Consider the following 72,089-nt stretch of genomic DNA (forward strand, 5'->3'; position numbering starts at 1 on the left):
TAAAGAGCTAGATGTGATACAGAGGCCACATAGAATTAAAACATAAAAACATTAACTTCATGCTAGGTCACTTTTTGTGTTGTCTATTCAAACAGGCTGTCTATATCAATAATTTGTCTTTTAATTGTTAATTTGGTGGATTTCTCAACAAATACTGACTTTTAATATTTCCGACTAATTAGATTAATTAATGAGCAAAGCATGCAAATATTTAGATACAAAATATTAATTGACAGTCCAAACTGGTACTAGATATATCAGTATAATACCACTGGATCCTCTCCATAACAAGAGCATAACTGCACGTGATTTACAAAAAAAAAAAAAGTTTTGTTTTTTTTTTGAGATTTGTTATATTTCATTTTAATAAGCAATCATTCCCACCACAACTAAATGATCAAATCTGAGGAAACTGGGTATACTGGCTGAATGCAATTAAAATCAATGATGATCATTTAAATATGGCAAACTTTTGAAGCCTGATGAAAGTTGAAACTGAAGCTGAAATGTGTGTGATTGATGCATGAAGACAAACCTCACTGGTTCTCACACATCAAAAGCACTTCTGTTTCTCATGTTAAATGTTCATATGATAAAATTAAAATGCAACAATATAATGAGTACTTTTCAAGTTGTTTAAATAAAATTGTAAGAACTCAAAAGTTCTTTTCAGAAATGTAATCAAGTAAAAGAACAATGAATTAAGTACATATAGCCTACCCCAAAATAATACTTAAGTACAGTAATCAAGTGTTTTACACCCCTGGTTTTAATATGCATGTCTTCCACTGTTTTCTATGGTATATTTTTTAATAGGATCAAAGAAAAGAAGATTGAAATGACTTCTCTCACTTTTGCACATGCAGAAATAAAAATTCAGCCTCTATGCCGCTGATACAAAGATAAAAAAAAGACCTAAATAATTGCTAGTGAAAACGGTTTAATTGTATTAAACACACAGTATGGAATTTTTGGCCACCAGGGGTCACTCAATCAAAACAATAACATGAGACGTACTTTGATGACGTCGGGAAAGAGCGTAGGCTCATGGGAGTTGTTGTTCATTGGAACACGCGCTCTGTCGCTCCCCACATTCCTCACTCATTTTAACTGAGGCCGGCGACACACTGGATGCGTGGCGTGTCAGTTTTTAATTCGGCTCCCATGTTAATAGGTTAGAGCTTGCAGACTGCCTGTGTGAGACGCGTGTCTCAGGCGCGGCTCGAGCCGCGCGGAAAACGTGTGCATGCTAGAAATAGAACCGACGCCTATTTTTCACGCGACACGCAAGCGTGTTGGAAGGGTTTCCAGGCAAAATATAATAGGAAAATATGTTTATATGTAATTTTGTACACAAATACATATTAATTCATGACATTTTGTTGTTTGAAGTCTATAGGTTGACATAAATTCAGATATAAATGTAATTTAAAAAATAAATAAATAATTATCGATTTTCAAATATTGCACCTGTCAAACATAAGTCTATTTTGCCGTCAATACTGTTGACGGTGTCCTTTATCAGTAGGCTTTATATTTATGTTCAACATGAAGTATAGATATTGTTGTCATGAAGACAAGAGCCTGGTCTGTCAGCGGTCTCCCTTCACCTACAGCAGCAGCAGCAGTATTTTGACAATCACGTCTTTTCGAACGGAGAGATATATGAATTATCAGAACCCTATCAAATCAATATTCCATCTAGCTAGTAGTAATATATGTATAAAACACAATATATGTTAAAAAAGCTATTTATCCAGCTAGATATAGAACACATGTAGATTTACATTATACTCTACATGAGAGCTAGTCCGTCTGCGTTTTACACAAGACATCATCGTTTCACAAAATATACGGATAGATACAGTTAGCTGAATGGATGCATACCTGTTTATTAGAATGCAAGCATCTCTCTGTAGTTTCAGCTTGTCACGAAGCTCTCTCTATCTTGGAAATGCAACTCCAATATTTATCCGTGTCTCGTTTCTTCTTCATCCCAAAACCTTCTCAGGTCATTTATTTCACCCGTACGTTTGCGCTTCACAGAACGTGCAGGCAAAGCATAATCATGATCCATAACCAAGTTATTGATTGAGGTATAAATACGAATATAAACAATATAAATATAAAATATAATAGTCTCGATCAAGGCTAGCTACTACTTTTTCTTCTTCGTCTCGTCTTTGCTTCTGTTCACCTTTGTATTTGGCGGTTCCGCAGGAAGTTAGATAAACTAGAGGGGTCAAAGTTTATATGACGCCATAGACGGGCGACAAAACGGAAATAAAGAAACGTGCCGTGTCTTCTAATTAAACTATAATTTTCTCTGGATTTGAAAGTTCGTGGAAACTGTCGCGATAATGTACGTACACAACTAAAAAATATATATAACATAGATATAGTGATATCTGCTATTTTTAAAGCAGAAAAATTACATATTGCACCTTTAACTAAATATACACAAATATTCATTAAAACTATTGAAGTTACTTAGTTAAGAGCAGCGAGTGATTCTCTATTTTTTCTTTTGTTGTTTGATTAACATTATTAACATAAGAAATGCCTGGGTCCATTATATTAATGCACATCTGATATTTTGATAACTGTTTTTTACGTTCACTTAAGACGTAACCGACTGTTTTATGTCAATGCTCATAGATTTAGGAGGCTGAGACGACAGATAGGGGACTGAAGTCCACCTAAAAAAAGAGTCTAGAACCGCTCCTGCCTCAACATAATCATTCACATCTTCATTAGATCAGTGACACAGCACTACATCTGACTGCAACCTTTTCAAGGCCCTCAAATCTTTTCTGGTCACCACTGCAGCTCTAATTAATATTGACTGTTTTTTATACTGTTATGAGTTGTGTTTTCTTACTAGTGAACAGCCTCCTGTATCAGGACTGTCTGTCTGCAGCATGGTGAAACCAAGAAACACGTTTCCCAGAAGGCCTTCGGATGCTCTGAAACCAGTGTATCCATTCATTTATATGTGCATTAATGCTGGGCCAGAAACGCAGGACATTGTGACCTGCACAGACCATCCAGAGATGCTCTCAAAGGCTACAAATGCATCTTTTATTCTCTTTATTTGGCCAGTAATAAATCTACATCAGTCAACTTCAGTAACACAGGTGGTCTGGGTGATCTGCTACTGAAAGCTTCTCATTTCAGCTCTCTGTCTCAGCTCTGTTGTGCCTGCTTCCACAGACATTACATCACACTTTGTTTCCACAGAATAAAGTCAGTCATGCTTGATGTCAGGAACAACACTGTTGAGAGTAAACGATGACAGAAGTTTTTATTTTTGAGTCATTTGCACATGTTCACCACTAGATGAACTAGACTCTGTATTTATACCCTTCACTGTGTGTTTTAATTCAGTGCATTGGAACACTATATTCAAGATTTTAGGAAAGAGTGTAATGAATGAAAATGTGTTAAACATAAAAGAAACACATGATTTTTCACTTTTTTTTCCTTTTAGGTTTTTATTTATTTTCAAGGCTTCTTCAGGCCTGGATTTCACAATATAAAGATGGCTTGATATTTGCAGGTTCTCCATGACTGTAGCAACGCTGAAAACATCTGGGCATATCGTGTATGAAGTTAAGTGACTTGATATTAAGCGCAGCTACTGACTATAATGGTAAGATCCTCAGAAGGGAAAGCATATATCACCAGAAGAAAGGAAAGAGTGTGTGAGTGAAGGAGGTTGGTTTGCTCCGTCTCTCTCAGTGTGTTCCTGAGTCAAACCCTCTCTGGATTATCAGGAAGTGTCTGTTTCTGCTCAGTGTTTGGATCTAGGATCACAGGAGCTGATGAGACACAGGCAACAGCTGCTTTCATGACATTTGTCCTGTTGAGCAAACACACACATCTGTAAATCTGTCAGTCTTCCCTCATCTGTCATTTCTTTGAATGATTTTGACATTTGTATTGAAAAGCACTGTTCACCTGCTAGTGTTCATGTATAAAGAACAAGCTTGTGAAAGAGCAAAGAAAAACAAAAGCAGAATTTAGTTACGATTTGGAAATACTGATGACACTATATGTATATTTATATATATATTTTTTTTTAATGTATGAAATAAGCTAACATGAAGTCAAAATCTGTTCAGTGTTGTGTTGTGTATTGAGGTTTTTAATGTCTCACAGGTAGATGTTGTGAAGCAGTAGTCTTCAATTACCTTTGCTTTGTTTTTCTGTTTTTTTTGTTTTTTGTGCTGCACAGACCAAGCTTGGAAAAAAGTCTATTCCTGTTCCAGAAGAAAGTCAACAGTCATGTTGTTTCTGCAACATTTGAGATGATCACATTCTGAGCAAATGAAGACCAACTGTAGAAGAAAGGATGTGGGACACTCAGAAGCATCCCAGACTTCATTAACATACAGACCATAGCGGTATGACAGGGGCACTTCACTTATAGTAAGGGTCGTAAACTGGAAGTGATTAAAATGGTTCAGTTCAGGATGCTCTGGGTTCATTCCAGCTCTGCTGAGCCCAAGGTACAACATGTAGACTTTGTCCATTTGTCCATTAGAACTAATACAATTCCCACTATAACCAGTCAAACAATTACAAATTCTGTGATGGCTTCAATTATTTTATTTTTTTCCCAGCAGGGTATGAAGAGTTAGTAACTAGCAAAGTAGCAAATGCTGAGTAGGCTACATGCTCAGTGCTTTACCTTCTCGGTGAGTGTCTTGTTTCTCTGGCTGAATTTGTTTTGTGGATCTTCACTGTTTAGAGTTGCTGTGAATAAGAAACGCGTTTTCTCGGGAGGACGTTCATCTTTTTGGATTAGTCGATATATTTGACGAAACTCGCTAATGTTGAGATGATTAGAGCTACCGCGTGTGCACGAAGCAGTTCATTAAATCCAGAAAGATCTGATGAATCTCTGCTGTTGGTCAGTCTCACAGCAGTTAATCTATTGATTCATGTTCATGGACACGAATCTCCTCTGTTTTCCTTTCACTCAGCTCGACTTCTGATGCATTTCAATAGGAAGCATCTCTCGTGCCTGCAGCACGCTTTTCTTTCTGCCATCGGGAGCACACAGCACAGCTGTATTATTTTATTTATTTTTAATTTGTTAATAGTATTTATTTATTATTTTCACTGTTATTTAATTGCAGCACTACATTACTCAACATGTTATCAGGACATTTTGTCTTTTTTATTTTTATTTTTTCATTATGTTCTGTAGGCTACTCACTATTGTAAACCATCGTTAGTGGTTCCTCGCAGTCAAAATATAGTACATATATAATTAACGAGTTCGCTTCTAAATGTTGACGTTTTTTCAGAGAAATACCGTTTTTCCATCGGTTTTGTGGATCACTACAATATCCATGAGCCTTATCGATCGTTACCATGGTGAAGACGCAGATAAGAGTCGCGACATGCTTTGATCTCGCCGCCGTTTCACTAAACTTGAAAGTGGTCTGTGGACGACGGTGTGTGCGGAGATTCGGACAAACGCGGGAGAAGCGCGAAAACACAAACGCTGTGGATTCATTGCAGACTCTTCGCGCCGGAGCAGGAGGAAACGTCAGGACAAATTAATAGATTCTAAAAGGACAAAACAGGAACGGTTCTCGAGTTAAAGTAGGTGGACATATCGCAAGCCGATTTAGCATTTAAAACCTTTTTTTGACTATCCATAAATATAATTTCGGATAGTCACAATTGTAACTCGGATAGTCATAATTATAATTCTACTAGTCACAATGATAATTAGAGATATCTGCAATTATAATTACACTAGTAAGAAATCGGATTAGAGATATCTCTAAATACTTTATGACTAGTCAAAACTCCATTTAAGATATCTTTAATTACTTTATAGATATCTTCAATAGATGCGTCATACATCCACATGGTAATTAGAGATATCTCTAATTAAATTTCGACTAGTAACAATTATAGTTTGAGATATCTGAATTGCAATTCCTCCTAGTCGAATTGCTGTTGTGTATGTAAGTTAGTAGGATAAACAAAAAAATAAAAAACGTCTGTGTTGGCCCGGGTTTCGAACACGCGCTAAAAGACGGTATGCCATTAGAGATGACAGTCAGAACACTGACTACATTTTATGGTTCATGATGTTAAAGAACATTTCATAACGTCTCAGACAACTGTACATTTGTGGCTACTGTGGCTTAATTATAAACACTATCGTTAACTTATATTTACCCTAGTAAAAACATGGTACATTTTAGTACGATCTTCACTTCCCAATGCAAACACGCCCAATAAAACGGCCCCACCCCTGTCACTTGATTGACAGGTTTCCGTGTAGACGTTGGAAATTCAAATGCAAAAGGAATTGCGATTCCATTTGAGTTTTGGCAGTTTACATGCACAGTGCAGAGAGAGTGAAAAGGCAAATGTGGTAATTAATATTGCTATTTAAATATGACAGGCTCATAGCTCGTAAGATATGGGAAACACAATTGCAAATGGACTTTGCATTTCCATTTTAAATTTGGCAGACACTGTGCGTTCGCTTAAACGAAAATGAAAACGGTAATGCGCGATTTGCATTTGCGTTTGGATTATGTCACATTTTATGCGTCCACAAATTGAAAAGGCAATTGCAAATACAATTTGCAATGCCTTTTGAATAATGTCCGCAATATCATTCCATAGTTGTGTGACATCAGAATAAATGTACTCAGCTCCTCCCATACTCTACTAACTGCTAACAACATAATAAAAGTCTGCTTTTGTTGTCATGGAGAGAAAAGCTACTGGATGAAGAGCTTCATGGATTATTGAATATATCTGGATGCAGCCTTGTGTGGTAAAAGGTCTCCAGCGTTTTAATTGAATCATGTTGAAAAATAGACCAAATGCAGTGTAATGTTCAATAAAGGCAGAAAATCACAAACTGCTCGTCTGAATTTATCTATTATATATTTAGACAATGAAAAACAATGGTTTTTATTTTTTTTTTTTAAAGAAAGGTAGGCCTAATTTGCAGATTTTCTTACCATTCATTCTGACTTTTTTTTTTTATCAGGATTGTGATATATAGACGATAAGAGATATAAATTGTATAACTGTGAGATAAAAAAGTTGCTTTTTTCTTTATTTCTTTATTAATTAATTAATTAATTAATTAATTTCTGTATTTAGTGGTGGAAACGAGCTTCCATAAATAGCCCACAAGGTGGGAGTATTGTATTTTATTATAGCAAGAGATCCATGATGACGATATTCTGCTGTCTTCAGTGATGAGCGCCAATGTATTCTTGCTGTTGGGGGGTGTTTTGGTACCATTCTTTATTCATGGCTGTGTTTTTGGGCAGAATTGTGAGTGAGCCCACTCCCTTGGATGAGAAGCAACCCCACACATGAATGGTGTCAGGATGCTTTACTGTTGGCATGACACAGGACTGATGGTAGCGCTCACCTTTTCTTCTCCGGACAAGCCTTTTTCCAGATGCCCCAAACAATCGGAAAGGGGCTTCATCGGAGAATATGACTTTGCCCCAGTCCTCAGCAGTCCATTCACTATACTTTCTGCAGAAGATCAATCTGTCCCTGGTGTTTTTTTTGGAGAGAAGTGGCTTCTTTGCTGCCCTTCTTGACACCAGGCCATCTTCCAGAAGTCTTGTCCTCACTGTGCGTACAGATGCGCTCACACCTGCCTGCTGCCATTCCTGAGCAAGCTCTGCACTGGTGGCACTCCGATCCCGCAGCTCAATCCTCTTTAGGAGACCATCCTGGTGCTTGCTGGACTTTCTTGGACGCCCTGAAGCCTTCTTTACAAGAATTGAACCTCTTTCCTTGAAGTTCTTGATGATCCTATAAATTGTTGATTTAGGTGCAATCTTAGTAGCCACAATATCCTTGCCTGTGAAGCCATTTTTATGCAACGCAATGATGGCTGCACGCGTTTCTTTGCAGGTCACCATGGTTAACAATGGAAGAACAATGATTTCAAGCATCACCCTCCTTTTAACATGTCAAGTCTGCCATTCTAACCCAATCAGCCTGACATAATGATCTCCAGCCTTGTGCTCGTCAACATTCTCACCTGAGTTAACAAGACGATTACTGAAATGATCTCAGCAGCTCCTTTAATGACAGCAATCAAATGCAGTGGAAAGGTTTTTTTGGGATTAAGTTAATTTTCATGGCAAAGAAGGACTATGCAATTCATCTGATCACTCTTCATAACATTCTGGAGTATATGCAAAATGCTATTATAAAAACTTAAGCAGCAACTTTTCCAATTTCCAATATTTATGTAATTCTCAAAACTTTCGGCCACGACTGTACACAATAATAGCGTAGTGAGTGTAAATTATCATTTTAATTAAATTTTTTTAATGGATGCCACCTTACTGGGACAAAAAAAGCCCTCCCTACACCTACCCTAACCAATATTTATTTTCAACTTTTTTATTATTTCCTTAATTTTTATTGAAAATAAATGCCTTTCCAATACGATATGAGATTTTGAAAAAGGAGAAAAATGTTTGGCAAAAAACGGACGCGAACACGGGTCGAATGTACCAAAGAGCATCACTCACAGAAATATTTCACCCAAAATTTAAGATTTATGTAATTTTATTACATGACAAATTCCCATTTATATTTTTTTCATAATTTTAACACAAATCTACCAAATAAACTTTATACGATTTATTTTCATTAGGATAATAAAACCTATTTATTTTAAATGCATAATCCTCAGGTTTCTGTAATTAGTTTATGTAAAGTTTAATTATTCTAAATTAATAATAAAAAGTTTATTTATTTAAAATACATAAAGTTTATTGTATAAATTGCATAATAATTAAGAGAACTAAATCAGGATAATTAAAAAAGTTAAATAACGTTTATTTGAATCATGTTTAATGTATGCTTATATACTTAACCAAATTAAACAATGCATCACATTTATGCAATTGTTTCCCCATCTTATATAAAAAAATAGAATTAGACCAACTTGAAAATTCCAGATTTATTTATATTTTTCTTTGATACAAAATTGAGCCAAGTTAACATCAGCCAACATTTAGGAAACCATCCATGAACCCACTTACACAGCCGCACTCGAACATCACATGACTGCTTGGACACTCAAAAATAAATAAATAAATAAAAATAAAACTTTACAGATATCCATTTTCAGTTGCTATTGCTAATTAATGTATCATTAAAGAACTAGGAAATAATTTTAACATATCTCTGGGTTGGAACACGGTGAGAAGAAAATGGGTAGGGGCTGTATAAGTTCATTATATCCAGCCAAATCACTGGAGCAATTTCAGTTTCAGTGTCTGTACTTTCGGGGAAAGCTTGGTTGAGTCCAGGTCAGGATTTTCTGGTACACTTCAGGCTTTTAGGGTAGCTCAAATTGAGCGCGTAGATCAGGCCATATAACATAACAAATGCATGAGTGACACTCTGCAGGTTGTGGAGAACCTCCACACCTTCCAGCACAACACAGACATCAGTGAAGCGTCCATCACCTTGACCATGATCCTCTGATTGTACTTTGTAGATGCCCATAGTCTTTCCTGCCATTTCTTCCTCTGCCTCTCTGGATTCAATGTCCTGGAATTTATAAACACACACTTAAAATATAATATTACACACACACACACACAACTTTTCATTAAAGCACACAGCATATATGCATTCATGAGAATGGAATGGATGCAAGTTAAGGATAATGACCTTAAGACCTGATCACCCCCTAAAAGCCTGGAAAAAAGTCACAAGGCTGTGGATAATGTTAACAACACAATGCATTTTTATCTCCAGTTGTGCAATTTCCTATTAATGTAACAACAACAATATAATATCTGAAAATTATCCAAGTATTCTTGTTCTCACTTGATTATGGGTCAACCCTTCACTTGGGGTAAGGTTTTGTGCTTTAGAACGGAGGGATTTCCGGGGAGACTGCAGAGATTTTTCTTCCAATGAAGCCGTTGACCTGCCACAAAAAAATGCAGTTAAAAAAAGTAACTATAAATGGAGACGCTTCTCATGAATGCTGTGACAATCAAGTCAGGATGAGTGTAGTATGTCAGTCGTGGTCTGGTGGTTAGAGTGTTGGACTTGTAAGCAGAAGGTTGTGGGTTCGAATCGCAGTGCCAGCAGACAATGACTGAAGTGTCCTTGAGCAAGGCACCTTACCCCCATTTGCTCTACAGTGATAATTGGCCACTGGATAATACTTGTCTTTGGATAAAAGCGTCTGCCAAATGAATAATTGTAAATGTCCATCAAGCCTGAAACTTAAAGGGATAGTTCACCCAAAAATAAAATTTTTACTCACCCTCGTGTTGTTCCAAATCCATATCACCTGGATCTGATCCTCCCATAGACACCACTGAAAGTGCATATTCAAATTACACAAACTTACTAAAAACATAGTTAATGTAGTCCATGTGACATGGGTCACTTCTTAATTTGTGTTCCGAAGATGAATGGAGGGGATACGGGTTTGGAACAACACGAAGGTGAGTAATTGATGACAAACTTTTCAATTTTGGGTGAACTATCCCTACGCTGCCTTTTGAGAGCGAGAGAGAGCGAGAGGAGAGAGAAAATTTTCTCCTTGTTTTTCTGTATAGACAGCAACCATAATTATACTAAAAGGTGTGCTAATGGATGAAGACAGAAATTACAATATCTTTGTAAACTACATTGTTAAAAAGATACGAGAACCCACCAAAATCAAACTTTACATATTTTTCAAATCTATATGTGAAGTTACACCTGTAAGATAACAAGTGAATACAAGAGAAAGAAATGAGAAGGAGAGAACGACAGTACAGTGGGGGACAACAGTGAAAGAGCAGGAAGGAGAGAAAAAGAGACTAAGAGGAGAGTAGGGTGGAGACTAAGGTAGGGAGAGGGCAAGTGAAATGGAAAACAGCTGATTTGTCCTTTACTAAAATGTCCACATACTTGCCATATCTTCAGAGACGACAAGAAGGCTTCCTTCTGTGCGATGTTCTCAAGGCGCTTGTTCTCAAAGTTCGTAAGCAGACCGTCCAGAACATGCATCAAGGCATTTCTTACTAAACATTTCCAAAATCATATCAATGCAGTAAAAATCGCTGGTTCATGAGCACTAGGAAATGCCTTGTTTAGGCGAGGATTGTTGTTTCTGGCGGAGAAGGGGCATGTGGGTGCCAGAACCCGGACAATTTCATCTTCAGGTTCCTCTGGACCAAGCGGATTTAATTCCCTCAGAGTGACAGCTCTACCACCATTTACCTTGCATGATTTTTTAATTCAAAACAACCCAATGGACTCAATGTTGAAATACTGGTGGTCAATGTGTCCTCATGTCCATTCCATTCTCATGAACACCCAATATTATCTAGATGGAAATAATTACCGGCACACTATTCCGATACATACCACATATTCTTTAACAAGTGTGTCCAGGTCTTCATTGAGGTAGATGCTCAGACAGCTCATCACACAATCTCGCCTCACACTGATATCTTCATTCTGGGGGGAAAAAACAATCTTTTAAAGCCAACAGATTCAAAGACATTTCTCTTCTTGACCACATCAATCACCTTGTTTTACACTGCAAGAACTAACAATCTTATGAAGTTTATTTGTTATTGAAACTCATTTTCAGACTCCTTAAAATAAGATGATTGTTACATCTTTCTATCAAACAACTAAACTCCCGTTGATTTCTGTTTTAATTGTTGTTTAATTTTATTATTCTATATACAAGGCTTTAAAGTATAAAAGGCTAAAAACAAGTTTCAATAACACTGATATTGTTTTATATCAGTTTTTATGGAAGAGTAATAAGATATTTTATACTAATAATTAGGTAAAAAATCTTGGTAAAATTAAGTTTTTGCTAGGTACCTCAGTAAGGCTCACAAACGTCAGAGGTCTGAGAAAAAAACTGACATATGAGCTTCCCAAGCTTCACAGATGAGGTTGTGAATCTGCAAGGGCAGTCTACTTATACACATGGATATCGGAAAGTCCGGCTATGATGTGAATGTCTCAGCCTTAGATGTTTTAATAATTCATACCTGGAAGATAACGAACTTTCACACAATTTGCAACGCCACATTCACACAGCACCTGTGAATGAAGACAAACACAAAAACAACTCTATTAAGTTATTTGTGAACTTACACTGTTAAAATAGCAAGATTTTCTGCTATTTATACTACTTATTTCAAATAGTGGCAATTATCTGCATCTCAGTATTGTAGTACATTATAAAACAGTACAGTACACAATAATAGCGTAGTGAGTGTAAATTATCATTTTAATTAAAATTTTTTAATGGATGCCACCTTACCGGGACAAAAAAAAGCCCTCCCTACACCTACCCTAACCAATATTTATTTTCAACTTTTTAATTATTTCCTTAATTTTTATTGAAAATAAATGCCTTTCCAATACGATATGAGATTTTGAAAAAGGAGAAAAATGTTTGGCAAAAAATGGACGCGAACACGGGTCGAATGTACCAACGAGCACAGCTTTTAACCACTACACCACTACAGTTGACGTTAATCCAACATTGTTTATCAGTCTTAACTGATATCATATGTTGGTGGACGACAGTGTAGTCTTTGACAACAAGTCAGGCTTGCACTTCTTTTAACATTATATCAAATGTTGCAATGGCTGACATGAGGCTTATGCATGTGTTCATTTGTAAATAAAGGCTAACAAAATGTAATCCACAGCACACACGTCTCAACATTACGATATAAAACAGGACAAAAGCCTATTTAAGTCCTCTCTCTATAGCCTACCACTTTTACACATGCTCCAGCTACATTTTTATTTCCATACTTTTGAATTACTTCTGTATAAAACAGTTTAAAATCACCCAAAGACGCAGGACTTTTATTATACAACTCTTTGACAAAATTGCAGATGACAACAGTTTCCAAGCTAGGATTGGTTAAATAAAATGTTTAAGGTTGGGCTCAGCAAAGGTGTATTTGCATGCACATTGTAGATATCTATAAACGTATTTTGACTAGTCAAATTGTTAATTCCGGATATCTACATTGCAATTACGCCTAGTAACAAAGCTAAATGCAGATGTCTCTAAATCTAGTTCTTCCTAGTCACAAATCTGATTGGGATATCCATAATTAAATTGCAGACATCTTTAAATGAGTTTTGACTAGTCAAAATTCCAATTAAAGATATCTGCAACTGTAATTTGACTAGTCATAAATTAATTGCAGATATCTACAAATGTACTGTAGATTGGATATCTTTAAAAATTTGGAATTAAAGATATCTTAAATTGTATTTTGACTAGGCAAATCATATTTAAAAATATCTTGAATTGGAATTACGACTAGTCAAAACTCAATTGAAGATATCTGAAAATATTTTTCAATGGAAGGTTATGACTAGTCATAATCACATTGTAAATATCTTAAATCCAATTACGACGAGTCATAATTGCAATATAGATATCTGGAATTACAATTGTGACTATCCGAAATTATATTTATGGATAGTCAAAAAAAGGTTTTAAATGTTAAAACGGCTTGCCATAGTCAGAGATGTATAAAGTACTAGAGACCCAGACTTGAGTAAAAGTACAAGTGCTCTATCAAAAAAATGACTTGAGTAGAAGTTGAAGTGCTCTTTAAGCACCACACTTAAGTAGAAATACTAAAGTATTCAACATTTTTTGTACTTAAGTATTGCAAGTAGCGTTAGTCTATTTGAAAATTTACTACTCAAGTACTGAAAGTAAAAGTACAAGTATTGTTTTATTTAGTTATTAAAGAAACTAGTCAAACGTTTGAACATTGTTTTTACTATTTCAAATGATTAACCTAAAGGACAATCACAATTCCTTTGACTGTAACTTTTTGTAAACAAAAAACAGATTAAGGGTTAGTTCGCCCAATTTGCAACATTATGTCATTAATAACTTACCCTCATGTTGTTTCAAACCCGAATTTGGAAGCATCGAAAATACATTTTGGTCCAAAAAATAGCAAAAACTACGACTTTATTCAGCATTGTCTTCTCTTCCGTGTCTGTTGTATGAGAGAGTTCAAAACAAAGCAGTTTGTGATATCCGGTTCGCGAACGAATCACTCGATGTAACCGGATCTTTTTGAACCAGTTCACCAAATCGAACTGAATCGTTTTAAACGGTTTGCATCTCTAATACGCATTAATCCACAAATGACTTAAGCTGTTAGACGTGGATCTGGTGGACGAGGATCTGATGAGCGCGGGTAAACCGAAGGCTTGCAGTCAACGCCAATGACGCAATTACGTCAAGCGCAAAAGAACCGGTGAACTGGTGATTCGAAAACCGATGCAACCGAGTCATTATCTGGCTCGGCTCGGTGTTCATCTCTCTCTTCACAGCAGTTCAGTCAGCACGCGCAGTCTTCTTAATCGCTTGATTTGCTCAATGATGTGCCAGCTTCATCAAACCTGCCATCTACAGTTCTGTTTGTAATGGAATGATTCGTAACATTTTTATAATTGTAACGAGTAACGATGCAGCACATAAAAAAAAATATCGGAGTAAAAGTATTAAACTCATCGAAAATATGTACTGAAGTAAAGTGGAAGTAGGAAAAAAAATAATACTCTAGTAAAGTACAGATACCGCCTTTTAGTACAGTAGTGAAGTAGTTCTACTTCGTTACTATTCATCTCTGGCCATAGTTAAGACGAAGTAGTATGTCCCAAAGCTTGCCTACCATTATGCTACACTCAAGTACCTTTTCTTTACAAAAGTATACACACTTTTAGGGCATAGTATAAGTAGGCGAACTGTGTAACCGAACAGTGTTTGGTGACTTCCATAGAATTTTTTTTCCCCATCGTGGGTGAACTAGCCCTTTAATCCCAGTGGTTGGGAGGGTGTTTAAAAGGATTGGGGAAATCCTCCGCCGGGTGCGTCACAGTGACGTAAGTGCTGGCGTCTTCAGCTCGCGCGGACACAGACGGCCATATTTGAGCGGAGCGGCCAGTCGCGCGGTCACCTGACGTTCACGCGCATTCAACGGTCACACAGACGCAGAGATGCCCCGCGGAATAAGCCTCTAGTTTAACCACATGATGTCCTTTGGCCCCGCGCAGGAGCCCTTGCGCAAAATGGAGGTGCAGAGCGTCAGCAGTGAGGTATGTAGCGTTCACCGGCCGCTATTGATTATCGGTGACGTTAACGACAACTCTGCGTGTTTTCGGTGACGGCAGCGTTAGCTCGAGCTGTTAGCATGTGCTGATCTTGAATCCTTCACAACATTACAGTGAACGACGCTCGCGTCAGTGACGGGCATGAGCGGTGATGTATGGGGTGTGATTACTGCAGTTTGGTCGGATTCACCTCATGAGTCACGCACACAGCGGACCTTAGTGAAAACTCTCTAAAGCCGCTGATTAATATCTGCTGACACTAACTGAGCTGTCAACACCGACCTGTACTAGCAATCAGACTAAAGATATTACCGTTTCATCTGTCTGTCATCTTTTTTTGTTTTCATGGATGGTCAGTGTTTCTGTAACGCACTGTAAATAGTGCAGCAGGGTATAGAGATCGCTAATGTGTCGTCATCATGACGTATTCCCAGTGGTGAACGCAAAGCATGTCGGGAATCCTCGGCACAAACATTAGGCGCCAGACTTCTTTGCATGGAGGGAAGAGCGCAGTGTTCAAGAAGCCGTCTACCTGCTGTGTTATAAACTGCAATAGTCAGTTCTCACAATAGAAGTGGCATAAAGCTTAGGAACGAAATATCCTTTTATCGTTTTCCAGCGCGGAAAAATAATAGTACAAGCCATGTTTCAGAGGTGACAAAAAGGCGATGAATTACCTTCGATAACACTGCACCACACATGATGCTGTGTTCAAAGCATTTTCACAAAGGTAAGTTACAATTACTCTCTGTAAATGTTAACTGTTAACTAGCATGAAATGGCTAGAAAATGAGCTTAAGTTACCAATGAATTAAAGCGTATCGTTAATCAGTTTTAAATGTTGTACATCTAGGCTACATTGCAATTTATTTGGCGACTGTGTTTGCAGGCAAACCTGCCTATGAAATGTTGGAGTGTGATCCTGCTTTGATTACAGGAATAAATTAGTTTAAAATATATTAAAATAGAAAAGTCATTTTAAATTGTCATAATATTTCACAATATTACTGTTTTTATTATTATTATTATTATTATTATTATTTTATCAAATAAATGCAGCCTTGGTGAGCAGAAGATGCTTCTTTTAAAAACATTTAATAATCTTACTGACCCCAAACTTTTGAAGGGTAGTGTATGTTGCCCCCTGTGTATAGCTAATCTGGATTCTTTAGGACTAGAGGTTGTGATATGACACAATTTCTTTATATTGTTACTGTCAGACACTACACCTGCACCTGAGATGGAAGATCCTGTGAATCGGGCACGGTCCACACCACTCATGAGACTGAGCTGAAGACTTTGCTGGATAAAATTGTGGTTGTGTGCTGTTTTGACCAATATGTGTCAAGTATTGTTGTGAAGGCGTCATGTTAGAATTATAAACCATGCTCACATCTAATATGTAAATGTTTTTTTGTTTTCCAAAAGATTTTGTAATGTCTCTTCTCACATGAAATGTTTTTTTAGCCATGTCTGTAAATAAAATACACAAAGATTGAATGAAATTCTGCCTCCTTTATCTGTATTAAGGATGAATTGTGCAAAATCAGTGTTCTTTGGTTGTAAACTCAATTGCATAACTTAAATAGTAGTAACAACCAACTTAATTTCAGTTTCTTTACATATTTAACATGTTAATACAGTTAGATGAATACATTTACATTTATAAAGAGTCCATAGAAATGATGAGAAACTGAAAATGTATGAGGTAGATTGTGAGTGATAAGTCACAGACACATGGCTCTTCTCTGGTTGGTGCGCTGCTGAGTCACACGCAGTCTAAATGAAATCACTGTATAGGACAGTTCTGATTATCGCAAGCAAGCAAACATGTCATCAAGCTTCTCAGGCTGTCTGCAAAAGCACCACAACACAGCCTTTTCACATGCACTTCTTTGGGCTGGAGGGTGTTACCTTGACCAGTCGCTCTGCTCGTAAGGATCGAGTCCTTTGATTCTCTTTATTTTCTCGTCATATCTCATCTTTGCATTAGGATTTAGTTTTAGGCAGTATGGTCCGACAATGTTTTCTTTAGCCCGCTGCATTTTGTAGTATTATATTCTGTTTTTCACGCAAATTTTTCATTATTTTCATGCCAGAACACTAGCCTGCTATGCCAGACCATGTTAACTGGCCAAACATACCCATAATTCTTTGCGTTCTGATGACGTTGCCGCCCAGTTGGTCACATGTGTTAGCGATCTCTATAGGTTCTAGCTTAATGACTAGTTAAAGTAGATGTGTTTTGATTGAGCAGTGTTGTGTTCAGAACGGTAGGTTGCAGAAATCTGGTGTATAAGTGCAGGTTTTTGTGTTGTTCATAGTTATGTGACACTGGCAATTTCATTGGCTGGCGCTCATCTATTACCATCCCTGTTTTGATTTCAGCAAATATGTTTGACCGAACGCTGACATCTCATGCACAGAACGATGAGCTTGAAACAACACTGACCCACAGTGTGCATGCGGTGCAGTCCTCCGAGTCCACATAGAGAAGTTAGTACAACACCATTCTGTGATCGTCTCCAAGCACGATGAGACAAAAACAATAAAACCCATTACAAAGAGCCATTTGTTGCATCCAGTGGGGACAGTGGTTAACCAGAAAAATTTAAAAATGGCACATCATGCCGAAAAGGTTGCAGACTCCATTCTGAAAAGTTTAGATGGCATTTTCGTTTTATCTAAGCGGAGCTGCTTTGATTACAGCTGTTACTGGAAAAGCTGCTGGTTCTGCTGCTCTTACAGCGCCTCCTGCTGGCAGAGAGTCTGTTTGTGTTTTCAATAATAAGATCATCTCCAGCCACATATTTCTGTTGTTGCTTTTATCAATAGCACTTCTTATACTCTTTATAGTGGCTAAGGCACATTTGTTTCAATTTATAAGAATAATCAGCATACACCAGGGTTCCTCAAATCTTGTCCTTGAGGTCCAATGTACTGCAGAGTTCAGCTCCAACCCTGATCAAACTCACCTACCTGTGATTTTCTAATGATCCCGAAGACACTGATTAGCTTGCTCAGGTGTGTTTGATTAGGTTTAGAGCTAAACTCTGCAGGAGAGTGCATCTCGAGGTCCAGATTTGAGGATCCCTGCCCTACACAGTCAAAAGTATTTTTTATTTTAGTTTTTTTTAATTCGCTTCTGCTCACCAAGCATGTTTTTATTATATCTAAAGTTCAGCAAAAATAGTAACATTTTGAGATATTTTTACTATTCAAAATAACTGTTTTCTGTGTGAATCTGTGTTAAAGTGTAATTTATTTCTCTGATGCTCCGCTGTATTTTCAGCATCATTTCTCCAGTCTTCAGTGTCACATGATCTTCAGAAATCATTCTAATATGATGATTTGCTGATTATCAATATTTTAAACAGTTGAGTACATTTTCTATTAGGATTCTTTGATGAATAGAAAGATCCACAGATCAGCATTTATCTGAAATAAAAAGCTTTTGTAACATCATACACTATTCAAAAGCATGGAGTCAGTATGATTTCTTTCTTTAGTCTTCACCATAGAACCAAATTAATACTTAATATATTAATAACTATTTTCACACTTTTTTTCTTTTAATCGAACCTAAAACATGGCCTATCTTGTGTATGCTACTTTCTGTATTCTGATAAATTAAATTATCATGCTTGTATATATCTTGCTCTTTATATCCCCTTATTAAGTTAAAAACACAATTAAAATTGCGTTGTGCCCCTAAATTTTTTAATGCACTCCTAAATTGAACATGTGCTCCTTGGGAAAAAGGTACAATAAGCGTCAAGCCCCGATGATATCACACTCGTAGACGTGAGACATGGCTGTTTATCAGCACAGCTGTGATCAGGTAATCACAGCATTCTGTCCTGATATACACAGAACTACAGCATTTCAAAATATATGTCTTGGTGAGAATTGACACAAACATAATCTGTTATGTGTTAAGTGAACGTTTTGGGAACTGTTGGGGAAAAACATCTAATCATTAAAAAAAAGAGGGAATCACTTGCTGTTCTTGATTAAACTGCTTTTGTAGTTTTAAAAATAAATGTATTTAATAAAAAATCTAAAGGAATTTTTATATTTGATTATTTATTTTTCTTCAATAAGCCCTTTCACACATACAGACTTTTCCGGAAAATTACCGGTAAATTGCCGTAAAGAGATCATGTGTGAACAGGATCTTTTCAAAAATACCGGTAAATTCGTTCAGGCAATTTACCGGTATGAGAAGTTGTAACATTACCAGTAAGTTGCCGGAATTCTGCTCTGTGTGAACACAGAAGGAAAATTACCGGTATACGAGTACGTATGAGTTCAGAACGCGGTGACGTAAGACGTCTACTCCGGCCAATCATAACAATGTGACGCATTCACGAATTATCTAAAATAAAATCTAAAGATATAAAACAGTTCATGCATGTAACGATGTTTTAAAGTTAAACCCATATAAATGTACACTATATCGAATATTTTGTGCGGAGAGTGCAAGATAAAGCACGCTTTTTTGGGACATATAGGTGCCAGTGAGATAATAATATAAAATAAAGAAAATAAACATGCTTTCTGCCATCTTGTCTTGAACAGGAGCGCTTACAAAAATAAACCGAAACTCAGCGAATACATGCCTCACAGACATGATACATATATCAGTAGAAAGCTTTACATTACTACTTAACGAAATAATAAAAACAAACAAACAAACAAAAAAACTATTTTATTACAATCATAATCCATATAGAAGGCGCGTCTAATAAGGAGATGACAAGTCAGGCAACTTCATCCTTGGGACACACTCAGAAAACACTAGTTTATTAGTAAATAATTAGTAAATAATTCAAATATATATATATATATATATTTTTTCTATTTCCCTCTGTCACATTCATGGTAATTACTTTTTTCTGGTACTTTGCAACATATTTTTAACTCAATTTGAACGCAGAACTGTATATCTGCGCTGATAGACTATTTGATATTAATTTGGATCAGCATATAGTTTACATTTGTGAACGCACCTTTTCTGCCATGTCGCGCGTCTTACAGACTGCAATTTACAATCGCAACTTCATTGGGCTATTAATCCTTTCAAGACAAATTTCACTAAATTGGTCTGGTCCCTACAGCATCAGGTGTTTTATTAATGGTGAGTATAATTATTCAAACCAGTCGTCTATTACGATTAGAGCCCGACCGATATGGATTTTTGGGGGCCGATGCCGATATTAACTCGAAAAGAGCCGATTTATAAGCCGATATTTTGATTTTAAAAATAATCTGGATATTAGACCCATTTCCTATAAACTGCACTTACACAACATTCAATAGCAAAATATCTGCCTGTTCTATGTATGTGGGCTGTATAAACCATTTTCCAGAAGGGATTATGTTAAAAAAAAAGCCTTAGATTACAGTCTCAATGACTAAACAATTGCACATCAAAAGTATATATTTTTTAATGATCAAAAAACAGTCTGGTTTTAAACATTTAACACTTTTACTTTCTTCCAGTTGAAGCTGGTTTTAACAGTCTGTGTGTGTACTGTAAATAAATTATAATACTAAAGTTAAAGTATTTGCAGAAGTAGTCCCACACTTTGCTGCTACAGCATTCACCTTTTTCAGCCATCTGTAGGCAGAAAGAGAGACAGAGAAAGAATAAGCATGTGTATTAATAATATCACCATGTATTATTACTCATGTCATCATTAGAATTATAATAATAATAAACTGGGATCTCCTACATAGGCAAAAATGAGAAATATATATATTTTTTTATTTGTCAAGCAATAGGTATTACCTACTTATATTTAACAATATTATTTCAACATTTTCCTGTTATGTCTGTAAAGCTGCTTTGAAACAATATGTAAAAAAAAAATGCGCTTGTTCAGCTCACATTTATTTACATGTCCCCTCTGGTTTAATCATTTCTGACGCATCTACTGTAGTTACTGTAACTACACTATATTTGCTCTCACAGAACATCGTCTTGCCTACTATTACTGGAAGATTACGGAATCAATTCGAAGTTGAATGGTTAACGTTGGTGTCATGAACACACCGCTGTCCATTTTGAGAAGAACCACCTTCAAACAAGTTAATAGCAAGCATTTAAGGGGCCTTCTTACAACGGGACAGATGCATGTTTGCTGCTGACCGAAAGGAGGAGGAACAGACTATGAAAGAGCTCCCGCTAAACGTTTTTAATACTCCACCTAAGCCATAGCGCAGCGCAAATCGCGTTGTATCTGAAGGGCAACGCTGAGCCCAGCGGCAAGCGCCGTGCATTCTGCGTCCTGTGTGAAAGGCCCAATTACGCGGTCATTATGTGGGAAACACACCGCAATAGAATAAGAATAAGTTAAACGCTAACGTTATAGTTTGACCTCCTATTAACGTTCGCGCTCTTCCACTGATAAACATGGTATTAGCTTTGTGGCTAATCTAATATAGCAATGCATTAGCGGCTGTAAGTGATGTTACAGAATATTTAGAAGTGATAATGATAGGACCGTTAGCTAGAACTACCACACAGTTTTTATATACAGGGTATGAACTAAATCTACAATCATTTCACATGACGAACGACAGACTCACCGTCAAAACAGTAAGTTACATCTCCTTCATCTCCTTGGCTGATCGCTTTCTTTTGGCGCTGTTGTTAACTCTGGAGCTGCAGAGCTCCCTCTGGTGGGCACACTATGCAACACTCATAACATGAGTGAAGCATGAGACTCTGTTTCTCATGTTTCATCGGCCGTTATAAATGGCGATGCCGATTTAAATGCAATTAGCTTATATCGGCCGATAATATCGGCCGGCCGATACATCGGTCGGGCTCTAATTACGATGTCTCTGTAACAAAAGCAGTTGCATGAATACTAAAGTTTGAAACAAAAAATGAAACCATCAATAGAAATACTGACCATGTATTACCCTCCATGTTTAAAAATACGAGCTCAGCTGTTTAGAGGTTAATGACGTCACAGAATTTACCGGTATTTTGGAATGGATGTGTGAATGGTGCTTTTCCGGAAAAAAGACGGAATGTTGTTGACTGTGTGAACAGCGCATTTTTGAATTTACTGGTAAAGTCGTTCCGGTAATTTTACGGCAATTTACTGGTATTACTGTGTGAAAGAGGCTAATGTTTCTGTTTAGATTGTAGATGAAAAAAGTAATGCACTATTTAAATTGTTTATTTTCTATATTATATTTGATTTTTGTATTATTTTGCTTTGGAACTCAGAAAACTAACTAGATTTTTCTCAAAATTGACTTTTTTTGGAAATACCATAATTCCTCAAATAAAACCGGTAGTCAAGTAAAAGGCGGGCCTCTTATAGTGGCCGGGGGCGTGGTTAACTCGGACAAATAAAGGCCGGGGGAAAATTTGTGCAGCAGAGCCAGATAACGAACGTACACGCACACTGCCGGACTGGTTGCATCGGTTTTCGGATCACCAGTTCACTGAACCGAGAAGCGTTTCTGTCGGACGCGTCCGATTCGAGAATCGAGGAGCTGATGATACTGCGCATGCGAGATTCAGCGTGAAGCAGACTGAGGCCAGTGACACACTGGATGCGTAACCATTGATCTCTAAGTACAGCATCTCTGGGAAGGCCAAACAAAGCTGATTGGACTCCGAGATGAAAATAACAGCGTTTCGACGACATGGCGACAAACACAACTCTTCTCCGTCGGAGCGCAACAAGACCACGCCCCTTTTTTGTGTATTCCTGTGGGCGGAGGTTAGTCAAAAAACTGTTTTAGTGACGTCATTACTGCAGGAAGTAGAGGGATGTAGTCCAAACTGGTCGTTCGATGTAGGTGAATTCTGTTAAATAAAATAAATAAAATATCTCGCTTGGCATTGAACTTTGAGCTTTAGAATTTTACAGATATTATTTATACTTTAACAACAACATTACACACTTACTAAAGTTTAAAACATGGGATCTTGAAGAACGGGACCTTTAAAGCTACAAAAGTGATTTTTCTCTCTGTTATGTTGTTTAACATTTGTGATACAAAAAGCAACAGGAACATTAAACTGCTGTGAACCAATATACTGTTACACATCCGTTTACCTTCTTCTGTAAGTCTGAGTCAATCTTACACTTCTTCCAAAATAAAATAAATTGAATATATAATCTCTTTCTAACTAGGGCTGTGCAAAAAATCGAAGGCGATTGTCAGTAAAGGCACTCCTGTGATTAGTAGTACATCTCCAGCACGTGCAGATCAGTTCAGGATTGCCAGGTTTTCAAAACAAAATCTGCCCAATTACTTCTCAAAACTAGCCCAATCGCATTTCGTTACGGACGATAAAATACAATTTTTTTGGCATGGTTCCCTTGGTAAAGTTTCCCTTGGTTGTTTGTCATGTCCGCGGTTTGAATTGACGCCAATACCAATAACGTTATGTTTAGCCCATGAAATGCGAATTTTACCAAGGCAACCCTGCCAAAAAAACTTATATTTTAACCCCAGGACGCAATTTTTATCAGGGAACCTCCTGGAAACGCGATTGGGCTAGTTTTGAGAAGCAACTGGGCAGGATTTGTTGTGAAAACCTGGCAACCCTGACCTGAACGCACGTGCTGGAGATTTACTTCTAATCACAGGAGTGCCTTTACTGATGAGATGCACATGAAAATTGCATTCAATTTTTTGCACAGCCCTAATTCTAACAATGTACTCCCCTATCCACTCACATGACTTAACCTCTGATTTTGCACCTGGTACTCTTATTGACTTTGATCTTCCAACTCCTGCCTATATCTCAGAGCTACTACAGCACTGGTGCTGTTCCTCTTCAATTAAAACTGCAGCTGTCACACCAGTCTTAAAGAAATCTGGACTTGACCCTTCTGGTATGGCCAATTACAGACCAATTTAAAATCTTCCGCTTCTTTCAAACCTACTTGAAAAAGCTGGTGCTGCTCCACTTCAGTCACATTTGTCATAACCTCTATGAATGTTTCCAGTCTGGTTGTTGCACACTTCATAGCACTGAGACAGCACTTCTTAAGCTTGTCAGTGACATCCTTATGGCCACTGACTCAGGCTTCATTAGCATTTTAATTCCGTTAGATCTTTCCACTGCTTTTGACACCATCACTCACAGTATTCTCATCTCACGACTCTGTTCTTGGTATTTCTGGAACTGCCCTATCTTGGTTCACTTCTTACCTGTCTTACTGTCAGCATTACATTGGTTTGTGCCAGGCTAACTCCTCTACTGCTCCTGCCTCTCACGGTGTTCCTCAGGGTTCAGTTTTTGGGCCTTTACCTCTTCATCATCTTTATGCCCCCTTTAGGTAACATTATTCATCATCAGGGCTTCAACTTCCACTGCTATGAAGATGACACCCAGCTCTAAATCAGTTCTCAACACTACTCCCCCTTTCCCACTAACTCCTATATTATCTTGTGTAATGATATAAATGCTTGGATGAACAGTAACTTTCTCAAACTCGACACTGATAAAAAAAGATCTACTACTTGTCGATTCACCAAAAAATCTTGCTCCTTTCTGTGCTGACAATGTTAACATTGCTGGGATCTTGGTTCGACCTTCCACCACTGCTAAAAACCTGGGAATAATCTAGGGATGCAGGAAATTATCGGACTGATATTAGAATCTTCCAATAATGGCTTTAAATGTAAATATCGGCCCGATTATGCCAATATGTCTTGGCTATAAGAGAAATGAGTTAACTTGCATGTGCTCAGGATGTGCTACTGATTAGATCCCATCAGCCATGTGGCTCATTCTTGAAGCGAAGTATTGTTTTAATGATGAGTAGGTTCACCCTTTTAGATTGCTGCATTTAATCTCTGAAAGCTCATACAGAATGACTCGTTCTGTGTGTGATCGAGTAAACAGTACTGGAACAGTTGCAGCCTCCCCCAGTCGTTTATACTTCATTCAGGGGCAAAAGAAGTTCGAAAAGGCTGAGTGTCGGTATACTGTTCTCGAATATTCCGACAGTCCTGTGCTGCTGGAGGCCGATGTAGATTAATGTAAACGTGTCACGATGCTCTCGCGCATCCCTTAAACACAACAACTATGAAATGATTAAGTTTACGCAATCTAGGTGTGAGACGGGCACCAATGGTCAGATTATTATAGACAAAAGTATAATGATTAGCAGCAGTTCAGTCGATTATCATGTTTGCAATACAAAAGAACCATAATCAGTCCTTTATGGGGAAGTGTGAATGTCTCATAGTCTGAAAACTTTAGCATGATGTGGAAAAAAATATATATTGGCGTCAGTTTGCTACTTAACTTATTTTATGTGTTGTCATGGTTTACTTTTGATAAAAACAAAGGTTTATTATTGTTTGTTCGTTTGGGATTTAATTTATTGTAGAGGTCAGCCGATATATCTGGCCGATATTTGTCATTTTTTATATATATCGTCATCGGCCGGTATCCGTGTTTAGTAGCACCGATTTAAAGTCAGGCACGTCGGCGGGCAGCCCCGTGTTATTGGTGCGGTGGAAAGTGCTGCTGCTGCATGTGAAGGACCCCAAGCCAAAACTTTTGTAAGATTCAACAACAGTCCTGGGAGATAAAGGTAGTCAGAGAATTTGACTCTGTAAATGGGGTGGAGAAGTTGTCAGCTCTCACAAACACTGGAGCGTGATTGAGTGCTCCGTTACTCCGCCGCTCACAGACAGCACTGTGCCCAGAGAGACAGCTGTCCTGGAGCTGCCCAGAACCGTGAATCACATTTGTTCGAAAGCATGGTTTGATGCAGACAATAACCTGGTTTCCATCCAACTCATTTGCATTTAGGCATGTCAATATTCGATAATTTCCATGATCGATCGTCGTTTAAATTAACGATCAATTAATAACCTTAATGCTGCAAAATGCGTCTGCAGCAGTATTATTATTATTATTATGTGCAAAAGCCACTTGGAAATACAGCATCTCACCTGAATTAAAGGGGTTTTAGTCTGAATAAAAAGCTAGTAGCAGGACTGTAAAATGAATAGATGTGATTATGATCATTTGATAAAATGAAGAGAGCGCGCCATACGTTTGAGATCATTTTACTTTGTTGACTGTTTCCCGTCAAGGAGACCGCTGAACGCGCCTCTTTAAATGGTTTCGTGGTGCTCGTTGTTGTATTTTAAAACATAATTGCAATGTCACATGCCAAAGAAGGTGGAGCTTCAGAACACGCCCACTGATTGTGTAACCGTCACGGACCAATAGAAGCTCAAAGGTGTTTAGGAGCCAAAACAAACTCCCCCAGAAAGTTTGCTTTGGTCCGCTGTTTCGAACTGCCGAAATGAACTTAAATGTTTTAGCCTAATTTTGTTCAAAATGACACATCAGTTTGTTTTTGGACTTCATTTGAAGTATATTGGGGTCTTTAGTATTAGTAGTCCAAATTTTTTATTTAATTTTTATTTAATTGTTGGCATCGTCCAACGACTGATAAGTGAGACTTTTTTTTAGAAGTAGTTGGGACTTTATTTTGATAGCATCAAGAACAGCTAATCTTTCTATTCCTTGTTGTTATGCGCCTTCCAGCTTACTGTCTTCATTTACAGCTGTGTCTTTTAAATTACTGTGGTGTCTAATAAATTATTAGACAGAAATGTTAAAGATAAAAAACTTTTTTATTTTTGCTCTTTTTTTTTCATAAGAAAAATTGATTGCATTTCTGATTATAATTAGCATTTGCCGTTAGGCTGAATTTATTTGTCTTTTTTTCTGTGTGTGGGGATTTTTTATTTATTTTTATGTAAATCAAGTATTTTTCAAAAATATTTGTATAAAAATGTGAAAATGTAATGGCAGAAGTTACAGTTATCTTTTATTGGTAAGTTAACAAGTGAATTAATCAACTAATCATAAAGTTATTGATAGATTTATTGGGAAAAATGTATTGACTAATCAATAAAAAATAATTGTAAACGGGAGCTAAGGATGTCTGATGCTGCTGTACTGTGAAAAGCCTGATGTGGTTTGTGTTTCAGGTGAATGGGCATCAGATGATGGATGAGCCGATGGAGGAGGAGTCCTACACTCTCTGTGTGAGTATCTGTCAGTCTCTCAGAACAGATCCATGATTCCTGACTCAACATGACTGGTTCAGCATCTGGGGGTTTTTAATGCCCATCATCGTCATAATTTGTAGGTGTCCGTATAAATCATTATAATTTGCAGGTGTCTGTATAAACACTCCAGTGATTTGAACCCATTTAAGTGCAAGAGGATGCAAAGAGAACTCCGTACTCTTGTACTGTTAAAATCTCCTCTCAGACAGTGACATATTCTTGAGAAAATACACACAGAATTATGTGAAAATGCCCGTCTTTGTGAGTATTCATGAGAACCGTGACAGTTATATAACTGAGCATTACCGGTTGAGAAGGAAATCAGATGTGTATCGTATTGTATTTGAGAATTCGGTCTTAAAATGATAGCAGCTTAAAGGGTTAGTTCACCCAAACATGAAAATTAGGCTGTTTTACTCACCCCTGAGGCATCCTAGGTGTATGTGATTTTCTTTTTTCAGACGAATCTAGAAGGAGATCTTTCAAGCTCTATCATTGCAGTCAGCGGGTGTTGCATTCCTTCAGTCCAAAAGAAGTGAAATAAAAAGTGCCCTTCAATAAAAAAAAAAAAAAGTGTCTCACACGGCTCCGGAGGAATCAATGTGTTTTTATGGGAAGCCAAATAACCCAAAAGTGGGACAAAACAGCACAGTATTAAAGTGTTCTCTTCGTGCTCAATGGACCGAACTGTGAGACAGACTTCTTTTCCTGTACATAACATAATGAAGATCAGTATTTTTATTATTTTTATTTTGTACTCATTTATTACAGTTGTCATCAGGTTCTACATTCAGCACAATATTGCCCATTTTAAATTGGAACTATTGTTAAATAGTGTGTATATACAGTATATGTGAATTTTGTTGTCACTAGTAAAGACAACGTTGTTATTTAACTTTTAAAATTGCAATTTTATATAGGCTAATGGATATAGGTTTATTGGAAAACATGAAAATTAACCATGATTCCATTACACTAACCTTTTAATCATATATTTGTAGTTAAACTGTGGGTTTAAAAAATGACAATCAATCCATGGTTACTGTACTTTTACTATAGTAAAACCATTGTTAATATAAGGGGAAATTAATGACCAAGTATAAGTAAATTTTTTTTTTCCTCCAAGTATAATCTCATGCTACAGTTACACAAATATCCTTAAATGTAAAATTTACTTAAAATATGCCTTGTTGAATGAAATCATAAAATATTTAAATTCTAAAGCCACTGTACCTGACAGTGATGCGTGGGTTGATCCAAAATGAGCGGTCACCCACGGTTACGAGTCATCCATAAATATTTTTAATAATACTCGCGGTCGGTCGGGTCGTTTATATGAAGATGCCAATTAAACCGTTGTAATTTATATAGTACTAGACACAATTTTGAAATGCATTGGCCTACACTTCATTAGCTGAATAACTAGCATGATTATAGAGTGACCACCTGTCCCGCTTTACGTTTACTGTACAGCAATTTTACCCTTAGTCCGGCCTCACACAAATTGAGCATCTGTCCCACATTATCATTCGACCCTGCCTAATAAATACACGGATACGTCCATAGGCGTACTGTTAACTTATGTCCAATAGTTCAGAGGAGAGAAATAAAAGCGTTAGTTGATAGGCTGAGTCGTACGTCCATCAAACTGTTGACTGGTGCACGAACGCCTCCTCAACATTCAACAATCTCAAATTGGAGAGCGCGCACGCTGTTCGGTCAGGTTAAGCAGTCATGGCCACAAAAAAAGAGAAGATGGAGGACAGGAGGACTTTGTTCACCCTCCAGAGCCGTGTGAGACACACTTTTTTTATTTTTATGGAAGGGCGAGCTTTATTTCACTTCTTGTGGACTGAAGCACTGCTACACTCGCTGACTGCAATGATAGAGCTTGAAAGATCAAAGTCAGTTTTTAATAACTCCGACTGGATTCGTCTGAAAGAAGAAACTCATGTACACCTCGGATGCCTTGGGAGTGAGGAAAACACAGCCTGATTTCTATTTTTGGGTGAACTATACCTTTAATACTCCTGCTGTCTGTGTCAGTGAGGTAACTCCAGCAACAAGAGACCTTAACCAAACCAAACAACTCCTGAGGTTTTAACAATCATTAAACTATATTTAAATCATACAGTGAAAACTATGCAGTGTTTTATTTGTATACTTGATTACTTTTGATCAGTTTTTCTGATCTTAATACTTCTGTAACTGGTTGTAATTTATGTGTTAATATTTAATTATAGCGTACTTCTCTTTAAAGATGTTTAAATGTTGTTATCTAAGTTAGGCTAGAAGTTTTTGCTAAGAAAATTGAGAATTGTGAAATTTCGCTAGTTTCTAAAATGTTAGTGTTGTAACAACCTTATATAGAAAAGTGCTATACAAATAAACTTGAATTGAATATAAGGTTACATAAGTTAAAACCGTTAAAATATAACAATAGCTCTGTATGTGGGTCAGTAAAAAGCGTCTGACGTTTGACAATTACAGTCACTCAAATATTTCTCATTGAGCTCTGCAAGCCCTACACTGCAGTGAGATGGATTTTTATATTTAGAGCTGGGATGATTTGTTTATTGAAATATGAAATAATCTTCACAATTTGATATAACCACACCCAACACAGTATGACAGAATTTCTTTTTTTTTTTTTAAGAAAGTGTCTCTGATAATTGCAAAGAAGAGTTTCTCAGCAGAATGGATTTCTCTAACTAACACACAGTATAAATCCCCGTTAATCTCTAGGTGACTTCTTTACTATCTTTAAGTTGAATTGTGATGTATCATATACCCCAAATGTATATGGAAATGTAATCTACAGTTAAAAATGTATTGGCATTATTTAACAAAATATTACGATTAAGTCTGTATGTCTGTCTCTGCTCTCGAAGATATCTGCATCAGCCATTACAAACACATTTCCACTTACCACAGGCTTTGATGAAATTATTTGTGTTTATGTGTTTTATTAGGGTTATGTGTTTTTGAATGATATACTGAATAAAGTATATAGATAAGAGTCATGCAGTATCACACACTTGAAATGAAGTGGATGTTGGGAGTGATATAGGTTAAGAGAGTAACACAATTTCAATTCTCTGTGAGTATGTGCTGTACATGTGGCAGAACTGATGAAGCAGACTTTGACTTTGATGTGTGTGTGTGTGTGTGTGTGCGCAGGACGAGGGCACTTATCAGGAGATCCCCATCACTCATCATGTGAAGGAGGGCTGTGAGAAGGCCGAGCCCAGCCAGTTTGAGCTGCTCAAGGTTTTGGGACAAGGCTCCTTTGGCAAGGTCTCTGAATCGTTCATTTCATGTGTGTTAACAGTAGAGCTGCGGCGCTGCACACAATTCATGTTTTTGTAAAACGGGGAGAACAAAGCATCAGTCTTAGGATGATTTCTTTTTCATATGCAAATGCAGTGGCGCTCATTGCACATGACTTCAAAAACGATTTAATATACCTGAATAATAACTGTAGTAAACCTTCAGCACTATCAGTGTAGATTTCTGTGTCTTTATGGCTCCTGTATTACTGAGAATACTCTCATATCTGAACAAACCATTCTGAACTTGGAAAAACACTGTTCCTCTGAAAGGATTCGGATTAATTTGTATTTTTTGTACAAAGACATGTATGTCCCGAAAGATGCAAATACAGCCTCAAACATACAATAGGGATTACAAAATAATAATAATAAAGATAATTGTACTCCGTAGAATAGGGAATCATCTTTCTTCTTTTTCTTTTTTTGGACATCGTTAATGTACAAGCTTAAACTAGTGAATGGTGAAAGTGAGCGTTTCTGTTTTGTAAATGTCCACAGGCTCAAATAGCCCATAGATGAAAATTCATAAATGCTTTGCGAACAAAACCCACAGCGTCAGAGAAGACCTCAGACTCTGGGAGGGATGGAGGGAAATAATAAATATCCTCCGAAGCAGTTCCCCTGTTTTATTTCAGTGTGAATCAAGACCTTTCTTGACCGGTTTAATGAGCGTCTGTCTTCAGGTTTAGTGTCCACGTATGCTGATATTAGAGGATGTGTATATTTGCTGTCAGTGTGAACTGTCCTGTCCTCAGGTGTTTTTGGTGCGGAAGTTAATGGGTCCGGATGCAGGCCAGCTTTATGCAATGAAGGTGCTCAAGAAGGCATCTTTAAAAGGTCAGTGAGTGTCTGCATTAGTGCCAACATGTTTCTGAGATGATATACTTGTGTTTATTCCTCGTTTGTGTGTGTGGTGTTGCAGTGAGGGACAGGGTTCGCACCAAGATGGAGAGAGATATTCTGGTGGAGGTCAATCATCCGTTCATTGTGAAGTTGCACTATGGTAAGACTCCTGGAGAAACTTCTGAGTGACCGGTGTGGGGCTGTTTGACAAGTGTAGCTCTGTTTAGTGACCAATTTAAAGGCTACAAGCAATTTGCAGTGAAAGCGTAACAAGGCTGTTGGTATTTTCTGATTCTGGTAACAGAAAAGCAGGATTTTAGGATAAGTGGTTCTAAAGTATAAATCGGCAGGAGTAACCTGGCAGGTTTCGTCAGATCATAGTGTCAAAGTACACCAAAGTTCATCTTGGTGTGTTCAGCAATTATTTATTTACAAATGATAAGCTCTGATTATGAGAAGTGTGGTAAAAAAGCTTTGTTTATTAGAGGAATAGTTGGTTCGCTGGACAATGTTAGATGTTAGTGTCCATGCCTCTGGACGCGTTTGAGCCCATAGCCTTCACTTATGTGGCTTTGTTCTGGTTTACCGCTTGGTCACACATTTCCACAAATTCAATATTAATATTTAGGCATCGTTTCTTTTTCTAAATCCTCGCCGTCTAACGCTATAATTCGCTGGTTTATTTTACTGCCTTTCACATTTTATCACTGTTTTCTCATCTCTTACAGTGAACATATGGGAAGGCAAATTAAAGACTTCATGGCCATTAATTAAGAATTTGTTCGATTTATAATTTTGTTCACTCATTTTAGTTAAATCATGGGTTATTTAAGGAACAAAATGAATGAAACCTGGGCAGTGGCCACAAATTAATAAGTCGTAATAATGAATGAAGTTGAATGAAGCCGATCTGTCCTGTGTCTCAACATGAAACAGTTATCTGAGTTTAATGACTTCGTTACTACATTTCTAGCCTATTGCTTTCCATGCTGAAGAACTTAGTGTTGTTTCTATTTTAATGTACTTTTAAAGTTAAAAGCTTAATTTGTACATTAAGAATGAATGATGATGCATTTATATAGGATCACTCTCAGCCGCTCGCTCGTGTTTTACGCAGGAGCCCAACATTAAATAACTTAATCGACCATCTATAGCTTTAATTGATTGCATCTCTTATCAACAATTAAACGATCATTGATTAATCGTTTGCTGAAGTTTTGAGCATCACTTAAACCCACGGACCAATGTGACACTTAGAAACTCAGAAAACAGTATTTCTACAGTATATCTGTAAAACGCTAACTAATAACATGAAGCATCCACTTTTGAAACTATGAAATGTGACTCACAGAATCATGTGTAGTGAAAAAACATTTTTTATATCCATTGCATACAATTAATCTAGACTCAAAGAGAGAGTTTAAAAGTGTTTTTTTTTTTTCCCTGTGCTTGCTTTTATTTATTTTCAATGGTACGTTGACATAATCCCCAGCTCTGATAGTTTTCTCTCCCCTCACTTACAGCCTTTCAGACAGAAGGGAAACTCTATTTAATTCTGGATTTTCTCAGGGGTGGGGATGTATTTACTCGTTTATCCAAAGAGGTAAGCATCTCTTACTCTGCTCTGCCTGATTTACGACGTTGATGTCAACAGACTAACAGCTCATCTTACAATGATCTTGTATTGTTATTTTCCTGCAGTTGATTGTTTGTAATGTCCAGATGTCTGATAAAGTGTGTTGTGTTCATTTGCAGGTTTTAAAAGCTAAACTAGACTAGAATTTTAGTGTTATGACCAGAAAATGACACCCATTCCACATTTTGCTGCAAAAATTATATGCATAAATAACCTAGAGTTTCATCAAGAGTTTAATTTTCTTACATTAATTTGCATGCTTTAATGCAGGATTCATTTGACTATACAGGTTTATTATTTAATGTAAAATACACCTCTGTTGTTGAACTGTAAATATATCTCCTGTACTGTGCTATGAAACAAAAAGATTACATTATATTGGTCAGTGAGGTTGTTTTTTGTTTTTGACTATTTGGAGAAAAGTTGGCATGAGATGCTTTGCTTTTGCAGACAGTGTGTGCATCTTTGTCATGATGATGTTGTGTAATATGTTGTTGTGTGTGATCTTTGATGCGAGAGTAAATCTGTCCAGTTCTTACTAGGTTATGTTTACAGAGGAGGATGTGAAATTCTACCTTGCAGAGCTGGCCCTTGCATTGGATCATCTACACAACCTAGGCATTGTTTACAGAGACCTGAAGCCTGAAAAGTAAAGTACCCCTTCACCTCTCCGCTTCTCTCTCTCGGTCTCTGTCTCCGTCTCTGGCTTTCACCCGCCCTCTCCTTTGATCTTTTATTAAATAAGAACGGATTTATCCAATGTTCAAGATTGTAATCGAGAGGTTTTGTTTGTTGACTCTTGTTTAGTTCATGTATTTTTGTATCTGTATTGGAGAAATGTGGTCTTAATTTTCAGCATTTTGCTTGATGAAGCTGGACATATCAAGTTAACAGGTACGTACCGTTGTCCCCTTGTTACACATCACTTCCTGCCTGTTGAACTAGTGCATGTAGATACCAGGCCAATTTGTACTGTATGACATCTACTGTTAGTGTCTCACCATGAATCCTCTATAATGATTGAGTCGTGTGTGGTGTGTGTGTGTCATGCTGGGGTTGTTTGTCAAGCTCTGCTGCTGGAGGGCCGTCGGCTCCTGCTTGTAGTTTTCATGTAATCCTGAATAAACTCTGCTGGACAGTGTCTCCGGGAGCAGAGTTGGACACCCCTGGTGTAGCTTGGTGATGCAGATGTGACAGATGTGATGCTGTGCCTTTTCCAGACTTTGGGCTCAGTAAAGAATCGGTAGATCAGGACAAAAAAGCGTACTCGTTCTGCGGCACTGTGGAGTATATGGCCCCTGAGGTGGTCAACAGAAGAGGTCACACGCAGAGCGCTGACTGGTGGTCTCTCGGCGTCTTAATGGTAGGACCTTAATGACTTTGTCTCTCCTGTAATGAGCAAGCAATACTGTTCTCTGAAGAAAAGGAACAAGGTGCAGCTCAGCGCAGTTGTAGTCTGTCAGTGAGGATAACTCGAGATCAACCGATAATCGGTTTAACCGATACTTTCCCAATATTTACGCTTTTTTCATTATGGAATATCGGTTTTGTTCTACTGATATATGGCACTATCTTGTGGCTGTTTTGAGGAGAAATTAGTCATCAATGGCTTTTACAGGTAAAGCAGCTTCATTTGCTTTCATTGTAACATATCAGCCAATAATGCACAAATGAGATGCTATATAAATTATTGATATGTAGTTTAAGCTTGGCTTTAAGAAGTAGAGACAAACTGAAGTCATGCAATCCATAAAATCAGGTCCCAAAGACGTCACTTTACATGAGTTAAATAAGACAGACCTAAACAGGGACATTCTGGAAACAAACCAGCTTAGTTTCTCTCTCTCTGTTGATTATGCAGTATTATTAAGCTGTTTATGAGTCCTGGGCTGATGCTCAGGGTTGTTCCAGTATGGCCACTGTATGGAGAAATATGAGAAGGGAGTAAAATTACAGTATTGATCGTGTAATACATAAAAATGTGTTCACTTTAGTAATGTTTTTTATCATTGTGTCAAGAACGGAAGTAAAACTATAAATAATGGTTCTGTATATCAGTTATCGGTTAAATGAACATGTAGATATTTGGTATTAAAATGAAATTTGATTGGCTGAATATCTTCAGATTTGACAGTTCTGTCATGATGTCCTTTTCTCCTGTGAAACACAAAAGGAGATATTATGTAGAATGTTGCTACTTATCTATTTTTGGGCTCCATTGACCTTCATTGCATGGACCAAATAAAAGCACAGAGTCATTTAAGGCATGTTTACTGTGACACGTCTGTGTTGTACCAAGTGAATTGGCTGAAAGAGAACAGTCACACATTGGATTCCCATACAGTAGTGCTTTGAAAATGTGCCCTAGTAAATGTGTCTGGTTGATTTACCTTGTTTGACACATTGATTTCTGTTTTCCAGTTTGAAATGCTGACCGGCACATTACCGTTCCAAGGAAAAGACAGGAACGAGACTATGAGCATGATTCTTAAGTAAGTGCGGCTGTTAAAACATGTCCGTCTGTGGGATGTTTGAATGGACACATACTTTATCAAGGCTGCCCGATAGAAATGTAACTGAGTGGTAAACCCAAGCACAGTTCGTTTGATTGGTGATTTATGATGTTTGTTCCTGCACATCAGAGCAAAGCTGGGAATGCCACAGTTTTTAAGTTCGGAAGCACAAAGTCTGTTACGAATGCTCTTCAAAAGGAATCCATCAAATCGTTTAGGTAAGTCTGCTGCGTTTCTCTTGGTGTTTGGTGAATGCATGTAAGCGGACTGTGGTGTAATCCTCACAAGCGCTGTGTTCCAGGAGCCGGTCCTGACGGAGTGGAGGAGATCAAACGACACGCGTTCTTCTCCACCATCGACTGGAATGTGAGTATCGGTTAACACACTTCTCTCTCATCCTCCATCATTGAGTGTGTGTGTGGCTGCCAGATCAAGCTGTGTTTGACTAATGATCACAGCCGGGAGCGTCTGAAACACTGAATACTGATCCACTGACCAGGAAGAGAAGAACCGCTTCCCAGAGACATCCCATCAGTCACAGATTACATTTATTCAGCATCAGCCTCTTCACTGTCCTGCTCTTACTGTGCAGACTTTAGCCACTTTCATTAAATTAGAGTAAAATTGTGAAATCTCCAGTAAATCATTTGGCTTTTGTCATTTTTCTGTATTGCTACTCTTCATACTTTTAAAACGTATTTGTTCAGATGGACTCAAGTTTTATTATTTTAATAATTTGACGAATAAAATCATTTTGAGAGACAAGTGTTTGACTTCAGAAATGGAGATGTCTATCAGCTAAAGGCACATCGTGACAGTGATGTAATGCAGCCTTTCTGAAAATCTGATTCAGACTGTAACAGTATTATTAGCAAATAAGAGTTGAAAAGGATGTGGAGAGGCTTCGACGTTCAGTGTCCCATGATGCCTCACTGTCCTGCAAACTCACCAGCTCTGACTACATTATCATTAGAAACCAAACCCAGTCCTGAATGTCCTGCTTGACTCGGAGACGGGCTGCTAAAGCGGATTCATGTTAGCTTCGGTCTGGCTTATGATCATATTTTATATGAGTATATAGCATGTGTTTATTGTTTGTGATTGTAGAAACTGTACAGAAGAGAACTTCAGCCTCCATTCAAACCTGCTGCAGGGAAACCAGACGACACCTTCTGCTTCGACCCAGAATTCACAGCCAAAACTCCCAAAGGTGCAATGGAGACGAGGGCTAGTGCTGTTCAGATACTGCTGCTGGAGATACTGTTGAAGGCTTGAGCTGTGTGTGTGTGTGTGTGTGTGTGTTGGGCAGATTCTCCAGGTATTCCTCCCAGTGCAAACGCTCACCAGCTCTTCAAAGGCTTCAGTTTCGTAGCTCCAGTCTCTCTGGAGGAAAGCAGAAGTGCCCCGCTGGTCAACATTCTCCCCATAGTGCAGGTAAATCACTCATCTATCTGTGTATAGTTCACTAGGTTATGTGTGTAGTACGGGTGAAGCGGTACACAGACATGACGGTTTGGTACATACCTCGCTTTCGACGTCACTGTTCGATACAGCACTAAAAACCTTTACTTATATATACTGAACAAATTTAACAAAAGGCCTATTTCTCTCAAATATTGTTCACAAATCTGTCTAAATCTGTGTTAGTGAGCACTCACTCCACTCCCCTCCACCTCACAGGTGTGGTATATCAAGATGATGATTAGACAGCATGATTATTGCCCAGGTGTGCCTTAGGCTGGCCACAATAAAAGCCCTCTCTACAATGTGCAGTTTTATCACACAACACAATGCCACAGATGTCATAAGTTTTGAGGGAGCGATTGGCATGCAGACTGCAGGAATGTCCACCAGAGCTGTTGCCCGTGAATTGAATGTGTATTTCTCTACGATAAGCCGTCCCTAAAGGTGTTTCAGAGAATTTGGCATCCAACCAGCCTCACAACCACAGACCACGTGTAACCACATCAGCCCAGGACCTCCACATCCAGCATCTTCACCTCCAAGATCATCTGAGACCAGCTGAGGACAGATGCTGCAACAATCGGTTTGATAACCAAAGTATTTCTGCACAAACTGTCAGAAACCGTCTCAGAGAAGCTCATCTGCTGCTTGTCGTCCTCATCGGGGTCTCGACCTGACAGCAGTTCATCATCGTAACCGACTTGAGTGGGCAAATGCTCACAATCCATGGCGTCTGGCTCTTTGGAGAGGTGTTCTCTTCACGGATGAATGATGTTTTCACTGTACAGCGCAGATGGCAGACAGCGTGTATGGTGTCATGTGAGTGAGCGGTTTGCTGATGTCAGCGTTGTGGATCGAGTGGCCCATGGTGGCGGTGGGGTTATGGCATGGACAGGTGTATGTTATGAACACGGGGTGCATTTTATTGATGGCATTTTGAATGCACAGAGATGCTGTGATGACATCCTGACAGCCCCAAGCTTCAAGGATCTGTACACAATTTCTGGAAGTTGAAAACATCCCAGTTCTTGCATGGCCAGCATACTCACCGGACATGTCACCCATTGAGCATGATTGAGATGCTCTGGATCGGCGTATACGACTGTGTTCCAGATCTCTATTACTTTCTTTCTCATTAGTTTCTGAATTTCTTTGGATCTCGGCATGATGACTAGCTCTTGAGGATCTTTTTGTCTACTTCACTTTGTCAGGCATGTCCTAGTTAAGAGATTTGTAGATTGTGAACAGGTGTGACCGTAATCAGGTCTGAGTGAGGCTAGAGGAACTGAACTCTGGTGTGATAAACACAGTTTGAACAAACACTTCTTCACACAGGGCCATGTAGTTTTGCATTTTGTTTTCCCTTAATAAACACATTCATTTAAAAACGGCATGTTGTTAACTTGTGTTATCTGAGACTAATATTTAAATTTGTGTGTGTGATCTGTTGTATTTGTTGTGTTAATTTGAAAAATTTGACTTTCTTATCAAAAGTAACAGTATATAAACTGGAAGTTTACAATTAAGTTTCCAGTGTTTCAAACAACGCTGTATTTGTTCGGTACACACGCATGCCGAACTGAAAGACTCCTACTGAAATATTCGGTATGAATACATGTACCGTTACACCCCTAGTATGCAGTATTTGTTTATATTGTGTGTGTGTCAGATGCACGGAGGCGTGGCTCAGTTTGCAGACGTGTACGAGCTGAAGGAGGACATCGGCGTGGGTTCGTACTCCATATGCAAACGCTGCATACACAGAGTCACTGCCATGGAGTTTGCTGTGAAGGTGAGACCTCCACACAGTCATTTCTGCCTCCGTCAGTCTGACCTACAGGATGCTGGGATACATGCAGTGTTCTGACTGCTCTGGTGTTAAACAGATCATTGATAAGAGCAAGCGTGACCCGTCAGAGGAGATCGAGATCCTGATGAGATACGGACAGCATCCCAACATCATCACGCTGAAGGATGTGAGTGACACGGCTGTGATCTCCAGCTGACTTCAGCGGTGTGTGCGGCTCACTCAGCTGTGTGTGTGTGTGTGTGTGTGTGACAGGTGTACGACGAGGGCCGCTTCGTGTATCTGGTGACGGAGCTGATGAAGGGCGGCGAGCTGCTGGATAAGATCCTCAGGCAGAAGTTCTTCTCGGAGCGAGAGGCCAGCGCTGTGCTCTTCACAATCACCAAAACTGTGGACTACCTGCACTGTCAGGGGGTGAGAGAGCGACTCTGTCCTCAGGTTCATCAGAGTGTGTGTCAGCTGGGCAGAAACAGTACTGATTCCCTGTTTCACAGTCTGCTGTATCTCTATCAGCCGGTCTGATTGTGAGTGTTAGCAGGTGTGTGTGTGTGTGTGAGACGATCTGCTGCTCCTGCAGGTGGTGCACAGGGACCTGAAGCCCAGTAACATCCTCTACATGGACGATTCAGGAAACCCCGACTCCATCCGCATCTGTGACTTCGGCTTCGCCAAGCAGCTGCGAGGAGACAACGGGCTGCTGCTGACTCCCTGCTACACGGCTAACTTCGTGGCTCCTGAGGTGAGGATCAGCAGCTGCACACACACACACACACACACCGCTGCACACACAGACAGCCTCGCTCACGTGTGTGTGATGTGCTGCAGGTGCTGATGAGGCAGGGCTACGACGCCGCCTGTGACATCTGGAGTCTGGGAGTGCTGCTCTACACCATGCTGGCGGGGTCTGTGACATCACATCTGCTTCAGACTGTCAAAATGCTCTTAGAGGGGTCATACGATGAGATTTAAAAATGTTTATGTGAGTCGCAGAGATTAAAATCTCAAGCTCAAAGAGATGGTCTTTAGACTCGTCCACGCCCCCTTAAAACATCTCGTTCTAACACGCCCCCACTTCTCTACATCACTATGTGGGAAGATCTGCATAACTCCACCCAGATGTTCACGCAAAGAAAGAAGACATTATCCTGAACCTGGTGAGGGGCGTAATATTTCTGTCCCGCGCTTGAGGTATTCGGCCAATCACAGCGCACTGGGTAGCTGGCCAATCAGAGCACACCTCGCTTCTCAGACCGATGAGCTTTGTAAAAATTGACTAGTTTCAAAAGACGGGTCATAGAGGAGAAACAATAGTGAACATTATGTGGAAAATAATGTGTTTTGAACCTTTAACCACATAAACGCATTTCATTACACCAAATACACAACATAATGTTCTTTTTAGCTACATCATATGACCCCTTTAAAAAAGGTTTTTGCTAACTTTTTTTAGTTTGCTGTCTTCACACTGCTTTTACTAAGAAATAATAATAATAGTAATAATTGTGCTGTGTTTGTGTAGATACACACCGTTCGCCAACGGCCCCAACGACACGCCGGAGGAGATCCTGTCACGCATCGGCTGTGGGAAGTTCTCCCTGAGCGGAGGAAACTGGGACTCGGTGTCTGACTCCTCCAAGGTAGCTATGATCGGTCGGTCATGTGAGAGTCAGAGCGGTGCTTGTGCTGTGCTGGATGCTGAGAGCTGCTGCTGTGTGCAGGATCTGCTGTCTCACATGCTGCACGTGGACCCTCACCAGAGATACTCCGCTGAACAGGTGCTCAAGCACTCCTGGATCGCCCTCCGTGACCAGAACCCACACTTCCAGCTCACACGCCACGAGGCGCCTCACCTGGTCAAGGTACGGCCCGACGACTCCTCACTGCTGCACTCTCATCTGTGTGTGTGTGTGTCTCATCTGTGTGTGTGTCTCTAGGGGGCGATGGCTGCCACCTACTCCGCGCTCAACCACCAGACGTGTAAACCTCTTCTGGAGCCGGTCGCTGCCTCCAGTCTGGCTCAGCGCAGGAACATGAAGAAGCTGACGTCTGCAGACATGTCCTGAGGAGCTGAAGTGTTTGACTGCTCTTGCTCTGAGACCCAGATCTCACCAAGAAGAGTCCAGCACGTGTGGTTTGTGCAGAGAGTACAGGACGCCTGTCTGTTGGACCATTAAGAACATTTGGTGACAATCAAGCCCTTTTTCCTGCAGATTTCCTGGAAGGTGTTCGCTGATTTCTCCAGGATGTGGTACGAGAAGATCTTCTAAATACTTCAGTTTTCCCCACTTCAGCTGAAACAGGCGTGACTTATGACCTGCACATCTGTCCCCGTTCTCCATCTGTCCTGATGGCATTACCTCAGAAGCTCTCAGTATTAGCGTCTGCTCGGCTCGTGTGTGTTTACTGGTTCGTCATGTGTGTGTGTGTGTGTGTGTGTGTGTGTGTGGATCCTTGAGGCTCGTCTCGGGCCACTCTTGGGAAGAACATGAGCTGAAGGTGGAGTAAATCTATATTTATAAAGTCGAACCAGGTGAATGAATGTAGATGAGATTGAAACCGCATCTCTCTGATCCAGATGGAGCGAAAATGATTCCATTCAACTTTTTAAAGACATTGTGGAAATTGTATCATATTGTATTTATTTCACTTATTTTTAAAGTTTTATTTTTCTTTCAGGTGATGTACATATTGACATTAAAGAACATTATTGACATGATGCTTTTCTTCTGTTTTAATTGTCAAGAATCGTGGTTGTAACAGCTGTCGTGATGAGCAGCGATTGTGGATTTGATTTATCAAACATCATATAAGCTCATAAAATATGATCGAAATTAACACTTATTTAGTAAGGATGCTTTAAATTGATCAGAAGTGATGATAAAAACATTTATAATGTTACAAAAGATTTCTATTTCAGATAAATGCTGTTGTTCTGAACTTTTTATTAATCAAAGAAACCTGAAAAAACTCTTCTCCGCTGTTTTCAACATAATAATTATAATAATGTTAAAAATAAAGAAGCTCATTTCTGAAGATCATGTGACACTGAAGACTGGAGGAATGATGCTGAAAATACAGTGGAGCATCACAGAAATAAATTACACTTTAACAGAGATTCACACAGAAAACAGCTTCTTTACATTAAAATAATATTTCACAACATTACTGATTCTGCTGAATTCTGGATCAAATAAATACAGGCTGGGTGAGCAGAAGAGACTTTGGGGGTCAGGAGTGAGCGCCCTCTGCTGGACAGACGGGAGTTTACATCTCGTTCTTCTCACTTTTGGTGTGAAATAGCTTTTACAAAAAATATATATATTTTTTAAATATATATTAAAAACAGGCAAGCAAGCCCATCCCAGATGAGAAAACGTAAGTAATGCATTACTTTCCATAATAAGTAACTAAGGAACGCAATTAGTTACTTTTCTAAGGGAGTAATGCAGTATTGTAGCGCATAACTTTTAAAAGCATCTTTCCTCAACACTGATGGTTACAGGCGCGTGACCGGAATGCTCGTCCCCGGACAGTTCGCTGTTATCTGGTGAGTAATGATTAAATGACCTGCGTCTCGTTAATGATTCTTTGATGAACACTAGACTCCTCGCTCATCTCTCCGTGTTTCAGAAGGACAGAGTCCAGAGTCCGCGTTAACGACCTCCAGACACCGGAAGCTGCTCGCGCAGGAGTCGCCGAACAGAGATCCGGAGATGATGCGCTGTCTGCTCTTCTGCTGCTGCTTGTGTTCGCCTCACTTCAGCGCAGCACAGGTACACAAACATCTAGTGAACAATTAAACTCAAACCTATATAAGAGTATTGTTAAAGCGGATTGTTTTTTTTCTTTCAAACATGTTCAAACTGCCCGCGTTGCGCGTCAGAACGCGTACAGACGCGTCGCGATTCCAGAGCAGGCTTATTTCGCCGAGCCCTTCGACGCAGGAGCGCTGGACAGGTCAGACTCAGGCTCTCTCTCAGTGTGTTAGTTTACTTTAGGAAGTGTTTAATGCTCATCACCGAATGTTTTTCTTGTTCGCTCTGAAGAAACTGGGTTTTGTCCAAAGCAGTGAAAGATGAGCAGCTGCAGCTTCTCAAATATAATGGTATGCATTCTGTGAAAATAAAGGTGAATGTTGGCTCTTACAGCATAAACCACTGAGCAGCGCTGCACGGGGGTTATAATGCAGTAATAAATAATGCTTGTTTTCACCAAACGAGAGCCGTTGGTTCTGCACAGGAGAGTGGGCTATAGAGGAGTCCAGAGAGCCCAGGTTATTAGGAAACAGAGGTCTGGTGCTCAAGTCTCCCGGTAAACACCACGCCATCTCTGCGTACCTGCGGAAGACCTTTCACTTCACCGACAGACCGCTGTTCCTACAGTAAGACATCCGCTCAAACACCAGCCTTTAAACACCAGCACAGTCACCCGACTCCGTCTCCTCCCGAATCCTCTGCAGGTACGAGGTCTTCTTCCCCGAGACGGTCGACTGCGGTGGAGCCTACATCAAGCTGCTTTCTGACGCAGATGATCTCCGCTTGGTAAAGTCAGACGCGTTTAGCTCTGAAGCGAGCAGACTCGGACTGTTTAACTGTACCTGTAATGATATATCTATGTGAGGGGCTGAACAGTGAAGTGATTGTGATTCTAGAGCCGGTTCAGTGATGCCACCCCGTACACCATCATGTTCGGCCCAGATAAGTGCGGCAGCTCACACAAGATCCACTTCATCGTTCGTCATCGTGACCCGGTCTCAGGGACGTACCAGGAGAAACACGCTCGACAGCCGGAGCTGGACCTCAGCGAGTACTTCACTGACCAGCGTCCACATCTCTACAGTCTGAGTGAGCACACACACACACACACACACACACACCCGTTTGGAAAGTGTCTGGTCTTGCAGGATGTCATTCTGGGTTTCTTTCAGACGTATATCCTGACCACACGTTTGAGATCCTGGTTGACCTGACACTGATTCATAAAGGCAGTCTGCTGGAGGACATGCTCTCCTCACGAGCTGAGGATCAGGAGGATTCATCGAGCGCTGTGTTAGTTCACCTCTCACACACTCTTCATTACACTAAACCAGCCTGAAGATGAGCTGGAACATCTAGACCCCTCCTGGTTTTCTGGATTGGCATCTAAATGAGTGGCTTTTATAATCTTCAGATGAAGTCACAGAAAAAAATCACTAAGTGCACTTTTTTAAATTTACATTTCTTTGGTAAACCAACATTTGCGATCTTTGTTTGAGCATTCAGATCTCTCTGACAATTTTTCTGAAATCTGAAAAGGCATGGATTCAGACAGCCTACATATAAGACCATATTTAATGTTTACAATAAAATCACACTGGACTATAAGTCACATTTATTTAGAACCAAGAATCAAGAGAAAACATGACCGTCTCCAGCCGCAAGAGGGCGCTCTATGTCTTCAGTGTAGACTACAGGAGAACGGAGCAGCATAGAGCGCCCTCTGGCGGCTCGAGACGGTAATGTTTTCTCTTGGTTCATTTCAAATTAATTTAGTTAAGTAAGTCGCACCTGACTATAAGTCGCAGGACCAGCCAAACTATGAACAAAATGTGACTTATAGTCCGGAAAATACGGTATCAGGGTTATTGGTATGACTCCAGTTCTGCTGATGTAACACATGATGCTGTGTGTTTCAGGTCAGAGCCGTTCACGCTGACCTCCGTGTCTGCGCTGGGCTTTGAGCTGTGGTCTCTCACCGCAGACGTGATGTTCGACAACATCTTCCTCTCTGACCGAGTGGAAGAAGCCCAGCGCTGGACACAAGACACGTGGGGCCAGAGGAAGAGCGTAAGTGTTCATCAGCCCACACTGAACTCATCTGCTAGGTTCACTTCTTCTGTGTGTCTCTCGTAGCCCGGAGTGATTGAGAAGCTGCTGATGGCGACGCTGAAGAGACCGTGGCTCTGGGGGGTGTACGTGGTCACTGTGGGCCTTCCCATCATCCTCTTCATTAGCTTCATGTGGCCTGACAAGGTAAATATATATGATTATAGACAACACATATATATGAGAGCATACACAGACGTGTGGCATGATGTGTGTGTGTGTGTGTGTGTGTGTGTGTCAGCGGTTCGGTCCTCCAGATCAGGACTATTACTATAAGAAGACGGACGAGCCTCAGGCGGAGCGGCGTCAGGACGCTGAGGAGCTGCTCTCTCGTGCTGAAGGTGAGGAACACCGAGCTCCTGCTGACCCCTGACCCCTGCTGACCCTCGTGTGTGTGTGTGTTTCAGGTCCAGCAGCAGCGGTGGCTGAGAGCAGAGCGGTCAGGAGAGCGAGGAGCACACTCAGCTCAGGTTCAGCACCATGAAGACGTCTGACATCTACTAAACACATTTATCATGATCAGTGTCCACTAAAACCTCAACAACAGTGTCATATTAACAAATAAATCAATGAAATCAGTATTAGTAATCATTATTATAAATGATTATGTGATTAAATGGAATAATACAATGTTTAAATGATTAAATGAATGCACGGATGAAGAATAAATGAACATAAAAGAAAAGGTAAAGCTCAACACTCCTTCAGTGTCCATATACTGTGGTGGTGTTTGTCTTAAATGCATTCAGTTGCATTAAAAGCCTTAAAGCCCCTTCGATTGGTTTGTGATGTTCAACACAGCGACTGACTGACTTGATCAAAAATAGGAGAAAGAGTGAAGGTTCAAAAGCTGTGGGGTTTTATTTCAGCATCTCTATTAAAACCTTAAGTATTTAATCATATTATTCAGTTTCATGTAGTCAAAAACCACCCAAACAACAGCTAAAAAAAGAGCAACAATATTTGATATTTGAACTGACAGCATTAAACATTTTCTACAATGTAATGCATACTTGTTATTATATTTATTTATTATTATTTTGCTTACTAATAATATTAAAATAAAACTAGAATATATACAGTGTTTTAGATTCTAGCGCCGTGAAAAATGTAACCGAGTGATTCAAGTAATTTTCAAATGCTGTACATTTAGATATTTTCTTTAAAAATGAAGTTCTTTTGAACATTGAGACAAGAACCCACAGAATGAGAAATGTGTGATGAAGATCCAGAGGGACATGTTGTAGACGGACGAGGACGAGGTGAACACGTTCTCCTGAAATACAGTTTAAAGCAGCAGCTCACAGAATCCACCAGGCTGTCTGTTTTATCGATGAGCAGCTCGAGTCTCTCTCCTCTCTGAGCGACGAGATCTACAGCAGCACACACACAGACACACACGTTCACTCACTGATCAAAGAGACCAAGTCCCGGCCCATAATGCCCTTCAGGTCATCCACGTGCATCTGTGTTTCTGTCAGTCTGTCCGAGCCTTTGGGATCCCAGTGATGTTTCTAGACAGTGAAGCACATGCAAGTCAATGCAGCTCACCTCTAACATACTCAGAGATGCGAACCAGACACTTCTACCTTCTGATGACAGCTGACTTTCCTCCATCTTCAGACTGTTTTACTCCTGCAGACTGTCAGTGTGGAGATCTGATCGGAGGATTTCAGACTAACACAGTCATCTGAAAGCATTCAATAAGGTCTAAGATAAGATGAACAGCATCACAGGCCTCTCAATCCTAACACACACCCTCTCACAGATCTGTCTGTTTGTCTTTGGGACAGTAATTCTTCATCTGCACATGCTGAAACAGAAGCTGATGTGCTGTGACAAAACAAAGGAACAAATGGTCTTTACTTTAGTAATGAGTATATATATATATATAGTATAAGTATGCATCTGGTTTTCCATCCTCAGCTAATGCTCCTGTACCCCTCTATTTCTCTGTAGATTCACCTTTAATAATTTTTTTATCATTTTATCTGTAAAAAACCTGCCTAATAATTCTGCACACAAGAATCTAAGAAGTCTTCCACTTCCATCCTTCATAGGCAATTATATACCACTTACAAATGATAGAAATACACAATCACAGTTATTAAGATTGATGCTGTTTGGAATTGTTTAAAAGTGCTTGAAAAAAAACAAAGCAATTGTGCTTAATTCTGCACACACAGTTTATAGAGTTCTGAGCTCTGGACACACACACACACACACACAGCTCCGGACACACACACACACACACACACACACACACACAGCTCCTGACACACACACACACAGCTCTGGACACAGACACACACACAGCTCTAGACACACACACTCAAAGCTCTGGACACACACACACACACAGCGGACACACACACACAGCTCTACACACACACACTCACACAGCTTCAGACACACACACATAGCTCTGGACACACACACACAGCTCCGGGGACACACACACACACAGCTCTGGACACACACACACAACACACACACAGCTCTACATACACACACACACCGCTCCGGACACACACACACACAGCTCTGGACACACACACAAAACACACAGCTCTAGACACACACACACACACACACACACACACCGCTCCGGACACACACACACACACACACACACACACACACACACACACAGCTCTGGACACACACACACACACACACACACACAGCTCTGGACACACACACACACACACACACAGCTCTGGACACAGACACACACACAGCTCTAGACACACACACTCAAAGCTCTGGACACACACACACACAGCGGACACACACACACAGCTCTACACACACACACTCACACAGCTTCAGACACACACACATAGCTCTGGACACACACACACACACACACACAGCTCCGGACACACACACACACACACACACACACACACACAGCTCCTGACACACACACACACAGCTCCGGACACACACACACACACACACACACACACACACACACACACACACACAGCTCCTGACACACACACACACAGCTCTGGACACAGACACACACACAGCTCTAGACACACACACTCAAAGCTCTGGACACACACACACACACAGCGGACACACACACACAGCTCTACACACACACACTCACACAGCTTCAGACACACACACATAGCTCTGGACACACACACACAGCTCCGGGGACACACACACACACAGCTCTGGACACACACACACAACACACACACAGCTCTACATACACACACACACCGCTCCGGACACACACACACACAGCTCTGGACACACACACAAAACACACAGCTCTAGACACACACACACACACACACACACACACACTGCTCCGGACACACACACACACACACACACACACACACACACACACACACACACACACAGCTCTGGACACACACACACACACACACACACACACAGCTCTGGACACACACACACACACACACACAGCTCTGGACACAGACACACACACAGCTCTAGACACACACACTCAAAGCTCTGGACACACACACACACAGCGGACACACACACACAGCTCTACACACACACACTCACACAGCTTCAGACACACACACATAGCTCTGGACACACACACACACACACACACACACACAGCTCCGGACACACACACACACACACACACAGCTCCGGACACACAAACACACAGCTCCGGGGACACACACACACACAGCTCTGGACACACACACACAACACACAGCTCTAGACACACACACACACACACACACAGCTCTACATACACACACACACACACAGCTCTAGACACACACACCGCTCCGGACACACACACACACAGCTCTGGACACACACACACAACACACAGCTCTAGACACACACACACACAGCTCTAGACACACACACACACAGCTCTACATACACACACACACACACCGCTCCGGACACACACACACACACACACACACACACACAGCTCTACATACACACACACACACAGCTCTAGACACACACACACACAGCTCTACATACACACACACACACACAGCTCCGGACACACACACACACACACACACACACAGCTCTACATACACACACACACACACACAGCTCTAGACGCACACAAACACAGCTCTACATACACACACACACACACACAGCTCTGGACACAGACACACACACAGCTCTAGACACACACACTCAAAGCTCTGGACACACACACACACACAGCGGACACACACACACAGCTCTACACACACACACACACTCACACAGCTTCAGACACACACACATAGCTCTGGACACACACACAGCTCTGGACACACACACACACACACACACACACACACATACACAGCTCCGGACACACAAACACACAGCTCCGGGGACACACACACACACAGCTCTGGACACACACACACAACACACAGCTCTAGACACACACACACACACACAGCTCTACATACACACACACACACACAGCTCTAGACACACACACACACACACACACACATCGCTCCGGACACACACACACACAGCTCTGGACACACACACACAACACACAGCTCTAGACACACACACAGCTCTACATACACACACACACACACAGCTCTAGACACACACACACACAGCTCTACATACACACACACACACACCGCTCCGGACACACACACACACACACACACACACACACACACACAGCTCTGGACACACACACACACACACACACACACAGCTCTAGACACACACACACACACAGCTCTAGACACACACACACACACACACACAGCTCTAGACACACACACACACACACCGCTCCGGACACACACACACACACACACACACACACACACACACACACACACACACAGCTCTGGACACACACACACACACACACACACACACACACACAGCTCTAGACACACACACACACACACACACAGCTATAGACACACACACACAGCTCTGGACACACACACACACACAGCTCCGGACACACACATACACACACACAGCTCCGGACACACACACACACACACAGCTCTGGACACACACAGAGCTCCGGACACACACATACACACACACACAGCTCTAGACACACACACACACACAGCTCAGGACACACACACAGCTCTGGACACACAGACACACACACACACAGCTCCGGACACACACACACACACACACACACAGCTCTGGACACACACACACACAGCTCCGGACACACACACACACAGCTCCGGACACACACACACACACACACACACACACACACATACAGCTCTAGACACACACACACACACACACACACACACAGCTCTGGACACACCCACACAGCTCCGGACACACACACACACACACACAGCTCCGGACACACACACACACACACACACAGCTCTGGACACACACACACACACACACACACAGCTCTACATACACACACACACACAGCTCTAGACACACACAGCTCTACATACACACACACACACACACCGCTCCGGACACACACACACACACACAGCTCTGGACACACACACACACACACAGCTCTGGACACACACACACACAGCTCTAGACACACACACACAGCTCTAGACACACACACACACACACACAGCTCTGGACACACACACACAGCTCCGGACACACACATACACACACACAGCTCCGGACACACACACACACACAGCTCTAGATACACACACACAGCTCTGGACACACACACAGCTCCGGACACACACATACACACACACACAGCTCTAGACACACACACACACACACAGCTCTGGACACACAGACACACACACACACACACACAGCTCCGGACACAAACACACACACACACAGCTCTGGACACACACACACAGCTCCGGACACACACACACAGCTCCGGACACACACACACACACACACAGTTCCGGACACACACACACACACACACACACACATACAGCTCTAGACACACACACACACACACACACACACACAGCTCTGGACACACACACACACAGCTCCGGACACACACACACACACACACACAGCTCCGGACACACACACACACACACACACACACACAGCTCCGGACACACACACACACACACACAGCTCCGGACACACACACACACACAGCTCCGGACACACACACACAGCTCTAGAGACACACACACACACACACACACACACACACACACAGCTCTGGACACACACACAGCTCCGGACACACACACATACACACACACACACAGCTCAGGACACACACACAGCTCTGGACACACCGACACACACACACACACACACACAGAGCTCCGGACACACTCACAGCTCTGGACACACACTCACGTCATCGGTGATGCACAGGAACACGATCCTCTCATGACAGATGTAGTGGAAGAGATAGCTGAAACATACACACACACATGAGAGCGGGTCGACTCACGGCCCAAAGCTCACCCGCGGACGCACCTGTCGTGGGAATACATCAGCTTGCTGTTCTCCAACGGGATTCTGGCCAGGATCTGCTCCGTCACCTCCAGGAAGTTTCAGGAGCAGCAGGCGTGTTTAGCCAGAACAGTGGACCCTCGAGCCACCAGAGCAAACAGGATGGCCATCACCACACAAGAGCAGTCCTGCGGATCTCATCAGATTGAGACAGGACGAGTCAACATGGACATGCAGATGGTGTTAACTGAATGTGAGGAGGATTATAGACCCTACATGTGTGTGTCACAGGAGTCAAGCAGGACTCTGATCCCGGATCACATGATGATGTGCTCAAAGATTCACAATAACAGCATCAGAAGCTCAGAAAGAAATAATGCTATAGTTCCCTCTCGAGGCGGTAACTCAACATTACGTCAGCTAAGACATATATGGGAACTCTTCCCTTCTCCACTTTCACTGAAATCTTATTGACTAATGCCAGCTGGGGACAGCTGGCCAATTGACCCGAAGAATGCAAATACTGACATGTCAGTGGGCAGTATAAAAAGCATGTGCGCGAAAATTACGTCAGAATCTCTTTCTTCACGCTAGAAGTCTTATCTAAGTAATCGTGGAAGTTGCAATAGAGGACTACTTACCCTGTTTTTCCTCTCCGCATCAGATGGCAGCTAATGCTAGATTCGGACCTTCACCAGTTCCGTGTGACCTGCCTGGGATTCTCACATGGACCACACGTGCGCCTACTGTGCCGAGCTGCCAGTGCACGCCCTCAGAGCCAGAGTGGCTCGGAAAACAGCGGGAATGAGGCCCACTGCCGCCAGCGAGCCGCTGGTGGGCCCTCCCCTGCCCGAGGATGAGTTTGACGTCGGCGTGGTGGACGATAGCTTCCGCCCGCGAACTTCGTCCTCTTCGGAGCTGGCGAGGAAAACGACTCCATGTCGCTTTCGACGTCGGAAAAGGTTTGGGCCTCTCAGTAAAGAGGGATCGCCCCAACCAAGAGGAGGAGCTCGTCAGGGTCTTCGGAAAGGCCGTCACGGAGCTGGGTCTCGCTTGCAACGCACCTGACGAGCCTGTGAAAGGTAAATGGACTCGTGGCTCCTCCAGTCGAGCTGCTACCAGACGGCATTGAGGCATGCAAGAGCTCGTGGTGAAGTCGTGGGCTGCACCCCAATCGGCGCGCACCCACTCTGCTACGCAGGCCATGTTCACGCACATGGACGGGGCGGATACCCTCGCCCCATCGAGGAAACTGTGCACCTGTGCCCGTCTACCTCTGCATTTGGTTCGGACCACAGCCTGCCTTCCAAGCCGTGCGGTTCACGGCCCTTAGACGGGCAAAGCCTATACTTCTGAGGGAATGCAGCTTCTACTCTTCATGCCAGGGCAATACTCAAGGTGTTTCAGGCAGACGGCGGCACAGTAGCGCTGACGTCATCAAGGATCTGCGCGCGACAACTGATCTCGCGCTGATGGTTACTAAGCGCTCTGCTCAGCCGTTTCATGGGGCTCATGGTCGTCCTTACAGGCACCTATGGCTTACCCTAGCTGTCCTGGAAGACGCGGACCGTAGGACGCTCCTAAACGTTCCAGTTGCTCCCTCCGGCCTCTTTGGTGACGTCATGGAGCTTTTCTCAGAGACGCAGAAAGCGCGCCAAGGCTATGAGCCACGTGATACCCCGTCGCTCACTCCAGTCTTCATCTGCGAGGTTCCGCTCTTATGCACCTCGTCAGGCTCTAAGACCAGCTAAAATAGCCCGCCGTGACACACTGCTCTTTACCGGACGCTCGTTTCGGCCGAAACCAGCAGTGGTAAGAACCTGGGAGGAAACGTCAGGGTCGGTTGAGGACCCCGCGCCGCGAGAGAGCCAGCGCGCCATTGAGCCGTCTCCCTGACTGACCGATAAAGTGAAAGAGTTAGTGCGCGGGAGGCCCCGCCCCCAAGTGGCACGTTCAAATGCATCATGTCCCCCATTTCCTTCGGGCGACGATTGCTATGTGTGTTTAAATGCTGTTTGTGTGAGTTCCACAATAGAAGCATGTACACAATCAACAAAAGAGCTTTTTCTTTCTCTTACACTGAACACTGTGTCACTCGCCCTGTCTCATAGCAGCGCTGAGCCACAACCCATGATTATAATGGCCTCGCAAGGGAGCGAGAGTGCCAACACCGCAAAAACACGGTGTCACCCTCCATGTTCAGATGCATTATGTCCCCCATGTTCCTTCGGGCGACGATTGCTATGTCTGTTTAAATGCTGTTTGTGTGAGTTCCACAATAAAAGCATGTATACAATCAACAAAAGAGCTTTACTTCCTCTTACACTCATCACTGTGTCACTCGCCCTGTCTCAGAACAGTGCAGAGCCACAACCTATGATTATAATGGCCTCCCGTGGGAGCGAGAGTGCTAACACCATAAAAACACATGCATCATGTCCCCCATGTCACTATGGGTGATGATTGCTATATGTGTTTATATGATGTTTGTGTGAGTAAAATTTTTACTATAGAAGCATGTATCCAAATTCTTGCACCCAACATTGTCACTCGCCCGGTCTCAAACAGCGCAGAGCCACAAACCCATGATTATAATGGCCTCTCGATGGCGCAAGAGTGTCACACCATTACGCGACGCGACCCACCCTCCCGCCAAGTGCTTCCAGCCTCGCGGGGGCGGGGCCCTGGTCAAAATAAGCCATCAGTGGCTGTAGAGGTAACGCGTCCGCGGTGTCATTTCATGGACGGTAGGAGGGCTATCCCGGGAGTTTCACTGTGGATATTGGGAATAATTCACGATGGATATTCTCTCCAATTCAAACGCAGACCTCCCGCCGCTTCAATGGCGCGGTCCCGTCACTGAGCATGCTTTCGAGGAACGGGATTCCTCAAGGAGATGGAGGCTTCACCCAGGATCAGATCTAATGATTTGGGAGGGAGGAAGTGGATTTGTTTGCCACGAGCGAGAACACACACTGTAAGACGTTCTTCTCGCTATCTCACTCCCCCCTGCCGGGAGATGCTCTGACATCGCGTTGGCCGGAAGCCAGGCTTACACGTTCCCTCTGGTGAAGATTCTGCCTGTGTTGTGCAAAATCAGGAAGGAGAGAGCGTCAGTTATACTCGTGGCCCCGAACTGGCCGAGTCAGCCCTAGTCCTAGCTCAGTTTGGGGAACAGATCAGAGGATTGTCTTCGATCTGACGAGATGATTAATCAGCTTCATCATCACTTAACGTTACCTGAAATCCTGAAGATGAACAGCGCTCGTGCTCGTGCTCGTGCTCCGCTCTTCGACGTCTTTACAGCACTATCACCGCCTGGCAAACATGGTTGAAATCATTAATAAATACTATCGTTAAAAATAAAGCTGTTCTGTGCAAGTTTAAAAATCAACAAACGTCACTTGTGCTCCGCGTGACGTCACATGCGTGCGACCACGAGACTTCCGTTTTGGGTCACGCGTGCGCGCGCACGGGCGGGTTCTCGGCAGATGCATTATTTGCACATTTTATTTGTGATTTTTTTATGCATCATCTCCATAGGCCAGTGTAAAATAAAATAAAATAAAATACCGCTACATGTTTGCTTTTTATTTTATTTGACTGCAGCGGACGTTACTCCAAACACAGAAAAAAAGAGGCGTTAAAGTCTGATTTTATTGGTGGCTGTGCTTTAAAATTAAATAATTATAATTTTAATTCAAGTGAAGGATTCTGAAGTCTGACATCACTCTGTGTTGAGTTCTACTGTAAGGTTAACCCAGCCTGCTTTACATGTTTAAAGATGATTTATAGATGAAAACAGTAATTAGAAATTTAGAAAAGTAATGTAATCAGTTACTGTAATAAAGTAACTGAAATAGTGACACTACCGATTGCATGATAGATAGATCAGTCAGTTCTTTGCTCTGTTAAATGTCTGTTCATTAGTCTGTGTGTGACAGATGTCAGTTTAACTGTGATGCTTTATAAAGGACACACACTCATCTCTGCACCAACACAATGTGCAACTTTTAACACTTTATTAGCCAGTTTGGTGTTGGTGTGAAATAGTGTTTGGTTAGGAAGGTTGGAAATGCCACAGAAATCAATAAAATATGCTCCAAAGTTCAAGATTTGAACTGCCTCTATATTAAGGTGACCAGATTTCTGAAATGAAAACCAGGGACATTTCCTAGTTCAGTGGTCAAAACATCACTCAGATCTCTCTTGTCATTATCTACGAATTTAATAAACAGGGACAGTATGGTTTTGTGTTTTTTATTTATTTATTTATTTTAATTTATTGTTGTGGGTTCCATACATTACTATCATAATTGTGTCTACCCTATTAGTTTTTTTTTTTTTTTAATTCACCAAAAATTACACTGAAAAATAGTAACTATCGCAAATAGCCTGGGGTGTAAAAACACCACTCCCTGGTAAAAACATCACTAAACATGATTTATACTTAATACAACATACAAGGCTCATTTTAACTATTTTTTTTTTGACATTTGTAGCATTTAATTAAATAAAGCTTTCATCCCTATACCAACACATGAATTGTATTTAAATTCTCGTCACTGATAGTATTTGCACTCAGCCAATATAATACAGCGTACAAATATATCAAAATGAACAAAAAAATGGTTGAATGTTTTGAACGTGCTGTAAAACGGGGACATTTCTGGACAGGACACCAAAAACTGGGACGGTCCCCGGAAAACGGGGAAGTCTTATCACTCGAGTCTATATGAGATTGTCGACATCACAAGTGCTTTATTATTTATTACATAAAACAGTAAAAAAAAAAAAAAAACAGGATTATTGGATGTAATTTAACTTTGTGATTTACACCCTGCAGACTTCCACAGCCCTTGCAAACAGGGTTTATCCAGTGTCTGGCTCAAATAGCTACACACAGTGACTGACTTGGCTCTGCACACTACTAAGGTCACTGCGCAGGTGATCATGGGCAAACTGGTGGAGCTGGAGTGCCATCTTTGGCTAAATCTGAAAGAGATCAGGGACACAGACAAGGTTGCCTTCCTAGTCTCTCCCAAAGGACTGTTTGGCTCTGCTGTGGATGAACATGCCGAGCTGTTTGCAGCAGCACAGAAGGCATCACAGGAAACGCATCACTTCCTGAAGTCCTCCAGTGTGACGACTGATCCAAGCTGACAGATGCCTGCCTAAACCTGAGCCTGACCCAATTCTGAAGTGTCCAGGTCCCTGCCCCAGCGTCAGCCTCAGGAGCCGTCCTGATCCAAACAGAGAGGAAGAGGAGAGGGTCAGTTCCCCGTGTGGCACACTTCCATTTGAAGAAATAAAACCACTTGCTATCCGGCTCCAGGCTTAGAAAGCAATCCCAGATGTGTCAAAGAACGAGGCTACTCACTTTAGAGGTATTATTTAAAGTGGAAGTGAAGCAGTCAGTTAAGTTTGCATTATTTAGTGAAGTGATTTTCACTTTAATAAAAAACAAATATGTATATAACAAACACAATTAATGAAACTATTTTTCAAGAAAAAGGAATGTTTTGTTATAGCTTTCGGAGCAAGGGAGCCACCATATGTAGCACCACCAGGTGTGACGTCAGGTGGGCTTGGTTCACTCCGATGGGAGTTAAGCAATACATTTCTGTAATTTTTGTACACACGCTTGTTTAAATAGAGGAAGACGAACTTGAAAAGACTGTTGAGCTCATAATAAGGGAGTTGCGTATGCTCTGGTTTGGGCTGAAGAATCGGTCGATTACTAATCACCTTTATGTGGACACTTGTCAAAACAGCCATTAATATAATATTCTGTGCATTTGCTCAAGCAGATAAGAAAAAGGACTCAAAATGGTACTCGTGTGCAGTCTATATATATATATATATATATATATATATATATATATATATATATATATATATGTTGAATTATGGTGAAAAAATAATAATGTGTTAAAATAACATTGAAGCTATGTGTTCAAAAAGTAAAGAAATGCTTGTATTATGCTAAGTTGCCTGTTAAAATAATGCTTTTATCTGGAAACCATCTGTTTTTTGCACACATATGATAAATATGATCTAAAAAGCAGTTTTACAAACATTGTCTAAATGCCTATTAATTAATATTGAACTGTTAATGTTTTAGAAGCACTCTGGCCACAAGGTAGCACTAATATATGTATTTTGGCCGAAAGCAACAGTTAAAAGTAAAACATTATGTATTTGATTTTTTTTTTTTTACAAACATGCATCATTTGTTTTCTCCAGATGTTCACTGATGGACTGGAGTGCTGTAGATTATTGTGATGTTTTTATCAGCTGTTTGGACTCTCATTCTGACGGCACCCATTCACTGCAGAGCATCCGTTGATGAGACACTGATGCAATGCTACATTTCTCCAAACCTGATGAAGAAACAAACTCATCCTGATCTCAGATGATGATCTGCGGGTGATTAGCTGGTTCAGCTGTGTTTGATCAGTGTTAGACTTCTGACAGATCTAACAGGTTCAAACTTGCAGCAGATCATCTTTAGTAGATGTTTTATAAAGAAATAGGGGTAACACTTTCTATGAAGCCCATATTTATAATACATTATAAGTGTATTCTTAAGGGCTTATAACAAATGCATAATGCATTATAAAAAACCTTATGTTATATTATCGCATGAATAATCATAACAGCAATTATAATACATCATAATAGTATGGTTTAAGATTATTTATAACACACAATGAACTCCATATTTAATCTAATTCATGTACAGTGTAATGGACTGATCATATCTTGACATTGTTTATTGCACAGTATTTTACTACAGCTTCTGAGTGGTTAGGTGTTGAGTGTTATTTGATTGTTTCCTGTGGAGATAATGTTAATTCACTGATGTGAGATTAATACTCCAAATGAAAAAAAAAACAACAACAGTGTTTTATATGGTTAGATTTTATTTTGATTGTCCCCTTAATCAATCGACTATAAGTGACTTTGCCACTACATGCCAACTTACTCTCATTAGAGTATTAGTATGCTCAAGAATGGTTGAATCTAGTATGGTAGAATAAGCTGACATAGTTGCAAAGACACTTATAGTCAGTTTATCTGTTGGTTGACCATCAAAATAAAGTGTTAGCATATATTTACAGTAGCAGACATACTAATACTCCAATGACCGCTAGCTGACATGTAGCTGCAGAGTTACTTATCAACAGCTGTCTGAAGGGTACCTTCAAAATAATCAAACTGATATTACAATAGAAATAGTTCAAAGCAAATGTGTCATATTACACATTCATCTGATCTGATATCTGATCTTACGGTTGTTTGAGATAATTTTTTTATTATTATTAATATTATTATTACTACTTATAAGTGGACTTTGAGACCTTTAAGTAAATTAGCATCTGAAAGATGGCAAGATATGAGACTTATAAAACATTATAACTATGAGAAGTATAATCCATTGTAAAAGTTGATGCAACATGTTCATTGTGTTATAAAGTATCATACTCTTAAAAGCTATAACCAAAAATAAGTAATTATTATATTATATTAAAACTGTTTTTATGAATATTCATGAGATGATATAACATATTATAAGTTTTTATTTAATGCATTATGCATTCATTATAATGCCTTATGAATACCCTTATAATGTATTATAAATACAAGCTTCATAGAAAGTGTTACCGAAATAGGATATTATATTAGTGTTAAAGAAATACTTGCTAACAATTTGCAAAACTAACGAATACTAACGCATAGCTGATATAAAAAACTGGATGTCTAGTAATTTCCTACTGCTAAATTCTGAACCAAAAATAAATAAATAAATAAACAGAGGTGTTAATTATAGGATCTAAAAACTCTGCTTGTAATAACCTAGAACACTGTCTAAGACTTGATGGTTGCTCTGTCAATTCTTCGTCATCAGTTAGGAACCTAGGTGTGCTACTTGATCGCAATCTTTCCTTAGAAAGCCACGTTTCTAGCGCTATGTAGTTAAAGGGGACTTGACTTGGGACTGAACTCTGAGCTCTGAACTCTGTTGTCCTGCTGTAGGATCATCAAAAAGTGCCCCAGTGGATTACTTTACTGACAGTTCAGCATTATGTGATACATTTGCAAAGAACACCTTCATCTCCAAAAACTAGATTTACCAGATTTAATTTCCAGGGGACATTTCCTATTCAGAGGACAAAATATCATTTAAATGTCACTGATGGGATGAAAACATCATGTTTCAGTTTATGAAAGTAAAAAAAAAAAATGGTGGTAGATTTCAGATACTGAAAAGAAAAATGCAACACCCCAAACTGTGGGAAGATTTTGCAAAGGTGCGAAGAGCTCAACTTCTCAAAGTGAGTGTGCACAAACTGTTTTTCAATTGGCACGCAACCCAATACTTCCAGCCTTTCATTTGAGATTTACAACCAAATCGTACATAGGAAGCTGAATGACTGATGGTGAGAAAACACTATAACGGTTGACTTCTGCACACATCAGATAGAGACAGGGAGCTGCAGCCACAGATGTTTACGGTTCAACCACATTTTTTGCAGAAGAGACACAAAACACGTACCATGTTTGCGTCGACGGATCTTTCCACACGACCTGTGCTAGCAGCATCATATGTGTCATGTGGACAATCAGCCCTGCAGTGCACAAGTGCTACATTGTGTTGCATAGTGTTAATAGTCCAAACCTCATGAGTGGAGAGAGAGACAGAGAGGCGGGAGCTAGCGGAGTGTGTGTGTGTTTGCCGCAGGTGCAGACAGAGACACACACAACACTTCACACCCTCAGTCCTCTGAAGTGTTGCATCACCAGCACCTGAACCACAGATCACCACACACAAGTGACTACATGTGTCTCTAGGTTTTACTTTCAGTTGATGTCTTCAGAACAATGCACGTTAATTCATCAAATGCACTGTTTTGTGGTCTAAATGATCTGTGGTCCAATGTACTACAATTTCTTATTAAAAGTTAGAAGTAAGTGTGGTTGTGAGGATACGATGGCACATAAAGCATGCATGAAGACTCTCAGGCACTTTAGAAACGTGGATTTGCCAGTTTGGTGCAATATTATACAGTACTCCAGACCTTCTGACTAGAGCAAATACAGTTAAAAAAAGAGATGTATATATAAACAAAACAGAGGAAATAAAAAAGTTATAATTATAGTTATAATAATGGTTAATGGTTTTCTCAGGAAATTAGATGTATACTGTATTAACAATGACCTATAAACTTAGACCTGAGTTCTGAGGGCATTAATTGATGGTTTTCTGTCGAGGTCTCTGTTTTTTTGTAAATGTTAAAAGTTTCAAAATGAATGTTTAAGAGTGCAATTCCTGGTTTAAAAGCTACAATACCCATCGGAGAATCGTTTAGTGCTTATCCACTGTGTGGTAAGACTCGGCTCGGCTCTGTTTGTGTTTCCACTGTAGTTTAGGACTGCTTTATAGTGGGCGGGATTATTCACGTCGTTATAGTTGCGCTGTCTCTACTGCCACGACTCCACGTCGCCCCATCAAGCTCTCGCGGTATCTGCTCCCACTATTATCGCTGGCTGTGCTGGTTTAAATCTAGCGGTTCTGTTGTGTTTGTGTTGTTAGTTCATTGATGCAGGTAGTGATGGTTCTCTCTGTCCAATCCGTGATCAGCAGAGTTTACACGTCATGTTCTGGTACGGTTCACTTGGAATCTCAACCGAAGTGGTACTAAAGTACTAGGTACCAGGTACCAGAGCTGGGCGATATGACGATATAAATCAGATGGACGAAATTTCATTATTTGAATGACGGCAGTCACGGTGATTCAGACAGACACGTGTTTAACAGCATGCGCACTCACGTCACATTGCTGTGCGGGTGGTCTCGAAAAATTAATGTTTGCATGCGTTTTTAAGCACTGCAGTTTAAAACAACTGATTTTAGGCTGTTGAAACAAACAATAGAGCTATATGTGGGTCATTCTACAGAAACATAATTTTTTTATATTTTAAAATAAAACAATGTGTTATTTGAACAATTAGATGTTCTTGCACCATAAATGTGGCAATATTTGTTTTTAATTAATTACAAAGAATTCCAAGAACCACAAAACGTCCCCACAGCCATTGTACAGAGGGAAAGTGCTTTATTTTGCAGTCAAAATCAAGGTTTTCTATCATTTAAATTACAAAAATGTATTCATAACTATCAAATATATGATACAAATGGCATAATAAAATAAAATGCTCAATAGATATCATAAAAATATAAACAATGAAAACAGTGGTCCCCAGGATTCGTGTCACTGGTGTTACCGTTTGAAAAAAAAAAAAAAAACTTTTTTAAATTTTGTAATAAAAATCAGACTGATGACATCACTTGACTTCCTCCTTCCTATTTTATAAAGATCTATGAGAAAAGCCCATGTTAAGTCCACAGTTTCTTTTCAATTATCAGAAAATTTCTCATTTAACTCACGATTTCACATGAAGCTTTTAGTTGACTTCACTGGTATGAGCTATTTATTGTTACACACTAAACTAAAAAAAATAACCCAACCTGTAACCCAACTATGGGTTGGTATAGCACCTTCCCATCTGTGGGTTATTTCAACCCAACCCACTAAGAGACAGACTAATCCAGTTTTCACTCCCTCCAGAAAATTTGTGGCAATATTTGCGGCTAATGTGAGTAAATTTTACCACCCTTTACCCTTAAACTGATTTGGACTTGTAGGGAGGAACAAAAGTACACTGTAAATGAAAGGAAGCTTTGTTGGACGGAATGCGGCAGTACACTTATCATTTCACCTTATTTGTCTTTTTTCATAATTTTTGGAAGTCATAGGTCTAAGTAAAATTTAAAACTTATGTATCATTAATTTAAATAGGTTACTTAGCTTGAAATGTTTCAATTAACAGGCAGAAATTCTATTGTTGCAATTTTTCCTTCACGAAAAAGTCCATTGTTTAAAACATACAGTAAGTATAAACACATTTAGTACAACACATTTAAAAAACATGTCAATCAATCTAGCTTCATAAGAGAAATTGCTGTATTTATAGGGTAATTCATTTTTAAAATGGCAACCCGTAACCCGTGTTTTTCCAACCTTAAACCCGTGAAAGTGCACTGGAACGGCAGTCAAACCCGTGACTTCCCACCCGTGAACTTGTGTCTCGTACTAGATCGATGTACTCCGAGTTCCGACGTCACACAGCACGCGAAACAACGATGGCAGCCCCTACGAATAATACTGCTTAAGGATGCAGTGTTTATGCAAGTGTTTATGCAAGTGGTACATGTTGAAAAAAACAATTTTAGGTCAATGTAACGTTGCAATAAAATAAATAATCTAGTTACAATTCCTTGCGCTCAGAAAGTTTGGCGTAACTTGCCTGGAACGGTACAAAGCCGTTAGTCGTGGTATGAAATAGTGATTACGAGCTCAAAAACCTTCCTGGAACGCAGCATCAGAACTATAGCAACTGACTGGGATGAGGAAGTGTTGTATTGTCGGCAGCCATATCACCCTGGAGCCCAAGACCGGTTTCCCACTGAAGCTAAGCAGGGCTGAGCCTGGTCAGTACCTGGATGGGAGACCTCCTGAGAAAACTAGGTTGCTGCTGGAAGAGGTGCTAGTGAGGTCAGCAGGGGGTGCTCACCCTGTGGTCTGTGTGGGTCCCACTGACCCAGTGTAGTGATGGGGACACTATACTGTCAATAAGCACCGCCCTTCAGATGAGACGTTAAACCGAGGTCCTGACTCTCTGTGGTCAGTAAAATTCCCAGGATTTCTTTTGAAAAGAGTAGAGGTGTGACCTCGGCGTTCTGGCGCACTATGGCTGCCGTCGCATCATCATCCAGGTGGATGCTGCACACTGGTGGTGGATGAGGAGATACCCCCTGACAATGTAAGCGCTTTGAGTGCCTAGAAAAGCGCTATATAAATGTAATGAATTATTATTATTATTATTGTGCACTGCTGCTCGTAGACTAACTCCAGTGCTCATTGCTGCGATGCTAAATGATAGCAACTCACGAGGACACTTCACCAACTCTTCTCTCATTCTCCTCAGACCATGCATTTAATTGGCTTTGACGGACATCAGTTCTTGGCAATTCCTCATTTGCCCTCTCACGTCTGGCTGTTTCGAAATTACATGGCTGTGGGCCATCATACATGTTGGCCCTTGCCACCTCTTCCTCATCCCAGTCAGTTGCTATAGTTCTGATGCTGCATTCCAGGAAGGTTTTTGAGCTCGTAATCACTATTTCATACCACGACTAACGACTTTGTACCGTTCCAGGCAAGTTACGCCAAACAGTGATCATGACGTTAGTTCAGATAAGTACCGGTAACCTTTGTCATAGTGTTGTAGAACTGGTAAACTTTGTCTTTGTCATCTAGAAATAGAAGTCATCATGCTAGCTATATGGGCGTTTCTAAGCGTTTATCTCTTTCTCCGGTGAAAATGCAAACGTAGCCGCGTGTCTGTTGCTGTGTTTGGCAGGTGCTTGTGTGGCCGGTGCTGTCCCATGGAAACTGCGCTGAAAAGCTTGTGCTGTAGCGAAGTGAGTGCGTTTGGGTCGCTGTTGGTCGATATCTATCTATCTGTCTGTCTATCTATATATCTATATATATATATATATATATATATATATATGTATGTATTTATCTATAATCAGCGCTATCTGAATACTCTCGTCTCTCTAGTCACTCTCAATGCTCCCAAGGCAGCTTTGGTAAATTCTCTCCCCAACGTGACGTGATGCAATGCATTGTGGGGGAAAGGAGACTACTGTAAGATAGTACCTACTTTTTCGTATTATATTCCGTTTTGTGATACCCAACAACATAAAATACAATGGATAACAGTTTAAATGTTTATTACCAAAAAGCAAATTGCACAAATTCGTTAAAAAATTAACCCTGCAACACGGCCTTTAAAGGTTGGTTGTAGGAGTAACGTTATGTAAATTTGGGCCACTGGTATACACGATTGCCTCACGACTGCGCGCTTTTCTTTCGTCTGTGTTTTGAACTTTTATAACAGAAAATTGCAGGTTCATTCAAACAATTCTCACGGAGTCTGTTCTCTGTTGCATGACTGATGTGTGTGAGCTCAGCTCGAGCAAATTCTTTCACTGGTCCGATCCGATAAATGTTCCGTGAGGCTTTTCTAGCTTAATTCTAATGATTTCGTCAAACTTTCACATTTCACCAGACATTTTTATTAACTTTAAGTAATACTTGTCTAAAAAGTTTTGCAGCTAATCTTTTAATGTATTGATGCTAGCGAACAAACAGGAATAGCATTCATTTACAATCGATCTGATTCTCTGGGGGAAACAAACGGACTAAAGGGAATTAAAACTTTTTTAACGTATAAAAAAGACACATTACTTAATGTTATAACAGTTATATACATCATACGATTATATTAACAGTTACTTACCTTTCATAATCATGCAGGCTGCCGCTGATGTCCGTGCTGAGTCGCTGACTGGACTGTTAAAATTTGAACCGGAGTGAAGCGGGAAACATATTTAACCCAACAGTTGGGTTATAACTAAAAATAACCCAACGATGAAAAAAAAAATGACCCAACAAATTTTAAGATAACCCAACACATTGACCCAATATATGTAACCCAACGTTTTTTACTGTGTAGGGAATTGTAAAAAAAAAAAAAAAAAAAACTATTATAAAAATATATTAAACTACTTAATTTAGTGAGTATGCAATGATTGACAGCATATGGTTCGATACCTTACAGCAGACATTTTGTAAAATGCTTTTTTCATAAAAATTGTCACTGGTGTTACTGTACCATCCTTACGGGTGAAGATCAATATCATATATATCACTGGTGATTCACTGTGTTACTGTACTGTTTATTTCTTTCAAATTAAATAAAACATAATCTCCTTATTTCTTGTGTTTTCATTATTTTTCTGTAACTCTGACTACATGTACTGAAAAAAATATTTTTTATATTGATAAAGAAGGTAACACCAGTGACAAAAAATGGTTCATGTGTCTTGAAATAATTGCACAAAAAAGCGAAATATAAAAATAATTAAGATGTAATTTAAATGGAAGGAAATAATTGGAATTTAGGTGTTATTAATGTACACGCCCCTTAATTTGAATGAATTGTTGTGGCTTAATTAAATTAAAGTGTACAGCTGATGTGGGAGGAGATGATGATTATTTAAGGATGGGTTGAGTACTATTCGAGAGAGAGATTCCGCGAGCTCTCACTGATGGGGAAACGCTAGACGGCCGCTTGGGATAATTAGTATCTCCGGCGGTGAAGATAGGCAGTCAGTGGTGGGGTAAATGTGTTAGACAGCTAGGGATATGACTTTGGGCTAGGAGAGCTCGTGACCGATGTAACTGTTTAAGATAATACCGAGATTGGAGAAGCTGAGTAGATGGACTCATAAACTGATAATTGGAGATTTCCTGTGTATCCTCCTCGCCTGACGTGAGCTCGTCCGCTTTGTATGTGGGCCAATTCTGGCTAACAAGGGGGGTAATCTGTTTTATGAGATAATGTCATATTTTAACAAGCAATAAAGAATCGTGTATAAACTGCTATCTGATTGTGCGGGTCTCTGCCTTCCCTGTCCTTTGTGCGTTTGTTACACTGGTGGCAGCGGTGGGATATAATTGGAATGATGGAATTAAATTGAAATTTATGTCACTCTTATTATTGGGGCGAGCTCGAGATATCTATTGTGGTCTTTCGGTGGAAGCCAAGCGCAGTTATGTTTTATTGAAAGATGCTTTAGGTAAATGTTTTGAACCATGTGAAACCACAGAATGGAATCGCGTTAGTTTCTCATCACGCAAGCGCATACCGAACGAGACTTTACGTGAGTTTGGTAATGCGCTGCGGAGGTTGGTGACTAAGGCGTATTCTTCAGTAGGTGCAGATACACAGGATTTATTGGCTAGAGATCACTTTATTGCACATGTGGGAAAAGGGGAGACTCGTATTCAATTACATAATCTTAAACCTATTACTTTAGAAGAAGCAATTAATATTGCAAGTGAATTCGAACTTGTTCAGCAGAAAGTAAGGTAGATTCGCTGACGGAGGTGGTGGATGCGCTTCGTAAGGAAGTTCAGACATTGCAAAAATTTGTACAACAACTTTGTGAGGCAGTTCCCACATTTTTAAAGAATAGCATTGTTGAACCGTCAACTATAAGTGGGGTTTGGAAACGACAGGTGCAACCGGTTGGAGGCGGTTGTTGGGAATGTGGTTGTAATCACCATATTAGGAGAGACTGCCCTTATGTGCAGGGAAACGAGAGGGGGCCGGCATCATAGGCAGAATGCCTGCCCCAATGCAAGATAATTTTTTTCAGTTGGCCTCATCAGTTCAAGGCAATCCTGGGATTTACCTTGCTGCTAAGTTAGGTGGGTGTGACGTTAAACTTTTGGTTGATACAGGTGCTCAAGTCTCAGTAATACCGAAACAGAGGTGGCTTACTATTACGAATGGTGGGGCTCAGCTTGAACATCATGAGGGCGTGGTTAGAGTGGCCAATGGGGGGAGGATGCCGATTTTGGGTCGCTGGCAAACAGTATGCCAATTTGATTCACTAACTGTCATCACAGAGTTTCTTGTGGCAGATTTGGACCCTCAGGAGATTTTGTTGGGCTCTGATTTTTTGCTAAAATATGGCGTTATTATTAATCTCGATCAAAAGAGCTGTCGGTTGATGGGAAAACAGATTCCCCTCTTGTTTGGCAAGAATAATGGTATGCAGCCCTGTGATGTGATTGTGCACGTTGATACATCTGTTCCACCTCGTAGTGAAGTCTTGATTAAAGGGGCAGTGGAGGGGGTATCTGATAGTTTGCAGGGCATGTTAGAACCGTCTTCCTCCCTTTATAACCATTGCGACCTTTTGTTGGCAAGGGTAGTGTGTCGAGTGGAGCAGGGTATTCTGCCCATTCGTGTAATTAATGTCACTGATGACACCCATATTTTAAAGTGTGGGATGAAAGTGGGTAAGTTATTTTTTGATGTTGTGGTAGAGGGAGGAGACATGGCTATGGGTAAGAGGCCTACATTCTCTGTGGATTTGTTTATAGATCAGCTAAAATTACACGAAAAAGGCTTTGGGGAGGCTGAAACGCGTGCGGTGCGTGAGTTATTGTGTAAGAATTTGTCAGTTTTTAGCGTGAGTGATGCAGATTTAGGGTGGACGCAATTAATAACGCATCAGATGGAGACGGGGGATGCCAAACCTATTAAATTACCTCCGCGCCGTGTTCCCCTTCATCTGCAAGATGAGGTGATGGAGCATATTAAGGGTGTGCAGGCAAATGGAATTGTACAGCCGTCGTGTAGCACGTGGGGCGCGCCTGTGGTCCCTGTACGAAAGAAGGATGGGACCCTTTGATTTTGCGTGGATTATAGGCGGCTGAATGATGTAACACGGAAGGATGCGTATCCCCTACCGCGTATTGATGATGCATTGGACAGCCTTGCCCATGCCCGGTGGTTTTCCACTCTTGACCTGGCCAGTGGATACTGGCAGGTCGAGGTGGACCCTAGAGATAAGCATAAAACCGCTTTTGTAACACGACAGGGGCTATTTGAATTCAACGTTTTAAGTTTCGGTTTGTGCAACGCACCGAGTACATTTCAGCGCCTTATGGACTTGGTGTTGGCGGATTTACAGTGGACTACTTGTCTTGTTTATTTTAGATGATATTATTGTTTTTGGGAGAACATTTGGGGAACATCTGCAACGGCTGGATGAGGTCCTCGGTAAATTACGGCATGCGAATCTGAATGTTAAACCCTCTAAATGTACATTGTTTGCCACTCAGGTCCGTTATTTGGGGCACATTATATCTGCTGATGGAATCAGAGCAGACCAAGTTAAAATAGATACGGTGAGACAATGGCCTGTACAGAAAAATCAAACTGAAGTTCGGAGTTTTGTGGGGTTGGCATCTTATTATCAGCGATTTATAGAGAGGTTTGCTGAAATTGCGCGACCATTACATCGTCTCACGGAGAAAGGTCTAAAATTCAAATGGGATGGTGAGTGCCAGCAGGCGTTTTTACAGCTTAAAACAGCCCTTGTGACAACTCCAGTCCTCGCGTATCCCGACCCGCACAAGGCATTCATTTTAGACACTGATGCGAGTGACGTGGGCATCGGTGCAGTTTTGTCACAAGAGGTCGATGGCTTGGAGCGGGTTGTGGCGTATGCTAGTCGAGCTTTAACGAAACAGGAACGCAGGTATGCCACCACGAAAAAGGAGTTGCTTAGTTTGGTGGTATTTACTAAATACTTCAAGCATTATTTGCTTGGGAAAGAATTTATATTGCGTACTGACCATAGCTCCTTAAGGTGGCTTCATAATTTTCAGGGGATGGAAGGACAGCTGGCCAGATGGGTGGAACAGTTGGCCAGTTTTCAATATAAGATTGTGCACTGCCCCGGGAAAAAGCATGATAATGCGGATGCGCTATCACGCTTGCCATCATTTGGTGCCAAGTGTGAAGATTTTTCAGATCCACGTCAGGAGGTTAGTGCTTCTGTGTGTGCTGTATGTGCAATGGCTCTTTCGGAGATTGAGGATGAGTTGGTGGGGGCGCAGAAGAAGGATGCTGTTTTACAGCTTGTAGAACAGCTGTGGTCGCCGGGGGAGGAGGGCCGTGCTGAAGCACAGACAAAAGTGGAAGTGAGAGGGTTTTTGCCCGTGTGGGATCAGTTGGAGTTTGAGCAAGGGCGGTTAGTGTGTAAACCGCCTCTTAAGACAGATGCTGCATTAAAAAGTCAGGTGGTCCTTCCGAAGGTGATGGTTCCAGAGGTTTTGAAAATGTTGCATAATTCTGCTACGGGGGTCATCTAGGAGTGCAAAAATTACAGGCGAAAGTGAAGGACCGGTTCTATTGGCCTGGGTGGTTTGAAGATGTAAGGAAGTGGTCTCGGGAATGTACAGAATGTGCATCTCGTAAATCTGCAGCATTGAATGCTCGTGCCCCGTTGCAGCCCTCTTTTGTCTTTTGGCCTTTTGAACGTGTAACGTTAGACATCTTGGGGCCTTTGCCTTTAACTGGAGAGAAGAATAAGAGCGTCCATAGCTAAAGTTTTGGTGCAAGAGTGGGTGTGTAGATTTGGGGTCCCGCGCAGTATTCATTCGGATCAAGGTCGAAACTTTGAATCGAAGTTATTTACCGAGTTGTGTGGGTTGCTGCAGATGCATAAAACAAGAACTACATCTTATCATCCACAGTCGAATGGGATGGTGGAGCGGTTTAACCGTACTTTACTTTCCATGCTGTCTTTGTTTGTGGATAGTATCCAGCTGAATTGGGACACGCTCCTGCCATACGTTATGATGGCTTATAGGAGCAGTATACATGCTACTACAGGGTTTTCACCATATAAGGTCCTGTTTGGAAGAGAGATTATTTTGCCTGTGGATGTTGTGTTGGGAGTGGGGGAGACGGAACGTTTTGATTCGGCAAATGATTATGTGGAGAAAGTAGCTGAAAGCTTGTCTACGGTAGTGGAGGCTGTGAAAGCACGTCAACTGAAAGCATCAGGACGGCAGAAACGATGCTTTGATTTAAAAGTTTCCCATCAGTTTTATACAGAAGGGGAATTTGTGTGGGTGAAGAATAGGGTGCATAAGCAGGGGCTGTGTCCCAAGTTGCAAAGGCATTTTGTGGGGCTGTTTGTTGTTATTGAGCGGGTTGAGGACGTTTTGTATCGAATAGCTCCAAAAGAAAAAGGGCTTGAGCAAGTTGTGCATTTTAATCGTCTTAAGCCATATGTTTTTAATTCATTTGCAGGAAGGCCGGAATTGCAGAGTGTTGAGAGGGATCGAATGTTGGCTGGGGAAAAGAGTACGCTGCATCCTGACCCTGCACTGATGGCTGATTCTGCACTGCATCCTGACTCTGCTCTGCCACCTGATCCGGGGCTGGATGTTGTGATGCCTTCTGTTTCTACTCTGTTACCTGTCCCTACATTGGATGTGGGTGCAACCCTTTCTGGTGACAGCCCCTGTGCGGCTGTACCTATTGGATCTATAGCCTGTGAGTCGCGGTCTGGGATAAAGAACGGATTGGGTGAAAGACGTTCGTTGCGGGCCAGGAGGGTACCGGCCAGTTTGTTGGATTATGATTTATCTGCTTAACTCGAGGATGAGTACGTTTTGTACTCTCACTGATGGGGAAACGCTAGACGGCCGCTTGGGATAATTAGACCAAGTTAAAATAGATACGGTGAGACAATGGCCTGTACCGAAAAATCAAACTGAAGTTCGGAGTTTTGTGGGGTTGGCATCTTATTATCAGCGATTTATAGAGAGGTTTGCTGAAATTGCGCGACCATTACATCGTCTCACGGAGAAAGGTCTGAAATTCAAATGGGATGGTGAGTGCCAGCAGGCGTTTTTACAGCTTAAAACAGCCCTTGTGACAACTCCAGTCCTCGCGTATCCCGACCCGCACAAGGCATTCATTTTAGACACTGATGCGAGTGACGTGGGCATCGGTGCAGTTTTGTCACAAGAGGTCGATGGCTTGGAGCGGGTTGTGGCGTATGCTAGTCGAGCTTTAACGAAACAGGAGCGCAGGTATGCCACCACGAAAAAGGAGTTGCTTAGTTTGGTGGTATTTACTAAATACTTCAAGCATTATTTGCTTGGGAAAGAATTTATATTGCGTACTGACCATAGCTCCTTAAGGTGGCTTCATAATTTTCAGGGGATGGAAGGACAGCTGGCCAGATGGGTGGAACAGTTGGCCAGTTTTCAATATAAGATTGTGCACTGCCCCGGGAAAAAGCATGATAATGCGGATGCGCTATCACGCTTGCCATCATTTGGTGCCAAGTGTGAAGATTTTTCAGATCCACGTCAGGAGGTTAGTGCTTCTGTGTGTGCTGTATGTGCAATGGCTCTTTCGGAGATTGAGGATGAGTTGGTGGGGGCGCAGAAGAAGGATGCTGTTTTACAGCTTGTAGAACAGCTGTGGTCGCCGGGGGAGGAGGGCCGTGCTGAAGCACAGACAAAAGTGGAAGTGAGAGGGTTTTTGCCCGTGTGGGATCAGTTGGAGTTTGAGCAAGGGCGGTTAGTGTGTAAACCGCCTCTTAAGACAGATGCTGCATTAAAAAGTCAGGTGGTCCTTCCGAAGGTGATGGTTCCAGAGGTTTTGAAAATGTTGCATAATTCTGCTACGGGGGTCATCTAGGAGTGCAAAAATTACAGGCGAAAGTGAAGGACCGGTTCTATTGGCGTGGGTGGTTTGAAGATGTAAGGAAGTGGTCTCGGGAATGTACAGAATGTGCATCTCGTAAATCTGCAGCATTGAATGCTCGTGCCCCGTTGCAGCCCTCTTTTGTCTTTTGGCCTTTTGAACGTGTAACGTTAGACATCTTGGGGCCTTTGCCTTTAACTGGAGAGAAGAATAAGAGCGTCCATAGCTAAAGTTTTGGTGCAAGAGTGGGTGTGTAGATTTGGGGTCCCGCGCAGTATTCATTCGGATCAAGGTCGAAACTTTGAATCGAAGTTATTTACCGAGTTGTGTGGGTTGCTGCAGATGCATAAAACAAGAACTACATCTTATCATCCACAGTCGAATGGGATGGTGGAGCGGTTTAACCGTACTTTACTTTCCATGCTGTCTTTGTTTGTGGATAGTATCCAGCTGAATTGGGACACGCTCCTGCCATACGTTATGATGGCTTATAGGAGCAGTATACATGCTACTACAGGGTTTTCACCATATAAGGTCCTGTTTGGAAGAGAGATTATTTTGCCTGTGGATGTTGTGTTGGGAGTGGGGGAGACGGAACGTTTTGATTCGGCAAATGATTATGTGGAGAAAGTAGCTGAAAGCTTGTCTACGGTAGTGGAGGCTGTGAAAGCACGTCAACTGAAAGCATCAGGACGGCAGAAACGATGCTTTGATTTAAAAGTTTCCCATCAGTTTTATACA

At 40.9% G+C, this 72,089-nt stretch overlaps 2 protein-coding genes across 2 annotated transcripts; both read left to right on the forward strand.

Annotated features, from left to right (window-relative positions):
* Nucleotides 1–14,945: 14,945 nt before the first annotated feature.
* Nucleotides 14,946–40,913, forward strand: LOC132114075 (ribosomal protein S6 kinase alpha-6-like). The gene is made up of 22 exons (XM_059522215.1): nt 14,946–15,150; nt 27,169–27,225; nt 30,430–30,546; nt 31,337–31,418; nt 31,504–31,584; nt 32,948–33,027; nt 33,603–33,709; nt 33,917–33,954; nt 34,281–34,423; nt 35,482–35,552; nt 35,703–35,791; nt 35,875–35,939; nt 36,681–36,783; nt 36,883–37,007; nt 38,707–38,829; nt 38,924–39,013; nt 39,100–39,258; nt 39,422–39,583; nt 39,670–39,746; nt 40,364–40,481; nt 40,563–40,703; nt 40,779–40,913. Exons 1-22 carry the CDS (start codon nt 15,085–15,087, stop codon nt 40,905–40,907), a joined length of 2,223 nt encoding a protein of 740 aa, XP_059378198.1. The 5' UTR covers nt 14,946–15,084; the 3' UTR covers nt 40,908–40,913.
* Nucleotides 40,914–42,477: 1,564 nt separating this feature from the next.
* si:ch211-274f20.2 (calnexin) lies at nt 42,478–45,199 on the forward strand. The gene is made up of 11 exons (XM_059522470.1): nt 42,478–42,617; nt 42,728–42,801; nt 42,891–42,949; nt 43,084–43,225; nt 43,304–43,385; nt 43,496–43,688; nt 43,772–43,892; nt 44,519–44,669; nt 44,736–44,855; nt 44,950–45,049; nt 45,116–45,199. Exons 1-11 carry the CDS (start codon nt 42,558–42,560, stop codon nt 45,190–45,192), a joined length of 1,179 nt encoding a protein of 392 aa, XP_059378453.1. The 5' UTR covers nt 42,478–42,557; the 3' UTR covers nt 45,193–45,199.
* The last annotated feature ends 26,890 nt before the right edge of the window (nt 45,200–72,089 follow it).

This window comes from Carassius carassius, chromosome 33 (assembly GCF_963082965.1).
Source record: "Carassius carassius chromosome 33, fCarCar2.1, whole genome shotgun sequence".
Lineage (NCBI taxonomy): Eukaryota > Metazoa > Chordata > Actinopteri > Cypriniformes > Cyprinidae > Carassius > Carassius carassius.

Excerpts from the sequence above, each read along its gene's own strand:
- LOC132114075 (XM_059522215.1), top strand. The coding sequence starts at position 15,085 with ATGATGTCCTTTGGCCCCGCGCAGGAGCCCTTGCGCAAAATGGAGGTG. Across the intron at positions 30,547-31,336 it reads GACAAGGCTCCTTTGGCAAG|GTGTTTTTGGTGCGGAAGTT; the intron begins GTCTCTGAATCG and ends TCCTGTCCTCAG. Across the intron at positions 35,553-35,702 it reads ACTATGAGCATGATTCTTAA|AGCAAAGCTGGGAATGCCAC; the intron begins GTAAGTGCGGCT and ends CCTGCACATCAG.
- si:ch211-274f20.2 (XM_059522470.1), top strand. The coding sequence starts at position 42,558 with ATGATGCGCTGTCTGCTCTTCTGCTGCTGCTTGTGTTCGCCTCACTTC. Across the intron at positions 43,386-43,495 it reads ACGCAGATGATCTCCGCTTG|AGCCGGTTCAGTGATGCCAC; the intron begins GTAAAGTCAGAC and ends TTGTGATTCTAG. Across the intron at positions 43,893-44,518 it reads GAGGATTCATCGAGCGCTGT|GTCAGAGCCGTTCACGCTGA; the intron begins GTTAGTTCACCT and ends TGTGTGTTTCAG.